At 35.3% G+C, this 72,089-nt stretch overlaps 2 protein-coding genes and 1 long non-coding RNA gene across 7 annotated transcripts in view; 1 reads left to right on the forward strand and 2 right to left on the reverse strand.

Annotated features, from left to right (window-relative positions):
- LOC129240293 (uncharacterized) overlaps positions 1–1,063 on the reverse strand; it is a 1,785-nt gene extending 722 nt beyond the window's left edge. The window contains exon 1 of the long non-coding RNA XR_008582058.1: positions 926–1,063. This is a non-coding gene — a long non-coding RNA (uncharacterized LOC129240293). The remainder of the gene's footprint in view (positions 1–925) is intronic.
- A 2,928-nt stretch (positions 1,064–3,991) lies between these two features.
- Positions 3,992–5,317, reverse strand: LOC129240865 (tRNA N(3)-methylcytidine methyltransferase Mettl2). 2 transcript variants are annotated; one of them, XM_054876900.1, is made up of 2 exons: positions 5,113–5,317; positions 3,992–4,908 (listed from the first exon to the last, which is right to left on the reverse strand). In XM_054876900.1, the coding sequence occupies exons 1-2, from the start codon at positions 5,232–5,234 to the stop codon at positions 4,080–4,082; spliced, it is 951 nt and encodes a 316-aa protein (XP_054732875.1). In that variant the 5' UTR covers positions 5,235–5,317; the 3' UTR covers positions 3,992–4,079. The 2 variants fall into 2 exon arrangements, with proteins under 2 accessions (XP_054732875.1, XP_054732874.1); XM_054876899.1 differs by having other exon boundaries at positions 4,971–5,218.
- Positions 5,318–9,533: 4,216 nt separating this feature from the next.
- LOC129241623 (neuronal synaptobrevin) lies at positions 9,534–47,774 on the forward strand. 4 transcript variants are annotated; one of them, XM_054878058.1, is made up of 8 exons: positions 9,534–9,617; positions 10,164–10,485; positions 10,579–10,833; positions 20,561–20,622; positions 21,006–21,156; positions 28,186–28,344; positions 28,440–28,491; positions 46,219–47,774. In XM_054878058.1, the coding sequence occupies exons 4-8, from the start codon at positions 20,594–20,596 to the stop codon at positions 46,383–46,385; spliced, it is 558 nt and encodes a 185-aa protein (XP_054734033.1). In that variant the 5' UTR covers positions 9,534–9,617; positions 10,164–10,485; positions 10,579–10,833; positions 20,561–20,593; the 3' UTR covers positions 46,386–47,774. The 4 variants fall into 4 exon arrangements, with proteins under 4 accessions (XP_054734033.1, XP_054734036.1, XP_054734035.1 ...); XM_054878061.1 differs by lacking the exon at positions 46,219–47,774 and adding an exon at positions 41,547–41,634; XM_054878059.1 differs by lacking the exon at positions 9,534–9,617 and adding an exon at positions 9,781–9,844.
- Positions 47,775–72,089: the final 24,315 nt, after the last annotated feature.

A 72,089-nucleotide genomic window follows, 5' to 3' on the forward strand; every position in this document is an offset into this window, starting at 1 on the left:
ATACTACATATGTGGCGTTGTGTAATTCTGAATCTTTGTTGCTGCGAATTTACACAATTATATGTTCTCAATGAGGCGTGTTTTTGCGAATATTTGCATAGAAATAGTTGGCATTTTAATGCTGAATTATTTTAAGGACCTCCTTTGTTTGCGTTTATTTGCTTCCGATGCACTCTCAATTTGTCTACTACTTTACAAGTTTGATTATATTTTCTGGGTTTTCTGCCTCTCCAATGCGCTTGCACATTTCACTACAAATTTGGCAATTTTCGCGAAATTTATTTCACACAAGTTTCCATCAAAAGAAAAACACAAACAAAAATAAAATAGAATATTGATTTAGATTTTTCATTATTTGAAAACTCTCACGCTCATTTTGTATTTAAATACGCGTCATATATTTTTGTTTTCACATTATTTTTCTAGCTATCAACCAAATAATTCATTATTTTGGAAAAAAACAAGTAGCACGATCCAATTTTTGCACTCATGTGGACCTTGAGCAAAAACTTAAGATGCTCAACAAAATCTCAATGGCCGAAGCTGAATTCTTAATTAATGGCACTAGCCCAATTGCTACAGTCGAGATATGTATGTTGTGGCAATTCGAAAATATCCAATATTCCAATAAACAAATTAAATTGATCAGACGCGTGCTGAAAAAATTTGCACATTAGAATCGAATTGCACACAAACAATTCGCTTTTCGTTGATTTTCTGCTTTTTGTTGTATTATCTTTTGTTCGTTGTTTCCCACTGTCTTCTTACTTCACACCACCGTTCGCAGGTGTGCATTTGTATAAATGCGTGTGATTCACCGTCTTCTACCACATTTTTTCATCAATTGGTTCGCACATAAAATGTTTTTACTGAATTTTCGTTTTCTCACAGCCACCGCCCTTGCGGATCACAAATTAACACTCACAAATTCTAGCAAATATTATTAATTTAACACTGTAAATTTTTCGCATCCAATAATTTTATCCATGGAAATTTTCCTCAATCACATAGTAACAACAACACTAAAGCGGCGTTACATACGACTTGCCGCAATTTATGCCTCGTTTACCTGGAAATTCACTCGAAAACTAACTCGAATTTTGCCAGCAGGTTTTCGTGAACACTGACCGGCACAGTGCGGCCAAGTCAACGAAGTTTTGGAGGGTTGCATTTGGGGTGTGTATTCGGTTCACAAAATAGATACGAATTAGTATTTGACAACAATAATTATAAATGTTCAGATATTTTTTTATCTATATATATAAAAATGAATTGCTGTTCGTTAGTCTCGCTAAAACTCGAGAACGGCTGAACGGATTTATCTTATCTTGGTCTTGAATTATTCGTGGAGGTCTAGGGAAGGTTTAAAAGGTGAGAAAAATTCGAATAAAGATATAGGTCAAAACGTGGACCCGGGTAACCTTCGGACGTGTATGTACAATATGAGTATCAAATGGAAGCTGTTGGTGAATGCTTTAGTTCAGAGTATTTTTCATGCCGCTCCGTGATAAGGGTCTCGAGGTAGAGACCAAAACGTGGACCCTAGAATGTGTTTGTACAATATGGATATCAAATTGAAACTGTTGGTGAATGCTTTAGTACAGAGTATTTTTCATGCCGCTTCGTGACTGGGGTCTCGAGATATAGGTCAAAACGTGGACACGGGTAACCTTTGGTTGTGTATGTACAATATGGGTATCAAATGAAAGCTGTTGATAAGTGCTTTAATACGGGGTAATTTTCATACCTATTGATGACTAGGGTCTCGAAATATATGCCAAAACGTGGACCCGCCGTGTCTTTGCACCGAATTAAACCAAACTTACACACATTGTTAAGGAGGTATTGAAGATGGTTTCCGTATAGTTTGGATACCTATTGGTAGATAGGGTCTCGAGATATAGGTCAAAACGTGGACCCGGGTAACCTTCGGATGTGTATGTACAATATGGGTATCAAATGTAAGCTGTTGGTGAATGCTTTAGTTCAGAGTATTTCCATCCGCTCCGTGACTATGGTCTCGAGATAGAGACCAAAACGTGGACCCTAGAATGTGTTTGTACAATATGGATATCAAATAAAAGCTGTAGATAAGTGCTTTAATACGGGTTAATTTTCATACCTATTGATGACTAGGGTCTCGAAATATATGCCAAAACGTGGACCCGCCGTGTCTTTGCACCGAATTACAACCACGGGTACAGCGTTCTTTTGATCCAGCCATAATGTCGCTTACTTTTTTAACGCTTGGGGCGGAACTGAACTGTCAATATTTCTTTCTGATTTGGATGCCATAAGGAAAAAACGTAAGTGCAATATGTAAAAATTGTTTGTGAATTTTTTTGGAGTGGATTTTGGAACAGTGAATAACTTCTTACGAAATTTGAGAATTTAATGTGAAATCCGAATGAAATTATGTGTGAATGAAATTTTTTTCGTTTTTTTTTTTTGAAAAATATAAATGGATAATGGTTAAAAAAGCTCCAATGCTTAATAAAACATATAAATTGAAACGAAAAATTCATGGATGATCAGGAAAAAAGACATTTGTTTCTTAGTTATTCATATGCGTTGATTTGAAATTTAAAAACAATGTTCTTTTTTCCTGATTTTCAATTTATATTTTATATATATTTTATATTTACTCAAAAACAAATAGAAAAACAAAAAATATTGTTTATGCCAAAGCGCTTGAATAAAGATTAAAGAAATAAATAATATGAAAACCATCGATTGAGGCAACCATTATTAACGGAAAGTACGCAGGTGAAAATGTATGTATTCTTCGAATACCAATGATTCCGACCGATCCTCCCTTTGACTTCAAACGATCGCAATTTCCGGTTCACCTTGCGTTCGCAATGACAATTAACAAGTCGCAAGGCCAATCGCTTAGTGTTTGCGGGATAAATTTAGAAAATCATTGTTTTTCACAAGGGCAGCTATACGTTGCGTGTTCACGAGTTGGGAAACTATCCGCTTTGTTTGTGTTAACGTCAGACCAAAGAACAAAAAATATGGTTTACCAAAGAGTACTTCAAAGAAACGGATAATTTGCGGACACGTATAACGCTTCGATTCAGTATTTACTTTGGATTCACTTTCATTTTTTACTTAGAGAAGTTCAACTAAATTACACTTCATTTTTGTAATCGAAATGAATTCATTACTGTTGTGAAATGAAATGAAATTTTTTTTTTTTTTAAAATAGGTAAAACAAAAAAAATTATTTATCTTCATCTTTTAATCCCCAAACGAAATTTTACAAAAAACGAAGCCATCTGGTGGCGAAACGGAGTTCGCTAGTTATATTATAATAACATCTCAGTTTGTTGGCAAGTATTGAAAACTGATTGCATCAATAATGAAAATTTAATCAAAGTAATTATATTTAATTGTTAATAATAAAATTAAAAAAAAAAAAAAAACGGAACAGAAAATGTTTGCCGAAATTTATTAATTTCAAAGCCTAGCTCATACAAGATAAACACACTATGAATCAAAAGAAATTTCCATTAATAAAAGAAAACGAAATGCACTAAAAGAAATGTCAAACCAACGATTTGCATAAAAATAATTTAACTCAATTCAAAATATGACACTAGAAATAAAGCTAGGGAGCTATCCCATGACAGTCGGTTCTACATTGCCGGAACGACCCGGCCAAGGACTGTCACTTCAGCAGCATTCCCCATATACACATGTATGGAGAATGTTTATGCTGCTACAACAACATAGGGAGCTAACGTATTAACGGTACAGACAAGTAAAGTTACACGTCCGAATATACCGTTAAGTCCAACTATATAAACTCAAATAGTGACGGGGGGAATACGGCTGGCGTTTTGTGTGCTCGTTTAATAATAATTTCATTCATCTCGTTTAAATATCTAATAAAAGAAGAAATTTCAAGTCAGTTAGACTTGCAAACAAAACTTGCTATGAATCATGTGCCTATTCGCTAATTCCAAATGGTAATCACATTACGACGTTATTTAAAAAACAAAATTACATCCATTTATTTCTTATCATTTAGACATTTTTCACAGTGCACAGATTTAGCTTCACTTTCAAAACTTCTATTCCTTTGGCGTTTCATTCACTGGTTTGCGAAGTTTGGTTTGTATCCACACCCTGTACATTTTCAGCATTCGCCCTCGATTTACTTGTAGTCGCCGATCCACTATACTCTGCTCCTCTACAAAACCAACGTTACCGAAGAGATCCCTAACCTCTTCTTGTGTAAAGAAATACACCATTGTGCCATCACCACGCACATAAAAGTTATCTTCCAAACATTTGCCGCTCTTGAAACGTAGCTGTGCCATATCATAGCGACCATAGTCACGGAAGAGCAACAAACCACCTGGTCGCAAGTAACGAAAACAATTCGCAGCTATGCTTTTCATTTTTGCCGGCTCAATCGCTGAGAGTACAAAAATTAGCACAATAATATCCAATGAATTTTCAGCAAAAGGTACTGGCCACTCTTCGAGTGTGGCGTCCATAACAAATACCTCGCAACGCTTGGCATCATATTCTTTGCTCGTACGCAATATTTCAATAGCGCGTGCAGAAAAATCACAGCCATACACTTTTAAATTCGGCTCTTGACTATATTTTAATATTGGCAAAATAGTGTTTCCAACTCCACAGCCCAATTCGAATATGGTACGTTGTTTTTGCACCCCTGTCTCAGGAAGAGCAGCAAGCTCAGCAAATTCTGTAAATAGCCAATGCCGATCCTTGAAGAAGCGGTTTTGGTGCACACCGTAAAATGAGTCCCAAAACTTATCGGCATCATTTTGAAACTTTTGTTTATCCTCCGCTTTCATTTTCTCTGTAGAATTTTTATTCACCGCCGCAAGTGCCTCTTGCTCCTGCTCCTCATCCCATTCAACATTATCCCTAAAGGTATTTAAGAAAAAACGAATAATATGTTTAAGCCAATGATATTTAGGAAATTATACCAAGCATTAAATTGAAATACATCACGTGGATCATTTAAGAATCTACCACCAGTAGCTGGTTTTCGCCGATAGCGCGTATGTTCCCAACTTGAGAACAGGCGCCATTTGAGCGCAATATTATATGTTAACTTCACATAATTACCAAGCGTTGTGCTTAAATACGTCATTGTCATTGGTCAAAAACCGATTTCCAAATTTCGGGCGCTTTTCTTCGGCAATTTCACTCAGCTCCGCTGGATTTTCCTCATTTCCCAATGAAGTCATGTCAAAATAAATGCGGCTAACAATTTGCTCGTATTTACATTTGCGTTTACAGAACTTGCTTCTTGTACGATGGTCCGATCACAATAGCTATACGAGTAGATGTTTTTTGAATCACTTTATTGTGAGCTAAAGTGTAAGTAACTGTGGCACATGCTACAAAAATTCAAGTAAAAACACTTTTCTTTGTTCCAATTTTTGACGGTCACCCTTAGTGTCAGTTTGACAGGTAAATGTGTGATGGTGTGCGTGCTTGGTCTGTTTGCGGGGTTGCAATGCCAAATTAGAATTTTCTTGGTAACATTAAAAATAAGAGAAAAAAAAGCAAAATAATATCTTTGACCTGGAAAATTTACAATAACAAATTTTTTTAACATATTTCTGGGATATAATAATCCTTTTTATTGAGAAATTTCTGAATTTCTAAGTAATTTTTTAGATCTTTTGATACGATTTTTTATAAAATTTTTTTAAATGTTGCCAGCAAAATTTCTTTATATTTGGTACCAAGTGCCGCCGGCAAGCGATTTGATGACCTTGTTCTGTTGTTAAACCTTAGTTGTAATTGCGATTGTGTGCGATGAGAGCTAACTATCAAAGATGACGCCCACTGTTTTGGGGTTGTTAATTGTCGGTTTTGGTGAGTCATCGACTTTCACTCTTAGCTGGTTTTCGACCTTGTTGTTGTTGTAGCAGCATAAACAATCCTCATACATGGACGGGGAATGCTGCTGGAGTGACAGTCTTTGGCCGGATATAAATCCTCGTCGTTCCGGTAACGTAGAAGCAACCGAGTGTCATGGGAACGCTGGATTTTGACCTCTTTCGTCCAGATGGCAAAAAGGGTCGCCGTGTATTTAGTGAGGGAAAGTTGGAGATATAAACCTTTTCTTTGAAACACAAGCCATCAATGTCATTGCCCGGCGCCATTGTCAAACAATTGTCAGTGAGACTCCCTCTGGTGATTGGGGGAGCTTAGAGATGTAAAAATTGGAAATCATTGGTGGAAAGGCACAACCCTGAGGTACACTTTGCTTTATCCTCCTCCTCCTTTTTATGCAAAATTAATTAGTATAGCTATTTAACACTATAAACGCTCTGGATCTCTTCAGCCGGTGACGCCTTATTATTTCTGTTCCTGAGGGCCCTCACCCAGCTTCAGTAGGCCCACAAGCGTGAGGTCATAGCGCGATGTAATCTGGACCACTCTCAAGTGATGTATCATTCGTCGATATCCGAGAGTCCCAATTCTCTCTCGCTCCTCCTATTGCACTAAAGTCTACTGGGATCAAGTCTCTCTTTTAGCTGCTGCGAAGTATACCGTTCCGATGGCATGCTTTGATTTCACATCCAGAGAGACTGCCACCGTGGCAGGGATGGCTGGCATTAATACGGTTTGGGTTACTGGATCGTTGCATGCATACCTTTTGGCTTCATAGTGACAAAATCGAACTGGTAATTCAGCGGAAGCCAACTCTCTGAGAATCCCTCGCTGATTTCAGGTTAAGTCTAAGCTCAGAGTCTAACACGCCAGGTTATATTGTTAAAGCTAATGTTTCGTGATTTAAGAAGTCCGATTGCATTGTCCGCAGACATATTCGCGCCTCTCAGAAGGAATACCAACAAATTATGGTTGGGCTGTGCATTATCCCCTCTTCTTTGCGGGCCTTTTTACCCTCCAAGCCACTCCACGATATTCTCGTCCCTGCAGTCTACAGGTAGAAGAGCTGGCCTAAAGTACACCACGCAGCAAGAAAGAAGGTATACCCAGGCTATAAAAACTTTGTCCACTATAACCTATTGGAGTGCAGTGAAATCTTTCGGTCTAATTGCCTCCGCGGGATGATTTTGGACAGCAACACCATATGAATGTCCTTGAAAGCAGCCGAGTAGCTGGAATGTTATCCACTCTTATTCCGCGGTGTCGAAACGGCAGGAATGCCCTGTCGCAGCCTCGGTCATATTGAGAGCGGCAGGAGACGCTCCATTACCTTTCTGTCTTCGGCCTCTTCCGGGTTAAGCTGCTGGTTTCCTGTTTCTCGTCTTCTGGTGAAAGACAGGGGCTGGTCTTCCTGGGGAATACTTCTTTCTACGACCTTGCAGCCGTTATTCTGCAACTAGGACGGCTACTTCAGGGATTCTAACTCTCTAAGTAACGTAGATATCACTCAACTCCCGCCAAAGCCCTCCTTGGATGATGCATGCTCCCAGGATGTACAGGTGACGACAGGATAACTCCATCGACATCGCATTCCGTTATAACAGCGGGCGTTAACTAACTGTCCGTTACGGGGCTGACTCGTATTTTTCCCGACCAAGGTCTGTCGCTCCAGTAAACTAGCCCTGTTTAGTGTACCGTTCCTCACGCCCAATCTAACGGCACAGGAGCAATCTCTTGCAGCAAGTTCGTTCCAAATACTTCTCTTCAGGGCTGGTATCGAACACAACCCTGGACCAGAAGTATTCTACTGTTGCATCTGCCACAAACGGCTCCACCCGAACTCCACCTCCATCTGCTCAGGCCTTAAGACACACTGGGAATGATCCACACGGTATGCGGCCACGTGTTCCTCCCGCCATCAGGCAGCTCCTGCCTTAACGGCTTCAACGTCAAATATGCCGGCATTACAAACTGCCGCCAGAAATCAAAACTTAACGGTGCAACACAACTCCCTCTCTGAGGCACAACATCCTGCTCCAATCCTAGTGCGGTGACAAACCACCAGCTCGTGCTCCCCCGCACAGTCTGTTCCGTGTGTCAGATCAGGGCTTCTCCGAACCTGACAGCTGTCAAGTGCAATTCTTGCAATGGCTGGTGCCACTTTCGGAGGAGCTCTGGCCTGCGCACCACTCGTGAATGGACACGCGACTACGATGCCCCTGTGGCGCAGCCGTCCGTCACCATCAGACTGCAACAACAACTGCGGAACGCACAGCAGGACCAACGCAGATAACCTCACGCGTCCCTTACACCCCGCGTTACGACTATACTCCCGATGGGCTTCAAACTTCTCCAACTAAACTGCAACGGAATCAGACTTAGGATCTACTAAGATTCATCAATGTACCCTCTTCCGGATCTCCTAAGATTCATCAATGTATCCAAGTGGAAGAGTGATATCAAACTAATTTATCCGTCTTACTACCAACTTTTTATCTCAATTCTTTCTTCTGAAATCTATCCGGGTGTAGTACAATGGTCTCCTGACTGAGTGCTTGGACTTGTCCAATTCCCCACAAATCTAATGTAATATAATCTAACAGAATCAAGAGCAAGATAGATGAGTTAGTCGACTTTATAAGCCGACATGAAATCAAAATAGCTGTGGTCCAAGAGGCAAAACTCCACGCTACCTCCTCTTAATGGAAGACTGCTCCATCGAAAACATTTTTACATGCGGATTTACTGAACCAAAGTAAAATTTTTATTCCGAACTTCGTGAAATTTTTCATGAACATGCTACTAGGGGCCTCAATTATTATATATATATATAATTGGCGCGTACATCCTTTTTGGGTGGTTGGCCGAGCTCCTCCTCCAATTTGAGGCGTGCGTCTTGATGTTGTTTCACAAATGGAGTGACCTACAGTTTCAAGCCGACTCCGAACGGCAGATATTTTTTATGAGGAGCTTTTTCATGGCAGAAATACACTCGGCGGTTTGCCATTGCCTGCCGCGGGGCGACCGCTATTGGGAAAAACGTTTTCTTCTTTTTGGTCTTTTACCGAGTTTCGAACCTATATTCTCTCTGAATTCCGAATGGTAGTCACGCACCAACTCATTCGGCTACGGCGGCCAAAATTTTTAAAATTTATAGATAATGTATTCTACATTTTATCGCTAAAATTGGTTACCTAATCACTTAATGATCGCAATTTAAGTCCATGCTTTGGGTATTAGTGAATAATAAATATATTTGCATATTAAATGTAACTTGAGCCATTGTCCCACAGTGTGCACGTATTCATTTACTTCGGGTACTTTTAATAACTTGCATTTAGCTAAAAATAGATTTGTCAGATGATACACCTTAAAATCACATCCTATTTATTCTTACCTACAAAGCGCAATTTCATTCATGACCATTGGCAACAAACACATAAGCGGTGTTATGCGGTGTTGTACTTCAAGTCTCCGAAAGTCTCAAATCGGTTGAATTGGGCTTGCGCAAAACGGAAGTCTTCAAAAAGGAAACAAATGCATTTCGAATCATGCAACACAATTAACTGTCTCATTTTCACCCATATAAATACAAACCAAGTCAGGCAAAGACCAAAAATTCCAACACATTTCGTAGTTGCGTGCTTTCGAAAATTCATCACACGAACGACGTGGAGCTGGAACCGAGCAATGAAAAATTTTTCGCAGTTGGATAAAAATTTACCGTAAGTGAAAATGTGCGCTACGCATGCAAAATATCAAGAAAATTAATTTTTTCCATTCAAATAGTGTAAAATATATATCATACATATAAAATTATAAACGAAGAATTCGAAGAGTACAAATAATAAGCAGAATTGTGTGGTCAAAAAGTTTTCAGCGAAACTAGGTTTTTTCTTGGCTAGCGAGGAAAATATTGAAGCGATGATCCAAGTGTCACTAATATAATGATGTAAAAAATTTCATTGATTTTTCATTGCTGGCAATTGCTGTGGGAATTTGCGCATATGAATAGTGTAGAAAAATAATATTTAATAATCAACTTGAATTAACAGTTAACATTTTTCAAAAATATTTCTCAATTAATAGTCTTAGTTAAATGTGCTTTATTCGTAAACATACACTTTTTGTTACAATAAGTAGTAGTTTTGTATGAATTGTATATGTATAATGTAAAATGTTGCATGCATACATATACGAATTAACGAAAATTCAATTTTGCTATTTTCCATTTCCCCAACTAAATACAAACAAAAATGCCAACTATGCAGTGTCAAACTTCGCACGTCGTATACAATCATAAATTGGGCTGAATAACCAGCAATATCCAAAAGAAAAAAATAACGTAAAAACAACGGAGGACACACATACGAAATTCTGCGAGTCATCCAATAAAAGGCAGGAACAGCCGAAAATAAGCGTAATCTCTATTTTTCGAAGTACGAATGCACAAAGCTTGCTAACTTCGAAAACAACCCTAAATCAAAACTCACCCCAACACGTACGACACACAATCAAAAACAAAAAAAAAAACAAACAACAATAGAGCAAGTCACCTACCATCAATATCCTCTTCTATTGTGTTTGTGAGTGGTGAGTAAGGAACATCAGTGGCCAGCCACACTGTCACCACTTTAACAACCAACAACATTGTTGAGTTTTTTTTTTTCTCTTTTTTGCGAGTAGTACCGTCGTCAGTGCTAGCGAATGTCTCTCGCTGTTTTACCGTAGATCAGCGCAAAGTATCGTCGTCTATCTACACCACCTTGCCGCACCCTATCGCCCACTCACCTAGCACAACAGTCGAAAGTAGTAGCAGCAGCAGCAGCAGCAACAGCAACAACAGCCGCAGCGACAGCAACTAATATTCAATTTCTCTAGTGCTCAGTGCTTTTAGTCCCGTAGTCGCAGCGCAAAGTATCAAAAGAAAGCAAGGAACATGTGAGTGTTGATTGACTGATATTATTGATTTTACAATTTATTTTAAATTTTTTTTTTTAATGCGCTCTTTTGCTTTTGCTTTTGTTTTGTTTATTTGTTTTTTTGGGTGATATTATTATTTTTTAATGGCATTAATAGTGTTTGTGCGTATTTTGTCGCAAAAACGCAAAACTTAAAAAAAGAAGAAAAAAGGTAGTGATTACATTAGTGGTGGTACAAAAACAACAACGAAATGTTTGACGAGAAAACTGCCTTTGTGGTATAGCGACACCCACTCAACCACAGAAATACTTACATATATTAACACTCCGCTGTGAAATCCACTGGTGCCGAACTGTCGACCTTCTAGTGATTGAGGAATCTCTGCCAGTTCGCATTTATCTTTTCTTTTCTGTACAAGCAATTGTGGAGCTACATGGTATGGTTCTTACCTATTGCTTGCTGCATCGCTCGCTGAGTTAACCCTTTCGATCCGAAAAGCTGCTGAGGTAAAGGGAACTTTTTTTACGTTTTCAATCGTTACAATAGGGAAAATAAAAGCATTCCATCACTTCAGGATTTGAATCGGGTAAAAAGGGGGGTGGGAGGCGCTGGGGCATATATGTCCCGTCAGTGTTTTTGAATGTGACTTATATGTCCCGATTAGTATTTTATCCTCGAACATTTACCGGGACACATAGGTCCCGTTCGGATCGAAAGGGCTAAAAGTTCTTTATTTGAAAAAAAATGTACGCATGCATAAACACCTGTGTTTTGCAATAGTAGCAGCACCGCAAAGCTTTGACTAATAAGTTCTTTTTTATTTAATTTTATTCAATTTTTTATTTTTTTTTTATAAAAATTTAGCTTATACTACAACGAAAAACCATATAATACAAAAGTTCTAACTTTGTACAAAATTAAAAAAAAAAAACTCAAACAACTTTGAATAAATTATTAAACTTGTTAATCACAATCTCTAGGAAAATTTTGAGTATGCAGTTTTATGGCCAATGTAATTTTGGTGCAATTTGAACTGACACAAAAATCGCTGGCGCTACTGTGCTTTTCCTCCGTATAAAGAATATCCAGCATTCGTTATATCGAAAACATAAAACCGTCAAAAAAAAAAAAATTATCAAAAATCAATGCGAATTTTGAGCCACTTTAAATTGGTACAATTATTATTATTATTATTTCCTATGGTTCCAGGGAGGAAAAATTAGCACAATATTTTACCAAAATTTAGTGGGCCACAAAAACTGCATGCCGAACATTTTTAGAAATTCTAACTAGAAATTATGAAATGCTGATGAAAATTTTTCAATTATTTTTGTTATTGCAGTTTGAATTATAGTTTTATAAAAAATAAAAACAAAAATAAATAAATAAACAAAAGTAAATAGTCAAAACTTTCCAATATTTCGCGCTGCTATTATTGTGATAAAAAGTGTACGTTTTTATTTTTGAGTAAAGCTGTCAAAAATGAATAGAACAATAGGTCTGTTCCTCTAAAAAATATCCAGTTTCTTAATTGCCGAGAATTCTCTTACTTAAATTCCCCATTTTAATCCCCATTTTATTTAAATTTAGAATTTTGACTCAATTCGCAAATATTAATTCGTGTTGGTTTTTACTTTGCAATCAGCTGGTTTTCTCACTTGCAAATTCTTACAAGTAAAAATTTATCCAGTAAAATCTTGTAGCTTCCCCTCAAAATGAAATGTAATTTTGCTCTCTCACTTTCCCCTACTTTGTGTAGTGTTGGGCTTTTAGGGTACATGAACACCAAAAACTATTTGTTTCATGAAGAGGCCTAATACTAAAATAAATATATGAAATGAGAACAAATCGCAACTTTGGTTAATGGATTTGAAGTTTCGAATAGCTCAGTGTTCTATTTGACAGCGCTTTTGATTTATTTTGATTTGGTGTAGCTTTGAATTTTAGACATATTGGAGACATTTTTTATTTAAATTTGCTCTTCCAAAGTGTTTGAAGAAAATTCATAAATGCTATTGAAAAGTGCATAAATGTATTTATCATTCTTGAATTGTTTCTCGTCTCGTGCAAGCTTGCGCAGAGCTGAAAGTGGCCAAAAACTTTACACGTTGCCCTGGTTGGTGTCTTATCTTGTAGATTTTTACTATTAAATGAAAAACTCGCAATAAGTTTTCACAGCTTCCAGTTAGCATCATGATTCAAAAATGTATTATTTATTATTAAAAATGGCTAGCAACTCTGTTTCCTTTTCCCTTTTACGAATCATCTGATTGTTATGGCAGTATTCACAGTGCCCATTTTCCATACAAGACCATTCAAGCCAAGCAAATCGAGTACAGGCAAGCAAAGACAACTTGCATTCGGCCAGCGACGTAAGGGGTCCCGGTGGTTTAGAGCTCGAAAATTTAGGGTGTTTTCAAGAATTTTTTTACAATAAAAAAAAATTAAAAATTAAATTTAAATTTTTTATTTAACTTATTTTACATACAAAAATGAAAAAAAAAAATTTAATTTTAATAATTTAAAAATTGGCGCTGAAGTTGACCCTCCCGAAAATTAGACCTGGACGGTGTTGCCCAATTTGGTTCTTCTATTAATCAGTATGACTGTCGCTATGTCCCGCTAGTAGAATAAAAAATTGCGCGGTTTTGAATTTGACACTCTAAAAATCGGTTTTTTTTCAGTTTTTTAGGAAAAAATACGAAATAATTGAAATAATAATATGATTCTTGTACGAGCGGTAGCCATTGATTTTGGGAATAACATATCAAAAGTTCAGACGATACGGTTGAATAGCTTTTGTTTTTTTTTGGCAACACCAGGCCGAAAATAGTAGTTTTGAGATAATTTAGTTTAAAGTTTTGAGAGTGGTCGCGTGACGAATCTGACTCTGCCTGCTATAACGGCTGTAGAATAGAAAATTCTGGAAATATTCTTCCAAAAATTTGACAATATATTCTTAAAAGCCTATACTTTCGAAATATCAAACAAAAAAAATTGATTTTTTGAAAACCACCGGCCCCCCAATTTAGACTGGTGAATATTCATCGCTTCCAGACTGGTTCGAAAAACTATTAGCGCTAAACTTCAACTTTGTTGCACATAGAAAAATTCTATACATGCACACATACATTCGTATTACAAAAACTTGCCTGTAGGGAAAATCTTGAACCTACGAAATATATTTCTGGTTTAAACAAATGCAATTACGCCGTTTTCTTACACTAAGTTTGATATTTTGATGGTGTAAGTAAAGCCACCAAAGTACAATGTATTTCCAGCTCATTAAGAGTGTGGCCTCCAAAGTTGACTACTTGTACTGATGCAGTTAATTGGTATTAAAACAATTAGAACCGAATAATCGAGCCTTCTTAATTATGCGTCGATTATCGAAACAGCGTGAGACAATTAACACTTTCTAGGGCCTGCCAGTTGTTCACATGGAATAAGTTTATAAATTCTAAATTGAAGTAAAAGCGCACCAATTTCGTACTAATGGATTTTCCTACAGGGCTGTAATAACCGGAAATCAATTGGTGAACCCAAATTACTGTGTTTAATTACTTACAATGAAGAGCGACGACGTTATGGTTGACAATATTTCAGGACAGCAAAAGGTATAGCGGTGAGGAGTGAAAAGAAGGGAACGTCGCTTTTTACTATTAAAGTTACATGCACAGTTATTATAGTGGAGTATCGTAGGTGTAGTGGGCAGCCGCTGTAGCCGAGTAGCTTTGAGCGTGATTATCTTGTGGTTAACAGCGAGTACGATGTCCTTTCTCGGCATGCAGCATCAAATGACAAATACTTTTTTTTCTAATAGCAATTGGCACTCGGCAGGCCGTAACGAACTACCGGGTGCAATTCTGCTATGAAAAACATTCTCATAAAAACTATTCGGCACTCGGAGGCGGCATAAAACTGTAGGTGTTTCTACAGGGTTCGGCACTCGAAGTGTAACCATTTCAGACCGCACGCGCTCCTGAATCACGGGCATCACTTGTCTGTTAGTTGGCTAAATGGCAGTGCAGAGTATTGTTTACAAGCGCGCAGAAGCAAAAACTCGAAAAAAGAAAATCAGTAATGCATTTCAAACGTAAAAGAGTGATTGCATTATATTTGGCTGGCAAATCACAACCAGCGATTGTTCGTGAGCTGGAATACCTTAAGGTAAAGGAAATGTTTTGTTAAACGCACCATTACTCGTTACAATGATACTGATAGCATCGCGAAACGTCATGGAGGTGGTCATCAAAAGGCTGCAACGTCACGTGAAATGGTTCGAAAAGTGAAAAAGTGACTTAAGCGAAATCCCCGAGGTGCCAATCAATTGGCGAAAGAACTGAAAATATCTGACCGTAGCATCCACCGCATACTGAAAAATGATCTCACAGACAAGCCTTACAAAATCCAAAAGACGTATGATCTGACACCAAAGCAGCAACAAGTCAGATTTCAGAGAGCGAAGGAGTCGCTTAGCTTGACCGAAAGCGGTGAATTTCCGAACAATGTGATTTTTGACGAGAAAATTTTTCAAATTGAGCAATTCGTAAACTCTCAAAACGAAAGGGTTTACTTGACCGACCGTTCATACGAGAATTTGAGTCATCGATTGGCCAACAGGAGGCAGCACCCGCCACAGGTAATGGCTTGGGCCGCTGTAACCGCAGTTGGACGCTCTCCAATCGTTTTCATCGAGCCTGACGTCAAGGTAAATGCGAAATATTATCGAGAACTTATTGTGGAGGTTGCTTTGAAGCCGTGGACAGACAAACATTTCGGTGGCAGACCATGGACCCTTCAACGGGACTCAGCACCGTCTCACAAAGCTCGAGTGAACCAAGAATTGCTAAAAAATGGCGTTCCGAACTTCATAGCGTTCATACAATCGCTCTCAAATTCACCAGACGTGAATACGATGGATTATTCTCTTTGGGCCATTTTGGAGAGCAAGGTCCGAACTAAGAGATTCACCAGTCTCGAGGCGTTGAAAAAATGAAAAAAATCATTTTAAGCGAGTAGGCCAAAATACCTGCAAGTCACATTCGGGCAGCTTGCGATTCGTTTCTGGACCGTCTCAAGGCAAAAGGTGGTCATATCGAGCAAAAGTAAATTTATTCTTAATTTTGTATTATTTTCACACATTTTTTACTTTGAATTGAATAAAAGTAATTTTCCAAACTGAATGATGATGTATGGCCTTTTTAATGGGTTGCACTTCGAGTGCCGGACCCTGTATATATAGGGCAGCAGCAAGACGCGCAGCCGAGAGGAGAAGGGTGCCCAGAAAAACATCTAACAAAGCATATGTGCTTGTGTATTATATATTTTGCTGATATTAATATCATAATTTGGCACACATTGGCATAGTTTCCTACTTGCATATGTATGTACGAGGATGTAACGTGTGCACTTTGCGGTATTGATTATTTTCGGTTTTCATCAATGCGTAAAAAATTGCATGATTCATTAAAATATTAGGGTAGCTGAATGTTGCTGGATAATTGAAAATTTTCACACTTCATATGCCACCGGTGCAACCGGAACTTTGGCTTACAATTAATAGATAATATTTTATTAAAAGTCAATTTGAAGAGAATGCCTTGCTAAGAAAATTGCTGGTGTGACTTTTGGCTGCAGCAAACATCAAGCCATTTTTGCACATTTTCCCAAGAAAGAAAGGGATGTCGTACGAGTGCATGAAGGCAAATGAAAACAAGTGATAATCAGACAGAGCTAAGTCTGATGATTAAGCCGCATAGGCATTTGCCTCCCGACTAAGAGGATCTACCATCTATCCATTTTCCGGGCGTGTTTAGCTTACTTAGTATGGTGGTGCTTCGCTGCTAGGTAAAATTACGAAATGTTGCATCTTTTGATATTCCGTTGGTTTTTAGGAGCAAATCAAAGTTCATCGCCAGGCAACATTTTCACTTGGTTTTCGAAAAACTTTACAAATTTACAAACAAAAAAGTTATAAAATTACCATCACTAATCCTCTTCGTATATCGCACAGTAAAGGGTGATCAGAGTGGTGCTACTTTTTTAAATAGGACTTCTTTGACGGATTACGCGAGACTACTGTCAAATTAAGTACATAATTTTTTTCAGTATTCATTGACATTTCATCACGGAAAGACTTACACCTCAATAACTCCTACCAATCGTGCAATTGTATTACGAAAATCAGCGTTCGGTGAAAACTGTTCAACACGCGCTCAGGCCAATTTATGGTGTACATAACCATTTAGTGATGAGGCCCATTTGTGGCTTAACTGTTACGTAAACAAGCAAAATTGCCGTATTTGTGCAGAAAAGCAATTCAAAGCCATTCAAGAGCAGTCATTATTTCCATTCAAAGCAACCGTTTGGTGCGGTCTGTAGGCTGGAGGATTCATCGGTTCACAATACGAGGCTGGCGTCAATGTAACAGTGAATAGCGAACGCTATAGCGTTAAACAACTTTTTGATGTCGGAAATTGAAGCCCATGATCTCCACAACATTTGGTTCCAACAAGACGGCGCTAACTGCCATACAGCCCGTGAAACTAGGGATTTACTGCGTCCTCATTTCGGTGACCTTTTTTTTCTCGTCTCGAACCAGTGGATTGGTCACCAAGGTCCTGTGATATCACTCGTTTGGACTTTTATTTGTAGGGCTATGAAAAATTTAAATGCTTTGTGGATAAACTAGCTTCGATTGAGGTATTGGAAGGCAGCATTATTCTGTAGATACCGACCAAAGTCCGGATGGCCGGATTACGGTGAAGTTGCGGTCAACATTTGAAAGGGATTATCTTTAAAAAATAAATGCCACGAATGGTTCTACACAAAAAGTACAGATTGCCCAATCAATTTGAATTTTCGTTGTTTTATTTTAATTTAAAATCTGATACCTTTACATTGATCACCCTTTACTTTAAAGACATAAAAATTCGGCAAATTTAATGCAAGAAAAAATTGTTGTTTTCTATCTAGGGTCTCACAACTGTTTTCCCTTACGGTAATCATCAAGAGGTACTGTTGGAGAATTAAGGAGGCATGCCACCTTGTTCACTGTTCATTGGTCTAGACTTTTCGTTGCACAAGCAACTATTATTGGACTCTACTGTCAATCACGAAATAATACACTAAAACTGTGCCCTATTGTCAGCAGTTTTGGGCTTTAAGCCACCTCTCAATGCTTTGTTAAATATTTTCCGTATTTACCTCGACGGTCCCATATTCGTACATTACTTCCGATGCATATCAGCGGAATTAAAAATAGTTTATCTCCTACTTGGTCGTGTTTTAAAATACTTAGGTGTTCAAATTTTGGTGTGTGGCCATTTCGTGTCTTGATATGAATAATTGTGAGATGGAGGAAATAACATTTCAAACGAAAGAAAAAAGCTAGAGAAAAGAACGCCATTATGTCGCAGTCTCTTCAGGAAAACCCTTCCTCGATATAGAAATATTCATAGCCGTGAAACCTTTAAAATGATGTTCATGATAGGAAATGCTCATTAAGACTGCAGCATTTTGGAAAGAAAATTCAATGAAGCCTTTGCCCGGAAATCGGCATCAAATTCCTGCTCTCTATGGAGAGATTAAAAGCCAATAGGTTTTCCAATTGAAACATTTTTTAAGTGAAAGCAAGTTTTCAATATTTTGAGACGTGACACTTATTGTAAGAGGAAAGTTTTTAGACTCTGATGGAATTAATGCAAGGTTATCTGAATCTAGTTGTGAAATGAACCGCAAATTGCAGCCTGTCGATAAATCCTCTGAAGACGGAGCTCGTCTTATTTACGAGCAAATATAAAATACCTACAGTTTTTCTCCCCTCAATAGCGGACGCCCTGACAGGGTGTAGTGCATGGGACTTATCCTTGACAGAGGTCTAACGTGGAACCTAAACCTTGAGGAGAGAATTAGGCAGGCAACAGTTGCCTTGCATGGTTGCAAAGGCGCTATCGGCAAAAGATGGGGCCTCTCGAATAAAATCACCTTTTGGCTTAATAACACGATCTTGCTGTGCGGAATTCTTGTCTGGTGGAACTCGATTGAAAGAATGGTATCAGTTAAGAAGCTGGAGAGGGTACAATGGTCTGCCCTTATTGAAATGAGTAGGGTGCTCCGTATCACTCCTACTCCAGCGCTTAACGTTATGCTGAATGTGGCAACCGTGGACATTGCAGAAAAAACTACCGCTGCACGCACCGCAATCAGATGAAGGTGTTCGGGCCATAAGCTAGACTTAAGCGACGGACACTCTAGCATTCATAAAAATTTTGAGCTCATTTCCATGGTACTGGATCTTTTTACACCCACGTTAGGTCCGAGCGGAACTTTTTCCACTCATATTACCTCAAGAGATGAGTGGGCGGGGTGTAACATTCGGCGGCAAGGCATGGCAAACATGTTCACGGATGGCACAAAATTGGACGGAACGGTTGGTGGGGCAGTGTTCTGTGAGCAGCTCTCCATCAAGCTCAAGTTCAGGCTTGCGGACCACTGTAGTTTTTTCCAGGCGGTGGTGGCCGCAATTAGGGAAGCAGTGGATTGGTTGCTTACCTCGGTAATTACCGTTAAGGAAGTAAATCTTTACTCCGATAGCCAAGCGGCAATTAGGGTCTTGGACTCGTTGTTTGTGCGTTCGAGATTGGTCGGGGAATGTCTGGCTTCTCTCTCGATTGCATACGAATACTTCCACATCAGGCTCATTGGGGTTCCCGGTCGCAGCGGCATAGTGGGAAGCTGCCGGGCTGATGAGCTGGCTAGACAAGGAACTTTGGAGACAGTTTCGTCACGAAATGAGAGGATTGGGGTTCCCTTAAGAACGTGTGGCCTACTTCTGGAAAGATGGGCCTAGAGTCAACTCAGTGAGCGCTGGGTTAGTGTGCAAACGTGCAAGGTCGCGTGATCCTTCTGGCCACGGGTAGATCGGGACGCTCGAGGGAACTCCTAAGGCTAACAAAGCCCCAGCTTTCGAATTTGGTGGGTATCCTTACCGGATATTGTCCGTTAGGTGTCCATGTGGTGAGATTTGGGATTGCCTCTTAGCACCTTCTTCTCAGCTGCTCTGCTCTCATCTGGGAAAGATTTACACATCTAGGCTCTCACTTTTTCGCCACACCATCCGGTGAAGTTCGTCAGTAGCTTGATGCGGCTAATTACGAACGTAAATTAGCCACCGTCGGCATCGTCGTAAGTGCATGATCGTCATCTACTAATTCCAAGAAAAGGTTTTTTCTCTCCCTCCCTTCTCCTTTTCCTTGTGTGGTATCACAACGGACGAATTTTAAATATTTGTCCAAGTAGGCCCTACGCAAGGACAGCCATTTAACCTACCCTAACCCCTTCAACTTTTTTAACGCAAAATAACTGTTCATATCAAAAGATCATGCGATTTCAAAAGAAACCAGCCGATGACCCACCCAGTATATAAAAAGTGCGGCTTACTTGAAACCATTCTTCGGCAATTTTCATGGAAATATCAATTTATCATAGTTATTCAGATTAGATATTGCCTATGTAGGTATTGCTACATGGATGACATAGACATGGCATGAACGACGAGCTGTGCAGATGTGGCGTTAGAAACAAAGAAGGTATTCTGGTAGTCGAATACTCTTTTTGTATTACTCTGTGGGCATATTGCATTACTTATGACTATGATTTATGAAAAAAAACGACTTATTAACTCATCATAACAATAGTGTTGACTCACAATTTTTACTATAAAAATATTTTTGTTTTTAAGCTTATCGATTTCCTTTAAAACCACGCTAAGATAATGGGCAAGAAAGACAAAAAGAAGGAAGAGTAAGTGAATCTTAAGTAAATGAGCAGTGTTTTAGTTCAGTAGTTTGGGTATTGCTAAAGAAAACTTTGTAAACAACAACAATGTACGTAGTTGTAAATTGGTGACTAAGAGGTTGCCACATATTTGAATGTACATATTGCAAGCACCACATACAAATATGTAATTTTAATTGTATTATTTTATTTACTTAGTATAAAAGATTTACGAGAAATTAAAAAAAAAAATTTTATTCACCTATGATCGTATAAGTTATAACATTTTATTTCGTGGAGAATTTATTTTGATTAAGAACATTTTTATTTTAAATACACTCAGCTTTCGAATGCACTAAGCAAGCAAAGACTATTCACTCATAATTAATTTTTTAATAAAAATATTATAGGGCGGAACCAGCACCAGCTGCCGATGCACCACCAGCCGAGGGTGGTGCCCCTGGAGAGGGTGGTGATGGCGAAATTGTTGGTGGACCACGTAATCCTCAACAGATTGCAGCACAAAAAAGGTTACAGCAGACACAGGCACAAGTAGATGAGGTGAGTAAATGGAAAAATTTCTAATTTCTTCCTTTTGATTTGATGCGTAAGAAAAAATTTCACAATGGAAGTTCAACAAAGTTTACTAAGCGCTTACAGTGGCTAACAGAAGTATTTTGCTAGTATTATTATTAATAATGGGACCCATGTATATAGAAAATCCCAGCGGGTAAAGAATTATCATTAACTAGCGCTAAAAAAAATTATTTTATGTCATCACAATGAAGGAAAATCTGCGATATGCCTTTGTTATATGTTTAGTCGAGCCAAGAAACGTAAAAAAGGGTGTAAAGAACGCCGCAATTCAAAAAATATTAGACGTGATAGTCGACCTAAGCTGCTGACACTCAGAGAGGAACGCTAGATATTAGCATAAAAAAGTCTTAAAAACTCGAACACAACCGATAAACTATAGGCAACACCTCATATCCAAGTAACCGATTAGACAGTGCGCAGAGTACTCAGAGAAACAACAACATCCACGGTCACGTAGCACGGAAAAAGCCGGTTGTATAAGTAGAAGAATAAATGAAGAAAAGCTACTTTTACTCGCCAACACCGATAAAAAAGTGTTGAATTTTGGAAAACTGTAATATTGAGTGACAAATGCAAGTGGAAAGTTTTGAGATCGGATGGTAAGGATGGTATGGTATGGCGCAAGTCAAATGAAGGGCTGTGAATCAAAAACCTTAAATCCACAAACAAGCACGATAGAGGTTCTGCCATGGTTTGGGGTTGTGTGCCAGTTGAGAGAGTCAGATAACTTGCATATAAGCTGAAAAGTCCGGTGTTTTTGTCTCGTTTTTGTTCAAAATTAGCTTTATTCATCAACATAGTTTCCATCAAGAACAACGCAATCATTCCAGCGCCGCTCTCATACTTAGAATTATTTAGAAGGATTTTGCCTTTTGCTTCAAAATAGGCCTTAGTTTCGCTTTTCATTCGAGCGAAATTTTTTACTGGCGAGCATTTTTTTTAGGTCTGCGAACAGCCAGTAGTCGCTGGGAGCCAAATATGGCAAATAGACGGTGAATATGGGAGCAATTTGAAGTTCAAATCATGTAGTTTTGCCATTGCTTTGATTGACTTGTGACACGGTGCGTTGTCTTGATGAAACCAAATTGTTTTCTTTGCCATATGCGGACGTTACTTTGCCATTTTGGCCTTCAAACGCCTCAATATAGGTTCACTTTTGATGGTATTTCCCTTTTCTAGATAATCGATGAATATTTCACCATACACATCCCAAAATACCTAGGCCATAACCTTTCCGGCCAAGTCTTCTGCTTTCGAGCGCTTTGGACGAGGTTTACCAGTTGCTGTCCCCTGAGACGATGATCGTTTTGATTCCGCAGTGAAGTGATGGATCCATACTTTATCCATTGTCACGTTTGAACATGGCCAAACACTGCTCAGAATCATCAACCCGTTCTTGTTTTGGTGAATAGTGAGCAAACGTAGCACCCACTTTGAACAGAGCTTTTCCATAGTGAAATGCTTATAAAATATAAAGCCAACTCGTTCTTATGATATCTTTATGAAGTCAGGTAACTCACCTAACTTCACTTTGCGTTCATTCAAAACGACTTTGTGGATTTTTTTGTTGTTTTCTTGCGTTACCCCCTCATTTGGACGTCCAGACGACTACCACGTTGTGCATCATCGGTGCCTCTACGACCACGTTTGAAGTCAACAAACCATCGTTTTATTGCTGTTTTTGATGGAGCGGAGTTCCCATAACACTTTTCAAACCATTGCTTCCCATCAAAAAGCAGTGCAAAATTAAAACACAAAATCCTGTGTGGTGAGTTACACCACTTTTATGAAGTGTCGGATATACGACATTTTTTGTTATATTATTTTCAGTATAAATAAAAAGGTTTTTCGGTGCGCCAACTCTGGAGCAGGCTACATATAATTGGCCATGGGTAAAACACGAGTTGGTTAGATTGCTGGACTGTTTACTTACCCATAAAGCTTTACCAATAAGATAATGCATTCAATTCAGCAATACCTCTACCGTTGATATTATAAATTCGTTTCTATATCAAATGGTCTAACCCCCATTTTTCTCTAAGCTCATATTTTTTCTAGGAGTACTAAATACTAACTTCATTAAACTTTTTACCAATTTTTGATATTCTAATATACCATAAATGCGTCCAGTGATATGCAGTATGAAAAATCCCATTTGTATAGGAGGTGTCACGCCCCATTTCTAGCTATCACCAGTTTTCATGCAGGTGTTAGGTATTAACCTCATATAATCTCTTACCAAATTTCAGTTGTCTAGCCCAAATACTTCCGGAGATATGCACAATGAAAAATTGCATTTATATGGGAGGTGCCAAGCCCCCTTTTTCGTTTTTCTCAGTTTTCTTGGAGGTGTTAGGGATTAACCTCATATAACCCCTTACCAAATTTCATTGGTCTAGCCTAAATACTTCCAGAGATATGGACTATAAAAAATTCCAGTTGTATGGGAGGTGCCACGCCCTCTTTTTCGTTCTACGCAGTTTTTGTGGATGTGGTAAGGATTAATGTCATATAACCCCTTACCAAATTTCAGTAGTCTAACGTAAATACTTCCAGAAATACGGACTATTAAAAATTCCATTTGTATGGGAGGTGCCACGCCCGCTATATTTATCAAAATATTTTTTAGCTCATGACCATCTCGGTAAGGTATCCAGTTCGTGTTTCAAATTTGGTTACGATCGGTTTGTGCGTTTAGGACGCAAGTCGATCTATAGATACATACATAATTTGAATTTTATACAGGGTAGGCCATTTAAAGCGGGCCCATCGGGCAACCCTATAACTTTTGACAGGAACGTCAGATCGACTAATGACATAGCGCGTTGGAAGCGTCAGTCCAAGACAATTTTTACCATGGAGCAGTACACTCCAAAAGAACGCGCTGAAATAATTCAGCTTTACATCCAAAATAACTTCTCAATTGTGAAAACTCAACGTGCGTTTAAAAAAAAAAATAAAGTTAAAAGTGCGCCATCCAAAAGCACTTTACAGCGTTTATACGCAAAATTTATTAACCACGGTAGTCTCAGCAATACCAGCCACGCATCCAGACAACGTACACGACGTTCTGCTGAAAATATCGAGGCTGTACGAGCCAGTGTTGAGGAGGCTCCGTGAACATCGAGTTATCCCAATGTTTATGCCAATCATCGAAGAAAATGACATGGAAGGCTACTGGTTCCAACAGGACGGGGCTACATGCCACACTTCACGCGCTACAATCGATTTTTTGAAGCCATTGTTCCCTGGAAGGTTGATTTCGAAAAATGGTGATTTTCCGTGGCCACCGAGATCACCAGATTTGACGCCACCGGACTTTTATTTGTGGGGTTATCTGAAATCCAAGGTATACATCAACAAGCCAAGGACTCTAACTCAACTTAAAAACAATATCCGACGCGAAATCGCCGCCATACCGGCCGAAATATTGGCCAAAACGATGGAAAACGCCGAAAAAAGGACACATTTGGCCATCAAGGCCAGAGGCAAACATTTGAAGGATATCATTTTCAAAAACTAGCTGGAACAAATCTGCTTGAATCAAAATAAATGATTTTTCATATCAACACAAAAAAAAATGTTTTTTTCAATGTTTTTTTTCAGAAACAAATGGGCCCGCTTTAAATGGCCTACCCTGTATATATAGATTACTCTACTCGCGAGCGGCGAATCTTGCTCAAACATTTTGTTGTTGCTTTCGAAACGTGGTTCAATGTAAACTTTTTCAGCGAGGATTACTTTGACTCCAACATCTATAACGCCTTTCGTAAGGATAGAAATGCCAATTTAACTGGATGTGCTAGAGGTGGCGGATAATCCAGTCGCTGTGAAATATAAACATAACGTTTCTGAGGTAGCACTTGAAAATAGGGATGCGCTGTTCAACCAACTTTGTGTACACATCCGTGATATCTCTCAGTCTATTTTTGTTTGTTTTCTTCGTATATTTCGCCCAACAGTAGCCACACTCTCTACACAACCCATGTCGACAACATTCTTTCTTTGGCTTTGAATAAAGTAGGCAATGGCAATCTTTGTGTGCTGGGAGACTTTAGCCTTTTCAATTCCAACTGGTCAAGCACTTTATCGAAATCAACTTTTATCGCCTGCAATGTCAGTGGTCCTAGTAAAATATGTGTATTTAGTTGATGGTTTCTTATTTATTGAAATCGTGCAAGTTAACTGTTTTCCCAACAAACTTCGTCGCATTTTACAATATATTTTTAGATTTGAAGTCTAAAGTCTGTTATAAATACAGATATGCATTATGTGCCTCTAGTTCTGGAACTTGAATATCGGCGACAAAGCTGCTAATAGGTACTCCTGCTGATGCCGCTAATCTCTTTGCCGAGTTTTTTAAGTCCAATTTTGCATCTGCTTCGAAAGAGTTGAAAATGTCTCCTTGGATATACAATCATCTATTGATTTTGGCTAGCTAGTATTGCTCTGCGTTGGAAAGATCAGGTGGAGAAGGACTTGGCTTCAATTGGTATGTCCAATTGGCGCCGACGAGAAAGAAAGAAACGACCAAAATCGCGTAATCGGTTATCGCGCCAATTAAGAAGAAAAATAAGTATTGTCCACTAAACCCTCCTCACACGCTGATGACACCAAGTACCCATTGTATTAATTGATTATCTTTTTAATGAGTGGGCCTCCTAATCTGAATTAACCTCCATTAAATTGCACCGAGAAGTAAAGTAGGTTTTGCAAATATTTTTTTTTAGGTTTTACCAAGTGTTTTGTTGTGGTGTCATGGCAAGTTTTTTGCAAAACGTAGATAGCTCCTTTTATTTAATATTTTATTGTCAAAAATGCATATTTTAAATGTTTTCACAATCATACATGAAAAGGTTGAAGTATCACTCTGGCTCTCCCCGAGTAGCACTAAAGCGCCGTTTTTACACGTATCAATGATGATGGAAAGAATAATGAGATGGCACCTATCGTAGTACCGTTACTGTGTTCTCAGCAAAATCGACAATGAGTGACGTCGTATTAGCACCAGTATGGCCAGATTACCATTTTCGTAACTTGATTTAGAAGTTTTTTTTTTTTGTTATTTAGTCTCGGAGTTTTAGTTCTTTATTCATGACATTTTTCTAGGCTGTTCTAATTAAAATGAAATGTTTATAATTTTGTAAAATATCCTTTTTCAAAAATTAGTTCAATAATTCAGTTTTATTTAGCTTTACTTTTCTTACTTTCGGCGGCCGCCGTAGCCGAATGGGTTGGTGCGCGACTACCATTCGAAATTCACAGAGAGAACGTCGGTTCGAATCTCGGTGAAAACACCAAAATTAAGAAAAATATTTTTCTAATAGCGGTCGGCCCTCGGCAGGCAATGGCAAACCTCCGAGTGTATTTCTGCTATGAAAAAGCTCCTCATACAAATATATTATCTGCCGTTCGGAGTCGGCTTGAAACTGTAGGTCCCTCCATTTGTGAAACAACATCAAGACGCACACCACAAATACGAGTAGGAGCTCGGCCAAACACTCAAAAATGGTGTACGCGCCAATTATATATATATATATATATATATATAATATAATATATATATATATACAGGGTTGGCCATATTAAACTGACCCATTGAGTAACCCTATAACTTTTTACTGTAATTTGAAATCTAAGGTTTACGTCAACAAGCCAAAGACACTAGGCGCACTTAAGGCCAATATCCGACGGGAAATAGCCGCCATATCGGCCGAAACGCTGGCCAAAACTATGGAAAACGCCGAAAAACGGGCACATTACGCTATACGAGCTAAGGGCGACAACTTGCGCGATATCATATTCAAAAAGTGATGTAAACGAATCTCCTTGAACTAAATTAAATGTTTTTCACGATGAAACACAAAAAAATGTTTCTTTTTCCATATTTTTTTAATAATCACATGGGTCAGTTTAAGATGGCCAACCCTGTACATATCCAAATACGTGCTAAGGGCGACCACTTGCGCGATATCATATTCAAAAAGTGATGTAAACGAATCTCCTTGAACTAAATTAAATGTTTTTCACAATGAAACACAAAAAAATGTTTCTTTTTCCATATTTTTTTAATAATCACATGGGTCAGTTTAATATGGCCAACCCTGTATATATAACTTTTAACATCTGGTCGCATTGCCCGCGATGGTGGTCATTGTTGATGTTCTTCTCCTTTTAACAGTGAAATCTCTCTCTCTCTCTCTAATGCCGTGTTGCCTAGCTTTGGATATAAAAACGCACTAAAATTCCCATTCAAAGATAATAAAATACCAACTTTTTTTATAACACATTTTATGTTCAATTAAATTTATGAATTTTTTGCTAAGAGAAAGACTTTTTTGCTACATTTGAGGTTATGTAACAAGATAAGGTACTCTTTTTGTAAAAATGTCGTTATGGCCTCTTCAGTATTTTCTGGTATTTTGTTGCTCATTTTTACTATGAATACACCTCTTGATGCCCTATGTTCCACTAGGAATTGAGGACCGGATGAAACGATTACACCTCCAAGGTTTTAATTCCCATTCAGTAAATTCAAACGCTTTTTAAAATGTGTTAAAAGGTTTTCAGTATTAAGAAGAGCTGAGAGAGGAACATTTAATATTCTAACATAACTTTAAAAGGAGCAAAAAATTAAATTTACACTTTCAAAATATCAAATTTTATAAGAACCAACAAATTTTCATTAACACTACACTCTTCTGAGAGTGAGCTCTTTTAACATTATTTTGTTTAAAAATAAAGTTTCTTTTGAACTTATAGTTTCGGTAGCTTTAAATTAAAAATAAGAAACAAACACCAACTTCAAAATTTTCGTATTTTGATATATAAAAAATCACTAAATTTATTGCGTAGAGCAAATGGTTGGTAACACTGCACAACTTGGCAAAAGTGACGTCACGCACTCTCTGATGTGCCCAATCTTATTTCTATCATTCTTGCGTATCAATCAATGCAAATTTGTACTCTCTTTAACAATTTCACTTTCCCCAGGTCGTCGACATTATGCGAACAAACGTGGAGAAGGTGCTTGAGAGAGATCAAAAGCTGTCGGAATTGGACGATCGAGCTGATGCCTTACAGCAGGGTGCTTCGCAATTTGAGCAACAAGCTGGAAAACTCAAACGAAAATTTTGGCTGCAAAATTTGAAGGTACAGTAAGGCGATATGCACACCTAAGTTGCAAATATTTTAGATTTTTTTTTTCTTAAATAAATACTACATTTCACTTCCCGCTCGCTTGACAGATGATGATTATTATGGGCGTCATTGGGCTGGTCGTAGTGGGCATTATTGCAAGTAAGTTTTCCAAAAATACAAAACTACTTCGAAAAATATTATTGTTGAAAAAAAAAAACAAAAATAAAACTTTTATATAAAAGTAATATGTACGAATATAAAAATAATATTGAAAATTGCCTTCAACGTGTGCGTGTTATATAGTAACTTTTGAATGATAAAACTTGCACAATTTCTTCAAACTTTTTAACTCTTTTAACTAAATTAATTTAGTTCTATAAATTAACTAGCGAAACACAAATTTCTTTTATAATATAAATAATTTTAAAAGCACTTTTGAACGATTAACATGTTTGCAGCACAAATTTAAATTTTACTTAAAATGATTTCGTAACTATCTTAAATATCTTTATTATTGCTGTAAAAAAAGATGTATTTTTATTTTTCTAAATCAAATGCACACAAGACATTTCTCTCATTACATATACATACAGTTTTGGAAATTACATACCTATTCGTTTTCCATTCATTAATTGCCAATATTTAATTTTCTATCCTATTTTTATAGGTAATTTTATGTAGAGTGCTAGAATGTTTTATTAACCAAAACAAAAAAAAAGGAAAACTTATTAACAAATTGAAAATTCTGCGAGAACCAAATTTCAATTTCGAAATTACAACAGATCGAAATGTGGTGTTTATACATACATACATATTCCCCTACATGCGTTCATTAGTGAGTGTGAAAAGAAGCAAGCATTCACACGCGCGGCGCTGTTACTGTGGCCACTACATGCATATGTACATATGTACATACATATATTCGCTATGTTAATAGATTAATCACATAACTCATCAGTAAGCAAATTGAAGAGAAAAAATTCAAGCTTTACAATAATAAAAAAACTGTCAATTAGTATGTATGTACATCCTATCCAAGCACAATCGAAGCAAGGAAATTACTGAAATTACTAAAATTATTGAAGTTCAAAATTTCAATAACCATAACAATTGTTTGTAATTGGAAAATTGAAAAGTTCAAAAATTGAAAAATTGAAAAATCTTGAATTAAATTCAAATCACTATCCCGCCTTCTCATCCCATCGAAAGAGCAGTGCAATCATTTCGCGCACAATTGGCAGTCGCACAAACGGCAGGTTCGATATCATCTGAATAAAATGCATACTCGGCGAACAGACGTCGAACGCTTCAGTAATGTGTAGTTAGCTTTATTTTTGTAAAATTGTGTTGTTTTATACGTTTTTAATGATAAAAACAGGACAAGGCAATGTAATCACTCGGAATACTTTTGAAAACTGTTATTCGTTTTAAGCATCAAATACTTTCGAATATCGAAAAAAAACGCGCTCAGAATTCTAAAACTTTTTAGGAAATATTTCTGTTGTGTGTAGTAGAAATGCAGCAGCTCGAGAGTCGCTGTAATGATATCCTTTAATAATAGTCGCGCATCCTAATGCGATATATGAAGCAAACGAAAAGGACAAAATGTTGATCGATTCCTCCCGACAGTCGGTTCTACATTACCGGAACGACCGGGATTTACTATATATACATACAGCCATGGTCATATAAATAGCACATGTAGACTTTGAAAGCAACGAGTTGAATATATTTTTAAATAATAATTTTTTATTGGGAAAAAGCAACATAAAAAATAAAAAAACCTATTTACTTGCACTTTAAAACAAAAAAATTGTCAAAAAGAATTTCAGTTCTGAATTATTTTACGTGAACGTTGATAACTCACGAAACCTCCCGGACGCATAAATAGCACATCCTAAAAAATTCCGTATAAAAGCAAAAATAGTAAATAAAACAGATAGTAAAGTAATAATATTGTTTTACCAAATTACTATTTTGTACTATATCCACCGTTTTTGATTACTTCTTCAAGCAATCGCTCCATGCGTTCTACAAGCTTGTGGTATCTTTCCTTCGCAATCGAGTATCAAATCTTTTCAACTGCGACCCACAAATCATCAACATTTTTTAAATTTTTGTTAGCGAATTCGATTTTAACGTCATTCCACAAATTTTCTATTGGATTGAGATCAGGGCTCTGTCCAGGGCAATCCAGTACAGTAATTTTTTCTCTTCTGGGCCATTGCTTCATTGTCTTTGCAGTATGCTTTGGATCATTGTCCTGCATAAATGTTTTGGCATAAACTCAAACACAAATGGCTCCATTTTATTCTGGAGTACATCCAGATACTTTCTAATAGCGGTCGCCACTCGGCAGGCAATGACAAACCTCCGAGTATATTTCTGCCATGAAAAAGTTCCTCATAAAAATATCTGCTGTTCGGAGTCGGCTTGAAACTGTAGGTCCCTCCATTTGTGAAACAACATCAAGACGCACACCACAAATAGGAGGAGGAGCTCGACCAAACACCCAAAAAGGGTGTGAGCGCCAATTATATATATAGGTATATATATATATATTCAGATACTGAAATCTATCCATTTTAACAACCACGCGAACAATCGGCCCAACACCATGCCAGGAAAAAGTTCCCCAAACCATGATGCTTCCGCTGCCGTGTTTAATCGCCTTTTTTTTGAACCTAGGATTTAGCGCTTGATTTTTTTGGCGTAATACAATAGTTTTCCCATCTGGTCCCATCCTATTTATTTTGGTTTCGACGGTCCAAATTACGTTTTTCCAAAACTGGATAGATTTGTCTTTGTGTACTTTTGCAAAGGCAAGTCGGTGTTTAATATGTCTTTTTGAGAGGAGTGGTTTTTTCCTGCTTATGCGGCCAAACAGCGGGCTTCGTTAAGTCGCCTTTCTACAAGCGTTTTGGACACCTGTAGACCAGATTTTTGGATTATTTCAAGCATTATTTGCCGTGCCGATTTAAAAGGGTCTGCTTTGCTCTAGTTAGGATGAATCTTTCTTAACTAAATTAAGAGCATTTCAGCTACTTCTGCATAGCTTTTTCCGTTTTGTCTCATACGGTATAAATATAAGGGCTCTTTTCTCCGGCGTACATTGTTTTCCACGTCCCATTTTTAGTAATTACTTTAAAATTTTATTTAAGAAACAAAAAATTATTCTAAAAATCGCTGAAACAATATTAAAGTTTAACTCTCCGCTACACAAGTCAAAACGTGCTATTTTTGGGTCCACTTCAAAACCACAATGTAAGCTTAATAACGGTACTAAATGTAAACAAACAAATTTATTTGATCAAAGGAAGGTTTTGTACTAAAAACGTAACTTCACATATCGGGTTCACATTTGTGCTATGGTATTTAATGGCCCATAGCTGTATCCGGTCAAGGACTGTCACTCCAGCAGCACTATCGTATATGTATGGGGAATGTTTTGCTGCTACAACAACTACGACAAAATATTGATATCGATTTTGAGAATATTTCAGGAATGCAAAAAATTGTTTTTTCGCTGATAAACAACTAAACTCAAAATCAAATTCAAATATGATGTGCATTTTTCTAAAATAATTATCACTCGTAAAACACGGACATCAAATAAATATTATAATTATTCTTATAAACCCCAAATAATACCACATATAGGCTAGTACTAACTTCACAGCTGTGAAATGTCGCCAGCAACATGTGTTTGGCTTGACGTGAAATGTTGCTAGCAACATTGGTTGTCAAATGAGAAGAAACGTTGGGGTTATAAGCGTCGCGCCAGAAGCAATTGGCAAATTTTGGTAAGAAATGTATTTTTAAAGAAATTAATACATATATATATTGGCACAAAATATGTAAAGAAGATTTACTACACTCTTTGCGGCGTTCCACTTAAAAATGGAATTCTAATGCCGAGCACTTCACTCATAAACGAAGTCATGCCAGGATTTGCTCAGTTTAAAACGACTTGTTGCTGGCATCATGTTACAAAATTTCACGCATATTTCATGGCAATGCTATTTATATGGATTTTGACAGTAATTTCAAGTGAAACGCGAAGTAAATACTATGTTAAATAAAATATTTTTTTTAAGGAACTGGAATGAAAATCGTCAAAGCTATTCAAGGATAGCAACTTTGACTACGAAAAAAAATGTTCGTTCATATTTCTGTACGTTATAAGTTGTTGTTTTTTTTTTAATCATACCCTTATTGAAACTTTAAGGTCCTTTTCCTTTATATTTATCTTTATCTTGTATTTATTGATTTTAGTCAAAAAACACAAAGGTTTTTACTGACTTTTGACTTAGTGCTGATATAACGCCTTTTATTTTAATTTTTATTTTTATTTCTGCGCTTATCTTTTTCTTCATCTGCATATTCACCTGTTCCTTCATCCTTGTACAGGTATCCTTCGAGATACGCGGTACTTCAGTAGCACGATTTTCGAGTTACTCGGAAAAAAGTCCGACATTCCCTCAAGTTACACGGTTTTTCACCAATTTTTATGAAGAGGACAAAATAATAACTATTTATCAAATATTTATTGATATAACTAGCGCTTAAACCCTTTTTGTGGCGTGCGTCTTGATGATTATTCCCAAATGGAGGGACCTGACATAGAGGGACATATTTAAGCCGACTCCGAACGGCAGATATTTTTTAAAGAGATTTTTCATGGCATTGCCTGTCGATGTTTTCTTCATTTTGGTGTTTCGCGGAGATTCGAACCTACATTTTTCGAATTTCGAGTGGTATTCCGAATGGTGGTCCGCACCAATCCATTCGGCTACAGCAATCACCGTGATTATTGAGATAAATAAGCTATTTCCAGAATCCTTTTGCTTCCTGCTCTTTTTTTTCATTAAAAATGTTGTATTAATTCTGAGTTACCACTTTCACGGTTTCGAGTTATACAGAATCAGTTAATCGTTTAACCTGAGGGGCACCAGTATTAAGCCTGATCTACTATAAATCTTTTTCTTCAACCTCTCCATAACACATTTCTTTAATTAAGTATTAAAGCATAAATGGCTTTGTGCCCTCGCGGAACCATAAGAATTTATATATATTATAAAGCATACATTTAGGAGGCACACACGATTATATATTATATGTTTGGGCATTTGCATCTGTGTCATTTTTGAATTTACTTTTCCGCTTCATATTGAACTCGTTTAAAACTGCATTAATTTTTTCCCCTTCAACATCGAAATACCTTCCGAATGGGGTGCCATTCTTTATACCTTAGATATATATTGTGGTTAGCCGTAAAAGGTAATGTAAAGAGAGCAGATTAGCCTATTTTTATATAAAAAAGTACCTGGAATATTCAAGTAACTGTGGTAACATTTTGGCAAAATTAAATAATATTTTTGCACAGCGCTAAATTTCAGTTTACTCAAAAACAAGTAGCATCTTATCTTTCAATTCAGGCATTGAAGTGCACACATAAAAACTTTCCAACAACAACAAATTATGCGTTAGCAATGGGATACCCAAAACTTCGAACCAACCATATTTTCGAGGCATCATTGGCAACAAATCCACATTAGTTGCGTGAAAGCTTAAGTGGAAAACCTCATCAATACACCCTCGCTACATCTGTTAAGTGCATCTGCACATACACACATACCCACCACACTGGCGTTTACTCCGTTAAAAGGCGGTGTCTTAGTATTAATCTGGAGTGGAGTATTGAGCTTACATAAGAATATACATACATATGTATATGTGTATGTATGTAGATATGTGCATAATTCTGAGCGCGTTTTTTGTTTTTTTTTTTTTGCATTGTTGCCAAGTCAGTGGAACTCGTTAGTAATTCGTCCGATATCAAAGTGTTTTCGTTCGAAGTGGTGTTATTAAAGAGTTCTCGTTTGTGCCGTTCGTTTGTTAGTTTACTTGTGTGTTTTTATCTTTAGTTCCCCCTTGTGCGTTCACCTATGTATGTGTACTTGTTGTTAAATTGAGCATTATTTGGTTGTTATTAGCTAAAATTGTTTAGATTTAAGACAAATATGCTGATGAATTAAAATATTTTTTGTTCACATAAAATAAAAGCAATCGAAATTTAACCTAAAAAATTTTTTTTTTTCGGAAATTCGTTGGTTACATTTAAAAACAATTTTTTTTGTTGGAAATTCATTGGTTACTTTTAAGTTACTTTCCTAACAAATTACGGTAAAATTATATTTTTTATTACAATATTTTTTGGTTATCTTATTAAATACAAAAATGATAGAAAACAAGATTGCGATAAAATGAAAATAAGCTTTTTAATGGCGACGTAATTGCTCACATGAAATAAAAGCAATTGTAATTTAACTAAAAAAAATATTTTGTTTTCAAAATTCGTTGATTATTTTTAAGTTACTCTCCTAACAATTTGAAGTCCACTTACAAAACATTTTTTCTTGTTTTTTTTAGTTTTCTGATTAAGTACAAGAATGATAGAAAACAATATTGCGTTTAATGGCGACGTAATTTCAATTGCATAAATTGCCATACCTCATTTTACAAATCTTTTTTTTTATTCGACCAATTTTCGTGCAATGAATTCGGCATAAAATACCTGTAAAATTTAAAAAATTCATTTAAATTCATTCAATTAAAGAACATTGAGCCCTGTATGATGCAGTGATTTCAGCTTGATTTGTGAGCTGTGATTTTTGTCGCAACGTTGTTCACTATCAACCTTTAATTAAATTAATTTCAAAACTATTCGCAAGAAAATCTTAAACAACTGGAGTCAGTCGAAATTTTGCTTTTTTCTTTTGTTGCCTCTTTCGGCGTAATTAATTATTTACTTGATATTCTTAAAACAGTTTCCCACTTTTAGGCTTGTAAAATAATTTCTCACTGCTCAGATATTTGTTCGAAAATTGTCGTAATTCGCTTACCAATTTTATAAGTGATTTTTCGAAAGCAAAATATGTATCATATCGAGGATGATGGAATACATGGTTGCACCTTCCGAATTCGCTGTGTCGTTAGAGCCCGTGAATAAACGAACAAAAGTTAGGGGAATTGCTTGTTTGTGAAGAGGAAGAGTAGGCGGAAGCAATAGCAACTGCCAAGCACAAGAAGTTATACGCACACACACACACGCACGCTTCCCTGCTACGGCGTCTTTCGCAGAAAACCTGCATTTCGAGGCATTATATTAATTTGTGCTTTCACGATTTGAAAACGCGGCTCTTTGTTTTCATTAGTTTATCACAATAGTGCAGAGCCATTCACCAAATTTTCACAGGCATGTAATTTCTCCTCCTTTTGTTTGTTTTTCATTGGCAAGGGATCTAACGTCAGACTTGTCAAAATCGCGAAAAGTAAAGCAACTGTTTTAGAAAGGACCCACTCTCAGTACTCAATTTGTCTGAGTATCAATACTTACATATCGTGCTGAAAAGCTTTGTTTGCCTCCAGGATCACAGCTACAATAGTGTCCATAAAGTGCTGCCTCATCGTCCAAGCTTTTGCGCCTCACGACGGAGCGATAGAAAACTCATTAAGAGAGAACTTTATTTCACAATTGTATACTCAATCCATAGTAGCACTTATTGACAAGATATTTTGCGTTGGATTTCAAAACTGACATTATTTAGCTGGTTTTAATGCTGGTCCCCTTTTAAGCTTTTAAATAAAGTCATTTAATAACTTAAAATTATTACTATTAATAACTACATCTGGTTTTAGCGGAGAGGCGGAGAATATACTAACTGTTGTTCTCGTAAACTCATTCACCTCGAGAGTCATTCGCTTCGCTTCTTTTTCCAGTTTAGAAAAGCATATCAACGATATCAAAATCTTCATCCAAACTATCGTTCATGCAAATACGTGTCAGCCTAAAAGCAGACCTCCCATTTCGAAACCAGCTAATAAATCGGTCGTATGAATACTATGGGACGGTGCAAAAACAACAGCATAGAACCGTGTACGATGGAAAAGTCATGTCGTGGCTCTATGCTCCCGAGAGGAGTGAACAAGAAAAAAAAAATGAATACTATAACATTAATTATTTGCAAAATGCATATCCATCAATATCACCCCTACAAGACAGTGATGAACACTTTCGACAAAAATTCCAACACATTTACAAGTATTTTATTAGTCTCTAATACATGCGCAGTATCAGAATAGCATATACAACATTTTTTAATGGGGAAATCAAATATTTCATTTGATATCTTTTCCCCTGTTCGGTATGAATTCTATCTCTCTTTTACCAATAGCAATTCCATATAAGTGAAAAATATATCTATATCTATCATGCTCTGCTGCTCTGAAAAAAGTTCTAGTGTGGAATTTGGCTGTTGTTGTTGTAAGGGTGGATGCTTCGCTAAAAGTTGAAGTTCGTGAGTTCGGATCTCCGTAAAATATAAATTTTATAATTTCTAAATAAAACGTTTTAACGAAACCCTTCAGTCTGATTACTATTATTATTTAACGAAAATTAAGAGTTATTGAGAAGTTTGTGCTGTTTACTTTTTTAAGTAGTTGTTTTTCATTAAAAATTTGTCGTAGTAAATTTTTTGTTGTTAAAAATATTTACAACATTTTATTGCTTCCTTAAAATTTTTTATATTTATTAATTAATTTTTATTTTAATACATTTTCAATAAACCATTAGTTGGTATGAAAAGAAAAGCTTGTTGAGATTATCTTTGGCGTTTCGTGCAAACCTGCCGCTGTTGTTCTCCCCAGTTGGTTAATAGATCGTAGCGAACTTCTACTTGTTGTACTTGATACTTAATTTTATTGAACAGGAAAAATAAATGCTGTGCATAACTAAATGCATAACGAAATACAATTTCACAGAGTTTTTTTTTTTAGTTTTAATTTTAAGGTAAAATACAAATCCATTTCAAAAAATTAAAAAACAAAATAATTGAAAAATTCTACAGCGTAAACAAAACTTTTTTTTACATAGCATATTTATATGAAGCACTTAACTGGAGCTAAAAGCTCTGCTAACTTTGAGAAATATTAGACGTTTTCAACGTTGAAGAGTTAACTCAAACAGCTGATTTTTGTTTGCAATAGAGATCTTCACTTCTTCTTAAATAATGGTAATACTGCCAGTAGTAGTGCTAAATGAAGACGCAGCATTAGAATTTATTTATCATTTACACACTGAAGTATGAAAGAAAAAATCTCCTCATCATTCTGATACAAAGTGGCGGCAATAGAGTCAATCTTCGAAATCGCCTCATTTAAACTCCTTCACAGGCGGACGAATGTGCCACAAGGTGCCAGGGCTAGGGCACTCACGCGTGGGTCAGCGCGCATAAAAGCTGCGTTTAAATAAAATTTTATAGATGTAATGCGCTTTTGACGTTTTTTTGTTTGTAAATTTTGCCCAAAAATTGCAAATGCTTGTAAAAAATAAAGTTGATACTCGGTAATAAAAACATATGTAAAGTAGGATTGCAAAAAAAAAAAAACAAAAAAAACAAATAACTCTTTATTTCTAAGTGACCCCACAGACCTTCTAAATAAAAAATAAGTGCTAAAAGTTAGCAAAACAAAACAATAAAAACACAAAACAAGTATTATTTTTAGTATAATTTTTGGGACATTTTTAAAGAAAAACTAGAAAAAGAGATTAATAACATCGATTTGTAAACATTTTTTACCAAATTTACATAAAAGTGCACTTTTTCCTGTGCAAATTCAATGGCAATCTTCAAAGCGTTGGCAATATAAATAGAATAATAAGAACAACAATACAGAGAGAAGAGAAATAGAAAAATAGAATAGTAAAAAAAAAATATAGGTGATTAATTTTTGGGGTCATAGACCAAATTTAGGGGTAAACAAAAAAAAAATTTTTTTGGCCCATCCACTTGTGCTCTCATAATTAAGGGGGGAAGCTGGTCTAGAATTTTGAAAAAATCGAAAAATTTTTTTTGTCTTAAAAGGTGCTTTAGGGTCTTAGAAATAATATACCAAATGAGGGATGCCAGCAAAAATGTCTAAATGCCCAAATTTTTCATTCGACGGCAGTGCCTCGCAGGTATGCCCCGAACGCTATTTACAACTTTAAACGCGTTTTTCTCGAAATCACTTTTTTTAAACTGGCCGAAGACATAACTCGAACAAATCTTTACCGATTCTTACGAAATTTTGACAATACATTCGAAATACCTTTCTCCGGAGACGTACGTAGGATTTTTTATTTATATTACATAGTTTTTTTTTTAATCAACAATTTTATGTCGTTCTTTATAGTGAAAATTGTAACTTTTTGTTCAAACGTGCACCATTTCGCGAAAAAACAAAATATCGAAAAAATCCTACGTACGTCTCTTTCTGTTGTTATATAGAAACTAAAAAAATTTTATTTTTTGATCCAGGACAAAAATTAAGGAGTTTACGTCTTCGGCAATGGACCCACTAGAAAAAAAGGCGCCTTAGGAGAACTGCTGGACAGCGGCCATTTTGAAATTAATTCAGACGAAAAATTTTGTATTTGTACCATGAAAGCTATATTATTAAACCTATTTCACAGATTTTCGATTGATTCCTTTGTTGAGTCAAAATAAATTCATAAAATATGCCCATTTTTTGCGCTCTAGACCAGCTTCCCCCCTTAAGACACTTTGTCTTTTTACAATATTCTCAATATTTTGTAGGTTAAATGTTTTTCGCTAATTTTTTATAAAGATAAATTTTTATATAAAAAAAAAAATATAACAAAAAATATATCATTATTTAAATAAAAACACCTCTACAAATTTATGTGTACAAAATGTACAAACATTTTCACAAAAAAGTTAAAAAATCAAAAAAAAAATTTCATCAAAACTTTCAACCTTTTAAACAGAATCATTAGAAAACTTCTAAACTTCCTCTTTGGTAATGCGGCTGTTAATGTTAAAATACAAATTTATGTGAATGAAAAAAAAAATTTTCATCAAAATTATCACAAAAAAATAAATAAAAAAAAAAATTTTTGTCATCCAAATTTTCAAAAAATTAAATTAAAAAATTAAAAAAAAATGTCATCAAAAATTTCAACCTTTTAATCAGAATCATTAGAAAACTTCTAAACTTCCTCTTTGGTAATGCGGCTGTTAATGTTAAAATACAAATTTATTTGAATGAAAAACAAAAAATTCCATCAAAATTTTCACAAAAAAATTAAATAAAAAAAAAATTATCAGAATCATTAAAAAACTTTTAAACTTCCTCTTTGGTAATGCGGCCGTTACTCTTAAAATACAAATTTATGTGTACAAAATGTACAAAAATTTTCACAAAAAAATTAAAAAAAAAATTCCATCAAAATTTTCACAAAAAAATTAAATTAAAAAAAAAAATTTCAAAATGTTCAACTTTTTAATCAGAATGATTAGAAAACTTCTAGCAGACATTCTCTGGTACTGCGGCCGTTAATGTAAAAATACAAATTTATGTGTACAAAACGTACAAAAATTTTCACAAAAAAATTTAAAAAAAAATCTATCAAAATTTTCATAAAAAAATTAAATTAAAAAAAAATCATCAAAATATTCAACCTTTTAATCAGAATCATTAGAAAACTTCTAGCAGACATTCTCCGGTAATGCCGCCGTTAATGTTAAAATAACATTTTCTGTTAGGTTAGCCAAGTTGAGTTGACTCCGTTCTGAAAGAGAGCAAATGAGCAACGAGCGCATGCACACTTGCTCGATGCTCATTACTCGAACATTTTGGCGCATAAGCACGATTACTAAACATATATTGGGGTTTTTATACAAAAAATATTTATAAATCATTGAAAAACAACAAAAAAAAAATGCTGACAAATAAAATTGACAATTTTTGTTTAGCTGCTCAAATGGTTCAAAATCTCGCAAATTTGTTTAAAATTTCGAGCAAGCATTTGGGCAGTTGAGCGGCGAGTCGAATAAGTTCGGATATACGCGGGCATCTGGAGCTCTAGTTTTTAGCTTTGATACAATAACAATTGCATATGGATTTGTACATTTCAAACATTTCGATGTTGAACGGTAGTTAAGCGTAAACTGCTACTATTCGCCCAGTACACTGTTAGAAATAACTTAAGGGATTATATACCTTGTGTTGGACTCAAAAATCAAAAATTGTTTTATGGTATATTCTAAAAGTACATCATCTTAAAAATATAAATTCAAAAAATCATAAAGATCGGAGCACTAGAACGAAAGTTACAGACCGTGGAAGCGCGCGACCTTTCTTGGAACGAGAACTGCACGCAAAACTTTGACGCGATTATCTAAAAGTCGTGTTTTTTGAAAATTACCATCGCGGTGAACATTATTTATCAACAACTTTTAGACCGATTTGCATAAACTTTTTTTTTAATTATTCGAAGTTACAACCTCGTGAATCTGCATGGTGCACTTTTTATAAATATTATTATAGTTCGCTGGAATAAATTTTTTTTTTTTAATTTTTCAGCCCCTCAAAAATCGATTTTTTGGTGCAAAGCGGTTTTCATATCGAGAAAATTTTTTTTTGGGTAAATAAACCGTTCAGATTCACTAAAAAACATTTTTCTATAATAATCATTTAACTTTTTTGATATCAGTTGAGGTGCTCATGCGCTACCGTGATTACCGCAAACCTTTTTTAAAAATGGCATTTCGGGGGAGTGGCGATATCAACAATAAATAATAACATTTTTTAAAATAAAAAAAAAAAACATTTAAATGTATTCTTCGAGAGTTACCCTTCAGTATGATATATGCCTCATTTGAATAAAAGTACAATACTAAAACATATTTAAAAAAATTATGACAATAGTCCATTTTTTCGGGCTCACAAGGTATATAACCCCTTAATAATTTAAATAGAAGTGAAAAGAAGTGTCTGCAAAATTCAAAGTCTCGTAATCAAAGGTGCAGCATTTCATAGTTCACTCATTTGCAAAAAATTATACAAGATGGCACAAAATTAATCACCCTGTCGGAGGACTTATAATTTTTGCAAATGTCTCAAGTTTGACACTTGTGAGTTAAATAGCTGCAGCATACAAATAGACAAGCGTAAGGGTCTAAATTAAGATTTCCGTTACCCAAAATTTTTCTTTTCTTTAGTAAAAAAGTTAGTCAGAAAAAACAAAATTGGATGATTAATTTTGCGCCACTTTGTGTTATACTAATATAATTAATATAAATATACAAAATTTTCAAGCAGTTATATACGAAATAACTGAATACCCAATTGTGTTCCACAAATTGCAGAGAAAGATGAAGATTAACTTTATGAATTCAAGTTTACACCGTTATTTGACATATGCAATAAATAAAATACACGCAATTTATACAAAACGAAAGGTAAAAAAATGAAAAAATTCAAAGATCATGCAGTACTTGCAAAATCGTAAACATTTAAAAAAAAGCTAATACCATAAAAGTGCTACAAGCAAGAGCTTAATTAAATTTGACGTCATTTAAAGAAATTAAATTCACTTTTAGTTGAAACAAATGAGAAATTCAATTATTTTCATTTCCATTTGACAGTATCTCTCACTCACATACAATTACTATTTTATCTTAGTTTTCATTATTCACAATTCACATCTCACTATATTACACTCGCTAACACGCACACACACACACACTCACCTGCTATGATTGGAGGATTAAAAGTAAAACTAATAGAAAGGGAATAACTTTTCATATTGCACTTTTTCCATTTTACACAAATTTTGCATTGTAGAAGCATGGGTAGTGCCAGCCATATCTGCCGTAGATGAAACAGTTTCCGCACCATCACAAACTTCCCAACCCGAATACGTGCATACCGATCACAATAATAACAATGCTATTGGCAAACACACAAAAACATCTAAATCACACAAAAACCACGCAACCGAACATTCACGAACATCCTCAGCATCTGATACCGAAACTGAACATGAAAATCAAACTGATACTGAATCTGAATCTGAAGTTCATGCATCTAAACACAATAAGCACGCACATGAACCCGAGACCGAACTCGAACACAAAACCGAGCTCGAATCAGAATCTAAAATAGCACACGACAATGCGCCCGAACATACCATTCAAAGAACACCGACGAACGAAGAGGAAGAGGGTAATCCACCGGATGCAGTTGCTGTACACGAATAAATTTTTGCAAAAGAAAATTCCAAATTTTTACAATAAGCAACATTTTCAACATAAAATCAAGAAGAAGAAGAAGAAAAAAAAGAAAAAATCAAAAATTTATAGCAAAATTTAGACAACCGAAATTGATTGAGCTTCTTTTAAATTTGTAAGCAATTACCAGCATATTTATGGGCTTATGTGTGATTTGAAAATTTCATTTATGTTTGTGTGTATGTTATGCTTCATCCGATTGATTACTAAGTTTCATGTCGTCTCACAAAACCACACATGTCCCGCACACTACGAATTCACACATAATACATTTCCCTTACAAGCAAACGTAGTGCATGAAATTGCGATCTTTTAGTACTTAATAGCTTTTGTATTTTACTCAATTTTAAAAATACTTTAACTAAATAGCATTGACAAATATTATAATTCAAATATTCATAACTCATAAATAAATATTGGACTATTTATTCATATAACCCAAAGAATATTTTTTCATGCTAATTTCGAAAATAATAATATTTCACTCAAAGGATATAGAAAAAAATAGATTAACGTAGGCGATATGGAAGACTCTGACCTTAGGCTTATCGAAATTTTGTACCTTATGCAAACAATAGTGCCCTTGTTGAGGATGAGTTACACGCTCTCCCTTAAGCCTAAAAGGTCTTAGAAGATACAAGGTGAAGTCCAAAATAAACAAGACTGAGCTAAAATAGAAACGGCAGGAGCTTTGTTCTGATAACTTCGAGTTTATATACCATATATAATTGGCGCGTACACCCTTTTTGGGTGTTTGGCCGAGCTTCTCCTCCTATTTGTGGCGTGCGTCTTGATGTTGTTTCTGAAATGGAGGGACCTACAGTTTTAAGCCGACTCCGAACGGCAGATATTTTTTTATGAGGAGCTTTTTCATGGCAGAAATACACTCGGAGGTTTGCAATTGCCTGCCGAGGAGCGACCGCTATTAGAGAGATGTTTTTCTTAATTTTAGTATTTCACCGAGATTCGAACCGACGTTCTCTCTGTGAAGTGCGAAAGGTAATCACGCACCAACCCATTCGGCTACCGCGGCCACCGAGTTTATTTATTCAAAATAGTCCCCTCCTTGATACACTGTTTTGCACGATCTAAAAGGATTTTGAAAGAGTGTTTCAGGTCATTGACCGGAATGTCCTTCAGGATGTCGGTACAAGCCTTTTGGATGACCTCTACGGACGCAAAACGTTTTCCTTTCATGGTCAAATGCAATTTTCCGAATAGGTTGAAGTCACAGGGAGCTATATCGGGCGAATACGGTGAGTGAATGATGATACGAGTTCTAGTCAAAAAATCAGTCCCAAGAGTGGATCGCAATAAGCGCAAGTTTCCTCCTTCGCGGTATTCAGGGCGAATTCGACGATTGCGATGCAACAAACGCTTCAAAACGCCAAGATAGAAAATGACCCGTTGGCACGAACTCTTTGTGGACAATACCCTTGGAATAGTAAAAGCATCGATAGCAATAGTGAGCATCGACTTGATTTTTGATTTCTCCAAACGCGATTTTTTGGGTGGTGGCTCGTTTGGGGCCTTCCATTCGGCACTTTGACGCTTAGTTTCAGGTTCATGTGGAAAACACCACCTTTCTCGTCTTCTCTCGCCTCTTTAATAAGGCCTTTCGAATCTTTAATTCTCAGCAATTTTTGGTCCTCAGTTAACTTGTGCGGAGTGAAAGGTACACAGATTTTTCCTAAGCCCAAATGATCAGTTAAAATGCGATTAATCGAAGTTTTGGAGATATTCAACTCCGATTCCATGAACTTCAACGATGATTTCGGTTCATTTTTGATAAATTTACGAACAATTTCGATGAAGTTTTCGGTGATTACTGATTTTGAGCGGCCCGTATGTTCATTGTCATTTATGTTCTCACAACCATCTCTGAAACGTGTGAACCACTCATGAACTTTGGCTTGAGGTAGACAATTATCGCGATCAACTTTTTTCATCAATTCAATTGTTTCGGTAAACATTTTACCGTTTTTAAAACCAAATTTGATTTTAGCTTTTTGTTCGAAACTCATTTTTGTACCGATGACATAAACATACTGACACTTTAGACGCAATAACTTCGCTTTCACTGAACCGAATGTCACCAAGCTTTCACTGGAAGTCAGCTAGGGATGTAACTTCCAACGCACTAACTCATTAAATAGATGACGCCATCAAAAACTTTTTTATAGCATCAGCCTTGCTTATTTTGGACTGCACCTTGTATTACCGGGCATTCCAATCTTAATGAAAATTTTTTCAACCTAAAGGAGTTCATGGTTATAAGGATACGCCTACGCCTACCAATATTTTTTGATTCACTTACACTCATCCAGATGAGGTGTTCTCTGGAGAGGTTTCTATGGAAGTTACCGGGATATAGAGGGGAGAAAGACCATGCATTTAATTAACACAGCCCGGCACTTATTAGAGGGTGAGCGGGTCTTGATTGAGTGGATACTCGTTTTAAATTTTGGAGTATGATGATTTTTCATTCAACAGCCCGCCACTGGAAAAAACCGTTTTGCAAATAACTGCTACGCTTTTTGTGTACTCCTATTTACAGCTGTAGGAAATGGGTGTATTTTTTTTTTTTTTTTTTTTTTTGGTTCTGTGCCATCTATTCTCTATTCTAAACGTTCTGTGAGGAGCCATTCTATTGATCTTGAAAAACTGCACTTCAATCAGCACAGAACGTCTACTGCGTTTAGTTCTAATTCAATAATCCGCACTAGTCTCCGTGATTTATCAGTATGATATGTACCATGCTTGTGCTATGGTATGCTGAGTTTCCCAGGTTTCAGTGGTGGGACCACTCTCCCTGATTTCCACTTGTCAGGACATTCCCATGGCAGCCGGTTCTACATTACCGGAATGACTCGGATTTTTCTCGACCAAGGGCTCCGCCCCAGTAAACTAGCCCTGTCTAGTGTACTGTACCTCTTGTGCGTCAATCAGCGTGGCCTACTCGTGAAAGTTTGTTGTCCAGAGAAACAACCTTGGAGGGTTAGAAAACACCCTTTATGGGATCTTTAACCGTACAAGTATTTTTCACGGTATCACCGCTTTATACCGTATCGGAGAAATACTAGTCAGAACCAAAATGTATCGGAGCCGCTTACAATTTGAAGTTTTACACAGATTTGCGGTTAATTCGATCTATACACCATACAAAAGTTTTATTTTTATTTATATCCTATTAGACTTGCATTCCAGCGAGCAACTCGAAGTGGGTGCCCACGACAGTCGGTTCTTCGTAACCGGCACGTCCCAGATTTTTATCTGACCAAGGACTGACACTTCAGCAGCATTCCCCCAGTACACATGGGAAATGTTTATGCTGCTACAACAACAAAAAAGTGAATGCTTTTATTTTAAATTTATTGCGTCGACAATGTGTCGTATTAACCTTGACCCCGATTAATGTAGCATGGACAGTGTAGGGCATAGAAACATAACAGTTCTTGCAATATACTAAAAAACAGAAACAGAAAACAGAAAATCAATTTTCATCAGTACCAAACATTTAGGATATTTCACTCATTTGTATATTTGTATGAGTATTGTATGGTAATGCATTTCAGGCACAGTGTATTCTGCATATTATGTATGTATGTATGTAAATGTTCTCTTAACGTACGAGTATGTAAATATTTAAATGTCATTTCAATTAATTGCATTTAACCAGTTCTAAAATAACAACAAAACTAATTTCTGAATTCTCTATTTAAACAAAACAAAAAACAAAAACGAACAGATAAACTAGGATTTATAGGCGGCGAAACACAGCCACAATATCCACAGTATCCACAATATATGCCACCACCACCACCACAACAACAGGCACAAGCGCCAGCTGGTGGCACCTCATCATTGGTTGACGGCGACAGTGTTGGCAACAAAGAGCAACATGGTGCAGTATAAAGCTTTTCTTCAAGTCTACTAAGTTAAAGTGAAAGGGTAAACCAAAATACGAAAATTACAAAAATTATTAGAAACAACAAAAAAAAAGAAGAAAAAAATTAAAAATATCAACGTTGAAAGTCAAAGCATTGGATAAACAACTTCTTAAAGGAGTAAAGATTGCGTCACATAACCTCAGAACATAGAAAAGAACAATTTTTTTCAAAATATACGGAAAAAAGTAAAAGTGAATATTGTTAAAAAAGCATTTCTTCAGCGAATTGTTTGGGCAGAAGTGACGTAACACTGGAACCATATTTGTATATTACTTAAATAGGATTTCATTTAATTTAATTAAATATTTTCTCTTGTTTTTTTTTTTAATATTAAATATTAAGATGATTAAGTTTAGTTGCCTGCAAGAGATTTCAACATTAACGCTTTAGTGCATATAGTTTTTCATGATTACATACATGAATAGGGTGATTCAAAACTTTGCAATTTATTTTTTTTTTTTTTAGGATGGGAAAGAGGTAAAATTTGGAGTTAAAAATTGCGTTTCCGGTGTACTGTATGATGCGCCTGCACCAAGTTATTAAATTTTGAACTTGATCAATCACAAAGCAATTCTAGGGTCATGCAGGCTATCAAAAAACATAGGGTCTAGGGTCAACTCTGGCTAGCAACAATCAATGGCCAAATAGACTCATTCGAGTGCATAGTTTTGCGCGTCCGCTTGAGCTGGTGAACACAAACTATTTATGCTGAATACAAAACTTGGCCTTGCTTTCAATTATTAACAGGAAAAAATTAAAGGTCAGATGCTCCAAATTTGTTTTATATGTATAGCGAAATCAGTGACGGTTCCACAAAGAATGTGTGCAAAAATAAGAAGACGCAATTTCAGTCCATTTCTCTATTTAAATTATGGTACGAAATTTCAACACACAAAAAATGAATTGGTTCTATGTAAATCGATTCTTATTGCTCCTTATTGTGCTTTTTACATTTTTTTTTTTTTTTTTGAGTGGCTAAATTTGCTGCCTGTGGTTTGTTTTATTAGAGAAATGCAGCTTAGCGTCTTTATGAGTTTTTTGTGGATCACTCTCCTTGTTGTTGCAGTTCACTAGTTAACGGCGACCTTTGTTCAAATTTCCCATTCCATTTGCTCACGTTTTAGTTGAGAACGACGACTGATAAAGTCAGCAGTGCAACGCTGTGATTGGTCAACTTTAAACTTGAACAACTGCGACGGTAAAGTTGAAGTTGAAACTCCTAACCTGACACTCGGTTTTACTTTACTAGAACGACACGAACTTATATCCGACTAGGGACTTTCGCTTTAGCATCATTCATTTTATGCAGTTGGAATAACAACAACATGAACTTTCAACTCCAAATTTCACGTTTTTATCAGTGCGCAATTTTAGTATACTCTGTATGCCAAAGAGCGTTTTTTTTTGTTTTTGCATGTGTGTAATACTTGAGGCTTGCTCAATTCTTCTACTACTTATACAAATATGTATGTATCTATGTCTGTAAAGACTCGTGTGAGTTGACTTGAAGATCGTTTATGGTACTCGTTGTTCCATAGAATTTGAATGATGATTCGGTGAGAGAAGAATATATTCACAATTCAGGCGTACCCGCTTGCTGCGAGCTATACAACATTTACCGCAACAAGTGAAAATACTCATCAGCCGCCGCATACATATAAAAGTATACACATATATGTATATATATGTATGTCTGTACATACCAACACCAAAATAATGACAAATATACTTTCAACAATAATTCAATAGAAAAAGAGGTAAAGATCCTACGAAATTAATTACTATTTCAACATAATTATAACATTCAAATAATGAGTAATTAATTACTGATATTTCAAAATATTGACATTTAAAGAATATTCGTTTATGGTTGCATTATTTGTGTGAAAACTAAACAAGACAAACGAACAAAAACCAAAGAGCGACAGGCAACGGGCATACAAACCAATATTTAAACTAGAGAAACAAAAATATTTGCATAATTAAAGAAAGAAAAAACTGAAATTAATTCATACATAAAAGCAAACAATAACAAAGAAAATGTATTAGAGAAACTAATGTAACGAGCAAATAAATAAATTTAGCGGACAAATGTATGAATTTTTATACGTTTTTCATTTTATGTTTCAATGAAAATTTCAAATTTATGTTGGATTGATTAATATTTTTCGTTTTAAAATTTGCGTTGCTTAGCGAAAATGTATTTAAATCGAAAAATAAATATATGTATGTATGTAAGCCAGTTAATGTTAATAAAACATATATGTATATGAGGCACATGTATGGAAATGTTGAATTTTTATTAGAATAAAATTGCGTTTTTGCTTGAAATGGCGTGCATATACTATATACTACATAAATATTAAATTTAATTAGTACCAATGCCTAATTAATTACATACCTATGTACATGCCAAAGCTACCAACAAAATTAACAAAAATTAAGAAACAAACAAACAACAGACCTTAAAATGTTAATTTCTTAATTTAAAATTAATATAATTCTTTTTCATTTTCAAATTTTTTTTTATTGAAAACAAATATTTTCACTATTGATGTAGATATTTTTCCGCTTAACAAAATTGATCAATAATAAAAATGTAATTAAATAAAAGTTGTTAGCCAGCATTAATAATATTTACTATTTCAACGATTATTTTAAGTGAGTATAAAATTAAAAACCAAAAAATAATACAAAAACAAAACAAGTCAGCGATTAATTAATTGTCATACCAGCATACTATTTTACTACCTGCTGGTTGATGTGGCAACGCCCGCATTTAATGCAACACCGTTAAGGGCATTGCTATGTCAGTTTGCAACAGTGGGACAAACGCAAAAATACTACAATTTTTGTTTTGAATGTAAATTTTGTGTAAGCCCCAATAAAAAACTTAATTATGCTGTGTATACAATCCTTGAATAGACGAAGAACTTGTGTATAACAATAAAGTCACTACAAACATTTTGAAATCAAGTGCCACTAATGTGAGTAGACTATGAAAATTAAATCGCACTTCTACATAATGAATGATTTACACGTTGCCATGCGACAACAAATTTCAAATAAATTGATAAAAATGTTGATAAATGTTGGTAAATTAAGTTTTTACTATGACCTGTTTAACAGAAAAAAACTGACATAAATTGGTAAAAATTCGTACACATTTTTGTGAATTTGGTTTGCATTATGCCATGTTAACACAAACAAATTTTACACAATTTTGTCAAAATTTTGACAATGCTTGTTAATTTAGCTTTTGTTATGACGCGTTTAAACAAAATAAAAATTTTTACATAAATTTGTGGAAATTTTGACAAATGCTCGCAAGTTTAGTTCTTATTATATCGTGGAGAGACAAAAAAAAAGTACTCAAATTTCTGAAAATTTTGCCAAATTTGTTACAAAAAGACGTAAATTTTGACAAATGCGTGCAAGCTTAGATTTCATTACGCCATGTTAACACCAACAAATTTTCCTAAAATTTGTCAACATTTTGGCAATGCTTGTTAATTTAGCTTTTGTTATGACGCGTTTAAGCAAAACAACATTTTTTACATAAATTTGAGGAAATTTTGACAAATGCTTGCAAGTTTAGTTCTTATTATGTCGTGGAGAGACAAAAAAAAGTAATCAAATTCTGAAAATTTTGGCAAATTTGTTACAAAAAGTTCGTCTTCTGTCGTGTTTAAACAAAAAAAAATATTAACATAAATTTGTGGAAATTTTGAGAAATTCGTCACAAAAATTGTCGTGTTTAAACAAAAACAAAATTAAAATTTCTTGAAATTTTGACAAATTTTTGCGAGTTTAGTTTTCATTATGCCGTGTTTAGACGAACAAGTGTACACAAATTGGTAAATTTTTTATAATTATTATTATATATAATTTTTTTATAAATTTCGACAAATATAATACTTGCAAGTTTAGTTTTCATTAAGTCGTGTTAACACAAGCAAATTTGTCAAAATTTTAACAATTCTTGCAAGTTTAGTTCTATTATGTCGTGGTGAGACAAAAAAAAAATATACATAAAATTGTGGAAATTTTGACAAATTTGTCACAAAAAATTTTTCTTATCTAAACAAAAACACATTGACATAAATTTGTGGAAATTTTGAGAAATTCGCCCCAAAAATTTCTTCTTAGTCGTGTTTGAACAATAAAAAATGTATTTAAATTTGGGGGAAACTTTGACAAATGCTTGCGAGTGTAGTTTTCATTATGCTGTTCTTAGACCAAAACAAATTACACAAATTGTTAAAAAATTGTATAAATTTTTTTTAATTTCATTTTCATTATACCATGTTTAAACAAAAAATATTAAAAAAAAATTTTTTTTAATTAAAAAAAAAAAAAAAAAATTTGTTAAAATTTTTACAAATGCTTGCAAATTGTATAAATTTTTTTTAATTTCGTTTTCATTATACCGTGTTTAAACAAAAAATATTAAAAAAAAAATTTTTTTAATTAAAAAAAAAAAAAAATTTGTTAAAATTTTTACAAATGCTTGCAAATTTAGTTTTATTTTATACATTTTTTTTTTATTTTTCAATACGACTATAAAAAATGTTACATAAATCTGCCAAAATTTTGTCAATGCTTGTCAAAGTTCGTTTAGTTTTCATTATGTCGTATTGCGATAAAAAAATTTTACACAAATTTGTCACAAAAAGTTCTTTTTATATCGAGTTTAAAAAAAAGTGTTAAAAAATTGTATAAATTTTTGTTAATTTAGTTTTCATTATGCCGTGTTTAGACAAAAAAAAAAAACATTTACATAAATTTGTTAAAAATTTGACAGAGTTTAAAAGTTAGTTTTTATATATAAATTTTTTTTTATTTAAACACTACTATAAAATATGTTACATACATTTTTCAAAATTTCGACAAAACGAAAATCTGCAAAATGCAAAATTAGTCATTTTCACTACAGTGGCAAATTCTGACATAAGAAATTGCACAATTATAACCAGGCGTGAAAAAGTTTCACATGAATGGCTGCGAATTTTCCACAAATGTCAGCAATTCTACCCACTTCTCATTTGCTCGTGGCACTTTGAAGGCTCAAATCTGTTTTTTGTTTTGTTCTTTACTGCGCCTATAAAACTGCTTACTATACTCAAGTAAATAAATGTATACTAAACGATAATTAATGAATATTTGCTTACTATATGTATACATACATATACATATATTTGATTGAAAGTTCGACCTATAGGGAAATTCAATATTTGTGGGAATTATTTATTACAAAATGTGAAACATATTTGCAAATCCTTCGTGGTGCTCTATATGATTTGAAAAATATCGAAATAAGAAGGCATACGAAGTATAGTATATGAAACAAAAACAAAAACCAAAAAAGAAAACAGTTACAAACAGAGTGACTGCTAGTTACTCATCAGTTATAAGTGGGTGGGTCAATTATTGATTTTTTAATGCCTTCAATTTTTTCGTTCTAAAGTAATGAATTCAAATAAAATGCGAAAAAATACAAATATATTTAATAGAAATGCGTGCCAACGCATCCATTATTAAACTGTGGGTAATGTGGATTTGCAATTTGAAAACCGATGCGACTACTTTTCTTTCAGAAATATCCATAATATACAGAAATCCATGTACTACATTTGCTAGTGTTCCCAACGGAGCTTTGCGAGTGAGCGCAGTAAGTGATGTCATGGCTGGGCTAGTGTTAGTGCGCTGTGCAATTGCTCACTATTTTTTCGTGTGTGTGTGTACCTATATGCACATTTTCAGGTAGAACTCTCGTAAATGTTAGAAGCATTTCATAAATGTGGCACTCAAATATTTAAATAATTTAAATATATATAAATGTTAGTAGTTTCAACTACATAATTATGCATTCAAGTAATAGCAGTCAATCTAATGATAACTTCAAACTGATCCTAAATGACATTTTTTCGCAACTAACTTCATTCCGAAAAGTATTTCCACTGCTTCTCTAACGAAAAATGTATTTTCTTATGCTCTGACGCCGTGATTTTCATGACTACCAAAGTAGTGCAATTTCCACGTGAAGCTTTTACTTTTCATAACTAAGTCCAGTTGAATCCTAATGAATTGAAATTGAAGAACAAAGAATTAATAAAACAACAACTGCATAGCAAAAGGCAAACATAAGAAAACAAAAAAAAATCCAAATTAACAAAAAAAAAAAAACAAAAATGTTGTAAAGAAAATACTTAGTAGCAGCAGTAAAGAACAAACTAAAATAATAATAACAAATCGACCAAATTCCAAAAAAAAAAAAAAAAAAAAAAACAAAAAAACCAAAAAGACAAACAAAGCGAAAATGATAGTAAATGAAAATGAGGACGATTGAAGATTTCAAATGGTTTAAATCAATAAATACAATGCAAGATCTGTGTATGGATATACATACGTACACATATGAATATGAATATTATATATAAACGATAATAATATTAATTAATTTAATGATTAATTGCACCTAAATACATAAATATTTAAATAAATAAATAAAACTACAAAAAAAAAAAAACAAAAAAAAAACTATTCAACATGTTTTCAGATTTAATTTTGTCATTTATATGTAAATATATGTATATATCTGGCAACCCTGTACATATATCTCTTTGAACATAGAGAGTCAAAGCCTCTCTCACTATTTTGTTTGTATGCAATAAACTTCGAGTCTCGACATTGTAGCTTTTATTAGGATTCAATGATAAAAGTTTTGCTCAGTACAGAGTTTGATTGAAAAGTAATGAGCCTTCCCGCGCGGAGTGTCTGCCAAGCGATCAACCGAATCGGCTGGTGGGGGAAAATGATCGTTGGACCTTCCCCTTCCACTAGGAACCAGTCGCAGTTCGCTGGCAACAGCGGTGCAGTCAACATCGCTCCGCGCGTGAAAGCTGTTTTAAAAGTGTGCTAGGATTTTGCAGTGGCGAAAATGCAGCGATCGTTGGAGCAACGTTACTCGATTAAATTTTGCTTAAAGCTAAACAAAGCGAGTACCATTGGGCTACTCAAGGAGGCTTACGGGGACCAATCTCTGTCCAGTGCACAGGTAAAACGGTGGCACAAGTCGTTCAAGGAAGGCCGGGAGGACGTCGAAGACGAACAGCGATCTGGAAGGCCTTCGACGACGCAAACAGACGAAGATGTGAAAAGGGTTCGTGAATTTTTGAACATTCACCGTCGTGCTAGTCTACGTTTTACAAAGAAGTGCTTCTTCGGTTGAAAAACCGCGTCGCCCGGGTTCGGCCCGACCTCGTCAACAACTGAACCCTTCATCACGACAATGCACCGGCGCACACCGCCTTCCTCTGCACCTCTGCATTGGCCAAGACGGGGGTTCTGGTGCTTCCCCATCCTCCCTACAGCCCAGACCTATCCCTTCCGGACTTCTTCTTGTTCCCGCGCCTGAGAAGAAAGCTGAAGGGGAGGCGTTTCGACTCCATCGAGGCGATCCAAAAAACTGTGACAGCCGAATTGAACGCGATTCCGGCGGAGGAATTTAAAAATGTTTTCCTGCAGTGGAAGGACCGCTACTAGCGGTGTATTGACGCTCAAGGGTCCTATTTTGAAGAATATTAGTTGTATAAGCCAAAAGGTTTAATAAAACTGCTTAAAAAAATATGGCTCATTACATTTCAATCGAACCCTGTAAGCAGCTTCCTCGTTCTCTTTTGACAAATCGGCTCCCTTAGCAAGACACTGGGTTGCGAGCTCTAGAAATTTTGAGTAACAACTCGCTCAAGAGCTTTTATCGGTATGTTGAGGACTATGGTAGTATGACATGGAATACATACCGCTTAAGTCAGGATATGATAGAGTATTTGACATAATCCAAGATCGATGAGTGGAGAATTTACAAAGCTTTATTTCCTGTGATGTGTTGATTTAGAAGGAATTCATGTTTAGCAAAGAGCTAGCATTTCCCAAAGAGTTACGACAGGGAGAATAATTGGATAGTCCCGACGTGTCCGATAAAATTGCATACCTCATTATAAAAAAGTTGAAATTGACGGAACTTGTTTCCAATGAGCCCACCTTACCATGGATGGATGAAGTGTTCAGAGGAGGCTTAGCAAAGCACAGTACCAGCATGAAAAAGCTCCTCATAAAAAACCATCTGCCAGAAGCGGCTTAAAACTGTAGGTCCCTCCATTTATAGAACAACATCAAGACGCATGCCACAAAGAGGGAGAGGATCTCAGCCAAACACCTAACAAAATTGTACGCGCCAATTATTTATTTATTTTTAACGAAATAGTTTCATATTAGCGAAGCTTCGCAATTTCGGTTTTAAATTTGATAATAAATTCACAAAATAAAATCTTGGATTGAGTGAAATATTTTCTTGTTTTAATACCAAAATGAAGAAAAAGTATTTTCTTATAGCGGTCGCTCCTCGGCGGTGAATGGTAAACCTCCGAGTTTATTTCTGCCTTGAAAAAGGTCCTCATAAAAATATATCTGCCCTTGGGAGTCGGCTTGAAACTGTAGGACTCTCCATTCCTGAATATGCTTTGAAAAACGTTAAAATTGGGTTGGGGACTAAGATCATAGCGTTTTTATATTTTCTCTTATTTTATAACGATTTGTTTGGTGCTTGGCAAAGGGTAAATATTCAATCGATAGAACTCTTTCCGCTCTAGAAAAATATGTTAATTGCATTTTTGAGTTATTTCATTTTTTATTCGTTTTGAGCTTAGAAATGGAATACCCAGAAGGAAAAACTTAACATTTTCGACACCTGCTCTTCTTTGCTTTTCATCGGGGTCAAAAACCTGCAGAAGCAGCCCAGAACATTTTCGACGTGTATGGAGAAGATGTCATAGGCGAGTCTACGAGCACCGAAATGCTTTGCAAAATTCAAAAAATGATGACTTTGACATCGATGACTCGTCCCGCACCGGAAGACCCTCTGAATTCGATGAAGTCGAATCTGACGTCTCCAGTCACTTTTGAAGAGAAACGGGCGCCAAATCAGTTGTGAATTGGCGGAAAAAATGAACAGCGATCATAAAATGATTCTCATACACCTTCATTCTGTGGGATTTACCGAAAAATTGGGAGCCTGGGTGCCGTAAGAGCTCAACGAAAAAAAACAAAGAAAGTCGCCTATAAATTGCTTCTCAGTGTCTCGCCCGCTATCCCGCAACATGCGGCCATAAACAACGCGTTTTGTACCGAATTGTCACGGGAGATGAGAAGGCACCATTTCTTACATCAATATGAAGCAAAGAGGGAGTGTGTGGCTCCAGGAGATACGCCAAAGCTGAGAGTCAAGCCAGATCTTCATCCAAAGAATATCATGATATGTGTTTGGTGGGACTGAGAGGGCATGTTGCACTGGGAAATGCTCGAAAAGAATGCCACGCTCAACAAGCAGCTCCACGTTGTCCAGCTATACCGCGTGAATTAGGCTGTTTGACTGAAACGACCCGATCGACATGGTCAAACCATACTCCTTCACGGCAACGACAAGCCCCATGTTGCACAAGCCGTCAAAGCCGCACTCCAAGAGCTCGAATGCGAAGTTCTTCAGCATCCGCCGCATTCACCGGGCTTTGCAACGACCGTTTACCATCTTTTCAACTCCCTGTCAAACCATATGAAGGGAGTTACCTTCGATAACAAAGAGGTCCGTAGAAACTGGCTCAACAACTTCTTTGACACCAGAACAGGCGCTTTTTGGCGGAACGGCATCAACAAATTGATCGAGAGGAGGGAAGAGGTTGTAAACAGCAACGGCGAATATATAATTGATTAACTTATTGATATAATTATTGTTTTTTTATTAAATGAAAGGCTTCGGTAAAAACGCTACGAACTTATTCCCCAACCTAATATTTTAAGAAATTTGCATGCAGATTTCTGCAAATTGGTGAAAATTCATGCATACTTTTACAGAAATAAAAATAGTAGTGCCTTGAGGGTAAAGTCAATTTTATTACACTTTTCCGAATGACTCGGCAGATCTGAGCTCTTTGTATTGCCGTGCTACGCTAAGCAAAGAACGCATATTGTATTGGCTATTTAGTAACCAGGTAAGTAACAAAATGGTACAGGAGCGGAATGGTATTTGGACAGGAACTACAGCTGTCTTTATAATCCAGGTATGATGACAATGGATCGAAAATCTTTGCAATACTTAAATTAGCAGACTGGATAATTGGTGAAAGGTAGCGAAGAACAAAAATCAGTTTTGTGGTGACAGCCAAGCCACACTTAATGAGCTAGAAATCGTTCATACCACTGCAGAAATATTTCAGGAAGGTAAGTTGATGCTAAACTCCGTCTCAAGGTGGAATGAACTTCAACCTATGTGTGTACCGAAACTATGTGGCAAAGCAACAAACTGACCGATGAATTTGCGAACTGCGGTTCGTCAAATAGACCGGCGGCAGCTGTAGAGCAAAGCATAGCAAGAACTGTCGGTTAGATCAATGTTTTCGTTATTAACACTCATAAGTGCCATTAGTGCAGTAATGAAACCCGAAAAACAATCCCAAGTATTTCTTGAAAACGTCTGACAAAGGTAGTAGCGAAATTCCCCATGAGACGGAGGAGGAGTGAGCTACGAGCCCTGATAGATCTAATTACGGCGCATACTTCATGGTGACTAAAGGGAGTCTAGATAGGCATCATCGACGATCCTCTGTCCCGGTTTCGCCAGACTTAGATAGATGCTGCATTTTTGGGTAGGCATCATCGACGATCCTCGTAGAGCATTTCGTTTGATGAGGACAGAACAAAACAGTTTTTCTGTCGCTGTCCGGGTTTCGCCAGACTTAGATGGTGCAGTTTTGGGTGGGATGCACTAAGAAGAGACAAGCTATATTCTCTAACCCTCGATGAATCACTAAATTTCTTAGCAAAATCTAGGAAGTCTGCGGTGGAGTAATCAAGGATGATAGATTACCAGGCTTGGCCAATCTACTATGATGAAAAATAAGATTGTGTGAGCAGCTTCATGTATTTTCACAGGTATTCAGACATCTCGTCTAATCAGTTATTATTCAATGTGAGCGATGACTGTGTTGATTTTTTACGTAGATCACCAGCATAATCTCAGTTTTTTCGTAAGTAAACCGACGTCACATCTCCTGTTACGTCAGCCCATCAGCTGATTCTTTTAAATTTGCTGAGAGGCGGTTAAGGGTTTGATTTTGGCCAGACCTCTGAAATAGTTTCACCATGCGGAGTAATGAGTCCCACCACTCCTGGCTCGCCATATCTTTTAAAACCTCCTTTTTGACTTTAAGTTCAATGGGCAATTTTGCCTTAGTGCTGAAGGAAAAATTGTTGGCCATCCCCAATTCTTTTCCATTGCAGATAGCGAAATCTTGTCACACTTCGCAGACAATGAAGTATTTTTCCATAAGATGTGAATAAATTCTTTAACCAAACGTTGTGGTTCTGCCTGCTCTGAACCAAGGTGTGGTAGCGAGAGCCGCTGTATCGAGTTCTTTAAGGTACTTAAACACTGGTCCACAGACAACTATTGAATTATTAAAATTTACAATATATACATTAATATTCGAATCTTTGTGGCTTTATTTTCTATGTCTGTTAGCGTAGCCACGAAACTTCTCCAATTAAAGTACAAAATGAATTGTCAGATAAAATTGTACCTAATTTAAAAATGACAAACTTTCACTCAGAGCACTTCTATAAATTTATTTAAAAACATTCAGCAACAATAAAATGCAGCAAAAATTGGATTTATATTTTATGTTCAGGTATATTAAAAGAGATTTTATCCTAGTCCATGACTTAAATTTTATCAATTAAACAGGCATCTAATAAAAGATTCGCAATGCAATAAAATTTAATAAGTTTCACATGTCCAAACCAATTAATACCATCAAGCATATGTATGTGTGTGTTTAGCATAAAGCTGTTGAAAGAGGTCTTTCAGTGAAACGGTAAGTACATATGGATTCATGCGTAAAGGTTAGATCAGACGTAGCGAATTGCTTTCAAAAAGTAGCAAACTAATAACACTGTGTGACAAAAAAAAATTAAATATACTTTTATGGAGACCTAGCACAACTTGTGGCTATAGAAAAACTAAAAAAAATGGTATAGGAGAAATTTCCAATACACCCCCAAAATCTCATTTTATGGCCATAAAACCGTTTTTCAGTAGGTTGATGTGAAGAATAACTCCTAACTTCGCCAATTTCCATCCCATTTCGAATTTGCTTTTTTAGTTCGAAAGAACAAAAACAAGCCTTTTTGACAATGTGTTGACATTTTTTCTGAAATGACAACTGACGAGACTGTAGACGGAACTATTTGGATTTTTTTTATTTTTTCTCTATTTTTTCGACTTTGACATAATTTTTACGATATTATCCAATATTGAGAATTTTTTTTAGTACACTACTGTTATAGTAAATTTAATATCGCGTCGAATGAGCTATATTTGACTGTAATTGAATTAAAATTAAAAGAGTTGTGTGAGTTTTAAGATTTTATTTTTTTTTTTACTAATTTGATATGTAGGCATCGAAGCATGAAAATGATAACAAGTGTCATTATAAACACATAATATTTATTGGAGTATTGTGCAGTGCAGCACTGTACGGTATGGTACGGTGCGGTACGGTGCAGTACACAACGGAACTGATTCCAAACTTAAAAATGCATTGGAAACGGCCCTTTGGAGTTTAGTATGGTACGGTACATTTGTCATTCTCTTCATCAGTTTTGAATACTTCTCTGTAAGAAATTCGATCATCATCATTCATCTTAAGTCGTCATCAACTAAATTCCATTGTTTAAATCGAGAAGCGGGCGTTTCAGATTGTCTTCCCGATAGAAGTAAATCACGAGAAAGATCCTGAAAATCTGAATTTGATACAATGTGTCGTTCTGAAGACTTAGAACCAGACGGAAAGTACTCTTCATCATCAGGTTTATTCTTATCAGTTTGATCATCATCAGCAATGAGTTGAACTACCTTCAGTTCATGACCTGCAGTTGAGTCAATCATATCGTCCAAGACTACGGGGTTCTTAACAGTTGCAACATCAGCATACTTTATGTGCTTTCGAGTTTTATAATGATGACCGTTTACGTCCGTTTTACAAAAATAACAATCATCTGGTTTATGATAAGGCTGATGATGCCATATCATCGGAGAATATTGAGAAATTCGACTTTTCTGGCAACGTTTTGATTTACAATATATCTCTTGAATTTCAATGAAACAAACAATAAAAGTTTGACGTTTTAATAAGGTTAAATTATAATAACAAACTTCTTTTGCTAATCAATGTACAGTGTGAACTTTAGTACACTTGGGAGCTTTTTCATATTATATTTCTATTGAAAAAAAAAGTGCTATAATATGTCAGATATTTTCGTAAGTTCTAACCAGTTCTGTTGTATGCAGTACAGTGTACTCTTATGTATACATATGTATATACTCCAATAAATATTACGTATCTATAATAACGCATCAAAACACGTTCTTATTCCCATTTAGCGTATGTTATACCTACATACCAAATTAGTAAAAAAAAAAAAAATCTTAAAACTCACACAACTCTATTAATTTTAATTCAATTACAGTCAAATATAGCTCATTTGACGCAAAATTAAATTTACTATAACAGTAGTGTACTAAAAAAAATCCTCAATATCGGATAATATCGTAAAAATTATGTCAAAGTCGAAAAAATAGAGAAAAAATAAAAAAAATCCAAATACTTCCGTCTACAGTCTCGTCAGTTGTCATTTCAGAAAAAATGTCAACACACTGTCGAAAAGGCTTGTTTTCGTTCCTTCGAACTAAAAAAACAAATTCGAAATGGGATGGAAATTGGCGAAGTTAGGAATTATTCTTCACATCAACCTACTGAAAAACGGTTTTATGGCCATAAAATGAGATTTTGGGGGTGTATTGGAAATTTCTCCTATACCATTTTTCTTAGTTTTACTATACCTAGAAGTTGAACTAGGTCTCCATAAAAGTATAATTTCACTGTCGCACAGTGTAATTACTGGAGCAGCTGAACTATGCTTTACTGCACTAAGACTGAGGATGACTGGGCAATTCTCACAAATGCTTTTTAGTCACAGTAACATACAGGACATAAGCGAAAGGTCAGACTACGTTATTCCACAAGTAAACTTTAGCAAGAAGCCTGGTTTTGGAATAGAACGGAATAGCTGGCAGTAGGGTTTAGAAGCCGATCACCAGGCATAATATTTCTTGATAGATGAATGCAAATTGACGGAAGGGGTAGGAGTGGCTGCGTTCTGTCAGTTCATCTCCAAAAGTCTTTCAGGTTTCCCAATCACTGTAGCATATTTCAAGCTAAGTTCTATGCTGCTGTTGCTGTTGTTGCAGCATAAACATTCCTCATACGTATACGGGGAATGCTGCTGAAGTGACAGTCCTTGGCCGGAAATAAATCCGGGTCGCCCCAGTTACGTAGAATTGACTGGGAACGTCGTTCTATGCTGTAACCAGAGCAGCTGATTTAGCGCTGGAATTTACCCCCTCGCACAAACATCTTTATCGATAGTCAAGCTGCATTTAAAGCAATAATGACTGTCATGAATACCTCGGAATGGACAGGCTCTGCGAGAATAGACAGGTCACAGTTTACTGGGTAACAGGGCACAAGAGAATAGAGGAAAATGAGAGAGTTGACGAACTTGCTTAGGCAGGCACCCGCTTACCTAGGATGAGTACGTTGAACATATATCCCTCACTGTCAGTTTTAAAGACGGAGCTAGACGTGGAACTAACTCTGGTAGCACTTTTTATATAGGAAGCCTCGACCTCCCAAACAAAAAAACAAGCAGAATTCAGATCAGTTAATTTAGAGCGTCAACTGGCGGACAACTTTTTGATCAAGGATAACTTTTTTGATGCATTCGAGATTTTGTGCATTTTTTCGGAAATTACTTGATTTTAGATGTAAGAAGATGTAAGACGGCTTTTCCAAAAGCGGAGCAAATACACATAAGTATGAGCCATAACAATGAGCGTAGAAGAGGATATATGTGCATCATGTCCGAAAGAAAAATTTTATTGAATCTCATCCAGAAATGCATTTTAGTTATTGCCGAAGTCACGGCATATTTCTTCAGATAGCGAATGGGTCTAGTGGTAAACGAGGACAAAACGAAGTACCTCCTGTCATCAAACAAACAGTCGGCGCACTCGCGTATCAGCACCCACGTCACTGTTGATAGTTATGATTTCGGGGTGGTAAAAGACTTCGTTTATTAGAACCAACATTAACACCGATAATAACTTCGAATCTCTCTTGCCAACAAATGGAACTTTGGACTAAGTAGGCAACCAAGCAGTAAAGGCCTTTCTCGACGAACAAAACTAACACTCTACAAGACTCTCATCATGCCCGTCTTAACGTATGGCGCAGACGCGTGGACGATGACAACATCCGATGAAGCGATGCTTGGAGTATTTGAGAGAAAGATTCTGCTCAAGATTTTTGGACCTTTGAACATTGGTAACGGCGAGTATTGCAAGCGATGGAACGATGAACTGTATGAACTTTACGACGACATAGACATAGCGCAGTGAATAAAGATCCAGCGGCTACGTTGGCTGGGTCATGCCCGAATGGATTCAATGGCTCTAGCTCTGAAAGTATTCGATGCGGTATCAGCTGGTGGCAGCAGAGGAAGAGGAAGGCCTCCTCTGCGTTCGAAAGATCAGCTGGAGAAGCACTTGGCTTCACTTGGTGTGTCCAACTGGCGCCGGTTAGCACAAGAAAGAAACGACTGGCGCGCTTCGTTAAGATCGGCCAAAATCGTGTAAGCGGTTATCTCGCCAATTAAGAAGAAGAATTATGAATTTAGAAGTATGGGATTTTAAACAGAAATAACTCAATAAAAATTCAAATTAATTGGGCAATCTTTATTATTTTGGTGCAGAATCATTCATGACATTTACTTTTTAAAGATAATCCCTTTCAAATGTTGACCGCAACTGCACCTCAATTCGGCCATTCGTATAATTTGGAATAACTCGCTGGACGACTTCGGTCGGTATCTCGTGAAAAGCTTTAGTAACATTGGCGTTCAATACTCGATTGAGCTAGTTTATCCACAAATATTTAGACCTTACACATCTCTACAAATAAAAATCCAAAGGAGTGATAGCACACGATCTTGATAGCTAATGCACTGGTCCAAGAAAAGAGATGGATCCAACCCTTCTCTCCGGAATCAAAACGATCGTCGCCTGAGGGGGCAGCACCTGGTGAACCTCGGCCAAAGCGCCCGAAAGCCCAACACACGGTTGGAAAAGGCCTCGGTATTTTGGGATGTGCGTGGTGAAATATTCATCGACTATCTGGAGAAGGGAAAAACCGTTATTGAGACGTTTGGAGGCCAAAATGGCAAGGAAACGTCCGCACATGGCAAAGAAAAAAATTGTGTTTCATCAAGACAACGCCCGGTGTCACAAGTCAATCAAAACAATGGCAAACCTACATGAATTGAACTTCAAATTGCTCTCACATTGACCATTCGCAGACCTAAAAAATGCTCGCCGGTAAGAAATTTCCATCGAATAAAGCGGTTATGGGCGAAACTGAGGCCTATTCCTAGAAAAAGGAAAATTTAATAATGCAACGCTAACCAGTTGAAAGTAAATTTCCAGATGAAATTGCTTGCTGTTTATTTACTATAAAACTATGAGAAGTTTTTTTTCGAAAAAACTTACTAAAAAGAACTTTCTCAAACTAACTTTCCAATATTCACACGCAGAGGTAAATACTTTCGACAGCGAAATTTATTGAAAAATCACTTTCCTTGCTATATCTAACCGCACCTTAATACTCTCACACTTGCACTAATCGCATTTGTTTACCACTCTGGTAAATATTTATAAGCTTGGCGACGATTGGGCTTAACGTGCAAACACTTGTCCGCAAATATGCACACACAAATACACCTACATACGTATGTGTGTTTGACTACTCGTAAACAAGCACCGCAGGTAAGAATTATTGCATATAAAAAGGATTGGTTAAGGAATATCTGTTGCTGAGGGAATATCAGTGCATAGCTTCAACGTTCGTTTTAGAAACAAGAGAAGCACGTACGCCATTTTTCAATAATCGAATATGGATTTCAGTAGATTTTTCATGTTTAATAAAATCCTTGACTGGAATTTGCACACTTAGCACACAGACATACAAACATATAAGTTATATATTATAAGTAACTTTCCCCTTTCGCTCTCGCTCTCTTCATTATCTAACTGGAATAATTATTATAGCTATGTAAGTTATATATTTAATTGTTGTAATTGTTGTAATAGTAAATGGGGAACTCTTTCTCTCTTCATTTTAAGTATAAATCTAACTGTTAAAATAAATTGAATAAGTATAGTTTTTAATGTTAAAAGTAGTCTTCAAAGTCACCTTGAAGAGTAAAGACAAATTCAAACTTGTGCTATTTTAATAAAGATAAATTAAATTATAATAAACTAAAAAATAAAACTTCAACAATTTATTTTATTTTCAAAAATAAATTTAACTGGCGACGAGGATGGGATATGTTACTTAAAACATATCCAGTGATAATCGGGAAAAGAAAAGGTTAAAATTTTCAACAAACCGATGTGAACCGCAAATAATTCAAGTGGACATTACTAAAGTGTGGCAAAAAGCGAAATTTTTGTAAACTTAAAAACTAAAAACTAAACCAAAAAAAAAAAAAAAAAAAAAATATTTCGTGTAATAACTAATCTGAAAGAATAGTTCTAACAAATTTATGATCGTTGAAAATAATTTGAACTTAGCGCAGTTGAGTGCAAAACGGCAAATTTGTGCATAATTTGTGAGCAATTTTACTGCCCAAATTGATATGACTACTGTACATATATATATTTAAAGCGGACAAAATCTTTGACAAACAAGAAAAAAGATTGGCTTCGTAAAAAACAAAAAAAAAGGAAAAGAAATTACTAGAAGTTAAAAGTTAACGGAAAAAGAGAAGAAAGTGTACGGTGTGCATTCCAGTGCTAACGGCGTGAAAGACGAAAGAGAAAGCAAGCCAGCTATCATTAGAGAAAGAAGCAGAGCAGCGTTTGCTTAGAACAAACAACAACACCCACAATGGCTTTGACGCTAGCTGAGAGCTTGCGTGAAGCGAGGAGCTTGCCTGCATTTAACGGGAGCAGTGAATATACGCTCAGCAACTACCTGAGGGACGTCGCAACTGTGTTGCAGCTAACGCCAGCAGAACATGTACAGACAATAAAAACAGTATTAAGCAACAGACTGCAAGGTAAGGCGTTAAAGGCGGTTGAAACCTTATTTAACCCTACATGGGAGGGTATAATAGTTAAGCTTAAGGAGGAATTTGGAGTAAAAAGAAGTTTTTTTAATTTAAGAAGTGACGCTCTAAACGAAGAAGCTAGAAACATTGAGGAATTACATTATAAATTAAGTAAAATTTTAAGTTTAATGAACACAAAGTATAGCTTAGAACCTGACATTTTGTATACACCTGAAAATAATGAAAAATTAATTTTTGATATTTATGTAAACTACTTACCTATTAGTATTAAATCTCTTTTGCTACAAAATAATATTAGATCTATTAACATAGCTTATACATTTTATTTAGAAAATAATTTATTAAAAGATATAAAACTAGTAAATAATAAACAAGCGAATAGTTTTGCGTATAAAAGTTTTCAAAACAATAATGATTTTCGAAATAACAATACCTTTCCAAATAATAACTTTCAAAATGCAAATAATTCATTAAATAGGAATGGTTTTCAAAGATTTCAAAATTCAAGCACCTTTCCTAATTATAGTAGCCGTAATAACAGAAATAATAGTGGTGGTTTTAATAATTGTAACAGAAATTTCAGAAATTTTCAAACGCAAACTTTTAACACTTTTAACAGAAATAATCAGCAACAACAAACCCAAAATTATGACTTAGAAAATTTTAGTAATTTACGACAAAATCAACAAAATTCATATAATAGACATTTAAGTAATAATGAAGAACCAATGGAAATTGATGCAATTCACGTTACAGAAAATTTTCCTGTGCAGCCTCGAAATTATCATTACCCATAGTAATATTAACTATAAATAATACAAAAACAAGATGCCTAATTGATAGTGGTGCTGCTACTACCCTCGGAGATTATAATTTTTTTTCCAATATAGGAATAAAGAAAAGTTTAATAAAACCAATCTTATTAAATACCCTGGTCGGTAATAATATTATTATAGATGAAGTGATAGTAAATGTGCCGGATGAATTCAAAGAAAAGAATAGCACCATGTCTGTTAAATTAATTAATTTTATTGATAAAAAATTCGATTGCATAATAGGAATAAATATTTTACAGCCCTTTGGAGCTATAATAGATTTTCAAAATAATACTCTTAAAGTAAATAATAATGAAATAAAACTAATTGACTATAAATTTAACATTTCTTATGAGGAAATTAATTATATAGAAAAATTTGAGCTGGATAAATTCAAAGATTTAATGCCTACAAACTTAAATAAGGAAGAAAATAAGTTATTAGAAAATTTTTTACATAGAAATAAAAAGACGTTCTATATTAAAAACCAAAATTTAACTACAACTACCTGTGTAAAACATAAAATAATAACTACTTCTAATAAAATAGTATACTGCAAGAATTATAGGCATCCACAGATTTTAGAAAATGAAATAGAAAAGCAAATTAATGAAATGTTAAAAGAAAATATAATACGCCCCAGCAAATCGCCTTATAATTCCCCTTTGTGGATTGTTAAAAAGAAGTCCGATAATTCGAACCAGCAGAAATGGCGATTAGTTATAGACTTTAGGAAGCTAAATGAAATAACTGTGGATGACAAATTTCCTCTGCCAAATATAGAGTCATTATTTGACAAGTTAGGTAAGGCACAATATTTCTCGTCCTTGGACCTTGCGAAAGGCTTTCATCAGGTTTTGATGGAGGAAAGCGACATTGAGAAAACGGCTTTTTCAACGCCCCGTGGTCACTTCGAGTTCATTCGAATGCCCTTCGGTCTCAAAAACGCGCCCGCTACATTTCAGCGAATGCTAAACTACATTTTGGCTGATTATATAAATAAAATTTGTATAATTTATATGGATGATATACTAGTCTTTTCAACCTCGCTAACCGAACACTTAGAAAGCTTGCAAAAAGTATTTAATAAACTTAATGACTACAATTTAAAGGTTCAAATAGATAAGTGTAGATTCTTATCGAAAGAAACAAACTTTCTTGGTCATATCATAACAAATAATGGGATAAAGCCCAACCCCGAGAAAATTAATATAATACAAAACTTGGAGCTACCAAAGTCAGTAAAAGAAATTAAATCGTTTTTAGGTTTAACCGGATATTACCGGAAATTCATTAGGAACTATTCCTTTGTTGCTAGCCCTATAATAAAATATTTAAAAAAAAATAGTAAAATTGATATTAATGACAAATCTTATATTGACGCTTTCGAAAAACTGAAGAAAATTTTAACAAATCCACCAATATTATGCTATCCAGACTTTAATAAAAAATTTGTATTGACCACGGATGCAAGCAATGCTGCTATTGGCGCGGTGTTGAGCCAGGATGGCAAACCAGTAAGTTATGCCAGTAGGACTTTAAATGGACATGAAAAAAACTACTCAACGCTAGAAAAAGAATTATTAGCCATTGTATGGTCAGTGAAATATTACCGTCCATACCTTTTTGGTCGAAAGTTTCTAGTTCAAACTGATCATCAGCCTTTGAAATGGCTTTATTCACTTAAAGAGCCCAATTCTAGAATCATCCGATGGAAAATATTATTAGATGAATTTGATCTCGATATTGAATATATTAAGGGAAAGGAGAATAAGGTAGCTGATTTTTTGAGCAGAGTTGAAGTAAATCATAGTACGGAAGAAAATGTAAATATTAATTTCTTTAGAATAAATAAAATTGTTAATAAATATAGGACGCAAATAAGAATAGTTAAAAATAAAAATAAAGAAACCGAAATACTTTTTAAAAAATATAAAATAATATATGTGTCTGAGAATGACTTAAATAATACTCATTATTTGAATGATTTATTTAGACGTGAAATAAAAAAAGGAAAAATTGGGGTATACTCGGAGCTTGACAATAATAAATATAATATAATACAGAATAAATTAATTGAATTATTTTCTAATAACAATAAAATAAATTTCATAAATTGTACTAAAGTTGCTAGTGATATTGAATCCGAGGAATCTTTATTGAATATCATTGATGATATTCATATTAAAGGTAACCATAGAGGAATCCAGGAGAATTTCGAAGAATTAAAAGATAATTATTATAATCCTAAATTATTAAAATTTATAAATAGATATTGTAATAACTGCAGAATATGTAATGAAAACAAATATGACAGAAAACCAATAAATAAAATATTTCAACATACTCCAACACCAGAAAAACCAAATGAAATAGTACATATAGATATTTTTCAGATACAAAAGACTAGTTTTTTGACAACAATAGACAAATTTACGAAATTAGGAACGGCACATAAACTAAATGACAAAAATATGGTAACAATTAAAACTAAAATCGAAGAGCGAATCGCATTTTTAGGAAAACCTGATAAAATTATTATGGATAATGAATTTAATAATGCACTTATAAAGCTGTTCTGTCAAGAAAATAATATAGAAACTCATTTTACAACACCGAATTCGCACACAGGAAATTCAGATGTAGAAAGAATGCATTCGACTCTCTTAGAGCATATAAGAATATTAAAAAACGCTGAAAATATTAATGACTCTGAAGAATTAGTACTAAAAGCAGTTAATTTCTATAATAATACAATTCACAGCACGACTAAATTAAAACCAATTGATTTTATAAATAAGTTACACATAAATTTAAAAGAGGTTAAGGTAAGATCTGAAGCAATTAAAAAGAAAACCATTGATAGAGAAAATATTAAAAGAGAAAATATTACACTTAATTTACAAAAATCTAATTTATATATTAAAAATCCTACTGCAATTAGACAAAAAACTGCTAAAAGATTTAACAGATACCACCACAGCAACCCTAATAAAGTAGACACTGCACAATTTAGACGCCCATTAAAGTCTATAAAATAAAATAAAAATAAATAAAAAAAATAATAATAATAAAAAAAATGAAATGGATTTGTAGAGCAAAACATGGAAAACTATTCGTTAATATTTTTTTTATATTAAATCACACTATATTTATTTTTTTAAAATGTAAACTATAGAATAAGAAATGAATATTTATGGCTAATATAGTTTAATATTTATCTTGGAAAAAAAAAACCGCTAAACAACTTAAATATATTTCAAGTTATTAGTTAAGTGTGATTTAAATCTGTATCACTATAAGAAACTATTAAATTTTCGGATTGTATATTATATTTGTAAAAGATTCGACGAGACTCGAATTCTTTAAGGAGAGGCGAGTTATATATTATAAGTAACTTTCCCCTTTCGCTCTCGCTCTCTTCATTATCTAACTGGAATAATTATTATAGCTATGTAAGTTATATATTTAATTGTTGTAATTGTTGTAATAGTAAATGGGGAACTCTTTCTCTCTTCATTTTAAGTATAAATCTAACTGTTAAAATAAATTGAATAAGTATAGTTTTTAATGTTAAAAGTAGTCTTCAAAGTCACCTTGAAGAGTAAAGACAAATTCAAACTTGTGCTATTTTAATAAAGATAAATTAAATTATAATAAACTAAAAAATAAAACTTCAACAATTTATTTTATTTTCAAAAATAAATTTAACTTATATGCACGATGTATTTTAATAAGTGCGTGGGGATATACGCACCTGTGTGTGTACAATAGGGGAACTCCTCAAAGGCGAAGTATTTGAAATTCAAAAATTTATCTAAGAATAAATTATGAGCATATGATGCTAATGTTGTTTACCACACAGTGATATCAGATCAGTATGTCTACGCCCACCCATGTACGTCTTCATGCATGTATTTACTTATATAATACATACAAGTAGATATAAATAGGATAAAATAGTATGCAATTTCTTTTTTTAGAGGTACACGGGCATTCCATTGTTGGTATGGGCCACTTAGCAGAAAATCACGTATTTTTGAAGCTTACGTGTTAAATTACTAGAAATAAAAAAATAGATTAAAAAAAATAAAAAGTAGATCAAATCTATGCGGTAAATTATTAAAATGTTCGTACATTTGTACAAAAAAAAGGTTACACAAATATTAAAAAGTCGACGAAATCTGGTAGCCTAAGGGGTCGGTGAAATATAGTAAAGGGGTCTAAGGACTAATACCTGCCTACACCTTTTTAAAGATGCATCTGAATTTTTTTCTTCCAGTGACTTTTACAGCCCACGTCACAGAGAAACTTTCGAAGGTTCTCATTAAAATTCTTTACAAGAGAAAGTTGCAAATTTGAGGTTGATATTGAAGCAAAACTAACATTTTTCTCAATACGCAAGTTGTGACGCTTATTCTCTTCTACGAGGCTTGCCTTTTCTATTTTGCGACTTTGCAACAGTTCGTGTGATGAGCTGTAATTGGATATTTTTATCGAAAACTTTACGAGTTTTATTTTTCCCCTTTTTTCAGCGAGTTGAAAAAGTCATCTCGCCCAAAAGATGAAAGCAATACGTAAAATTTTTCGTGCAATGATTTATTAAGATTTTCGACATGGGAAAGAGACCAAAAGGACGAGATAGGGTATTCATCTTTGGGCATTAGTGGCATCAGCATAAAGTCAATATTGCATGAAAATTTCATCGTCAAGAAGATTTTTGCTAGTTGGGCACCGCATGATTTGACAATTGCCGAGATTACTCGTGTCGATTGGTGTAAATAAATGTTTACGAAATTCAGCCGTGGTAGTTCAAAGTACGTATATGGCTACATAATAGGTGAGAAATCTTGGATCTATGCAATCGACAGTGTGGCTGTTTCAACACGAGCTTCATCCAACAAAAGTGGCTTGCGAAAAAAGCATCTCAAGCCAAATGGACGCCGATATTTTCTGAAAATCGGGTCATGTTGCAACTGTACAATTAAAAAAAATAATAATAATAATTTACGCGTACACTTCTGTTCGGTGTTTGGCCGAGCTCCTCCTCCTATTTGCGGTGTGCGTCTTGCTGTTGATCCCTAAATTAAGGGGCCTACAGTTTAGGCCGACTCTGAATGACAAATGGTTTTTAGGAGTTGCTTTTTCATGGCAGAAATACACTCTGAGGTTCCCCATTGCCTGCCGAAGGACGGCAACTAAAGGGTTTTCCAATAACAGGTGTTATCTATCGCTATCGAGAGATGATGAACGATTTTTTATTGCCGAAATTGGATGGTATTGATCTGGACAACTTTTATTTTCAACAAGACGGCGCTACGTGCCACACAAGCAACGAAACCATTGATCTTTTACGGGAAAAGTTTCAAGACCGTGTTACCTCTCGCAGAGGTGATCGCAATTGGCCAGCGAGATCTTGTGATTTAACACCTTGTGACTTTTTTCTTTGGGGCCACATGAAAGAGAAGGTCTACGCCAACAGCCTAGGGTCGATTCAAGACCTCAAAGATGGAATTCGTGAGGCTATCGAGGGCATAGGGCAGCCACTTTGCAATTCGGTTATGGAAAATTTCATAAAAAGGATATTGTCCTGTAAGCGTGGTCGTGGGGGTCATTTGCCTGATATTATTTTCCACTATTAACGGCATGCCTTCCTATTTATAATGAAATAAATATCCGATCATTTAATTTATATTAAAAAAATAGCATTTTTCTTTGAATATCAAAATAACACCTCTTATGGGAAAACCCTTTATTAAAAAACCTGTTTCTATTATTTGATTCAAACCTACGCAGTCCCGAATCGTAGTCACGCACCAATCCATTCGACTACGACGGTCACTGTACCATAAGATAAACTTAAAACAGTCAATTTTGAGGGGTACACAAATTTTCAGAGAATTAAGAAAAACCAATCGATAACAGGTCGAGGTATTAGTTACCTGAAAAACTTCATTCTCAGCATAACACAAGCGTAATTTAGTCTTCGTTCGTCCTCGTTACTCGCATTAAGGTTGCGTTTTCTCATTCCGACAAAAGGATTCAAGGCAAATATTGAAAGTCATCTGCCATTCGAAAGCGACATAAAACTAAGACCTACACTCAATTTTTAGCACACAACAAATTTGGAAACTAAAAACTGCATATAAGGCGTTTTTCACTTAGCCTAAGAATAAAGCGATACAAGCCTGGACTTACATATGTAGGGGGATCTTGATGATGCAAATTCAATATCTACTCTCATTGAGCTGGTTTTAAATTCCGAAATCACTCTAAGGATTGGAGCTAACAAATAATAATTGGATCTATCTGTGTAAAGGTAAATCGGTAGTAGAAAATTTAAGATTCTGTGAGAAACATTGAAACAAATCTGCTCGAATAATTCGGAATATTCAATACATCAACTAGTCAGGGCGAAGGGAAACGTCAGCAACTGAATGTTTCTTCTTTTTCTAATGAAATGTAAGTTTATTGGTTGACAGCGAGCAGCATAGTATGGAAAGGTATCGAAAAAATTACGATGCTCAAGAGAAAAGAGATGAAGTATTGAGTAG

Source organism: Anastrepha obliqua, chromosome 3, assembly GCF_027943255.1.
Source record: "Anastrepha obliqua isolate idAnaObli1 chromosome 3, idAnaObli1_1.0, whole genome shotgun sequence".
In the NCBI taxonomy this organism is placed as follows: domain Eukaryota; kingdom Metazoa; phylum Arthropoda; class Insecta; order Diptera; family Tephritidae; genus Anastrepha; species Anastrepha obliqua.

Excerpts from the sequence above, each read along its gene's own strand:
- LOC129240865 (XM_054876899.1), bottom strand. The coding sequence starts at position 5,143 with ATGACAATGACGTATTTAAGCACAACGCTTGGTAATTATGTGAAGTTA. Across the intron at positions 4,909-4,970 it reads GTATTTCAATTTAATGCTTG|GGATAATGTTGAATGGGATG; the intron begins GTATAATTTCCT and ends AAATACCTTTAG.
- LOC129241623 (XM_054878058.1), top strand. The coding sequence starts at position 20,594 with ATGGGCAAGAAAGACAAAAAGAAGGAAGA. Across the intron at positions 28,345-28,439 it reads TTTGGCTGCAAAATTTGAAG|ATGATGATTATTATGGGCGT; the intron begins GTACAGTAAGGC and ends CTCGCTTGACAG. Across the intron at positions 28,492-46,218 it reads CGTAGTGGGCATTATTGCAA|ATAAACTAGGATTTATAGGC; the intron begins GTAAGTTTTCCA and ends AAAAACGAACAG.